The sequence below is a fragment of the Sardina pilchardus genome, chromosome 9, assembly GCF_963854185.1.
Source record: "Sardina pilchardus chromosome 9, fSarPil1.1, whole genome shotgun sequence".
Taxonomy (NCBI): domain Eukaryota; kingdom Metazoa; phylum Chordata; class Actinopteri; order Clupeiformes; family Clupeidae; genus Sardina; species Sardina pilchardus.
This window is the reverse complement of record NC_085002.1, coordinates 21,241,779-21,313,664: the sequence shown is the minus strand read 5'-3', so window position 1 is coordinate 21,313,664 and position 71,886 is coordinate 21,241,779. Positions and strand designations below refer to the sequence as shown.

General features: G+C 43.1%; 4 protein-coding genes across 7 annotated transcripts in view; 2 read left to right on the top strand and 2 right to left on the bottom strand.

Moving 5' to 3' along the window:
• The window catches only part of eya2 (EYA transcriptional coactivator and phosphatase 2), a 22,162-nt gene extending 20,537 nt beyond the window's left edge, over positions 1-1,625 (bottom strand). For both annotated transcript variants that reach the window (XM_062546295.1, XM_062546296.1), the window contains exon 1: positions 1,285-1,625. The gene's annotated coding sequence lies outside the window, so the exon portion shown is untranslated. The remainder of the gene's footprint in view (positions 1-1,284) is intronic.
• Positions 1,626-27,854: 26,229 nt separating this feature from the next.
• On the top strand, positions 27,855-52,828 carry rtf2 (replication termination factor 2). Its single transcript, XM_062546294.1, has 8 exons — positions 27,855-28,011; positions 28,742-28,836; positions 29,031-29,124; positions 30,460-30,596; positions 30,978-31,056; positions 49,155-49,268; positions 50,434-50,488; positions 52,252-52,828. Exons 1-8 carry the CDS (start codon positions 27,943-27,945, stop codon positions 52,482-52,484), a joined length of 876 nt encoding a protein of 291 aa, XP_062402278.1. The 5' UTR covers positions 27,855-27,942; the 3' UTR covers positions 52,485-52,828.
• gcnt7 (glucosaminyl (N-acetyl) transferase family member 7) lies at positions 37,479-46,209 on the bottom strand. 2 transcript variants are annotated; one of them, XM_062546293.1, is made up of 4 exons: positions 45,735-46,209; positions 42,209-43,193; positions 41,098-41,193; positions 37,479-38,477 (listed from the first exon to the last, which is right to left on the bottom strand). In XM_062546293.1, the coding sequence occupies exons 2-4, from the start codon at positions 43,155-43,157 to the stop codon at positions 38,215-38,217; spliced, it is 1,308 nt and encodes a 435-aa protein (XP_062402277.1). In that variant the 5' UTR covers positions 43,158-43,193; positions 45,735-46,209; the 3' UTR covers positions 37,479-38,214. The 2 variants fall into 2 exon arrangements, with proteins under 2 accessions (XP_062402277.1, XP_062402276.1); XM_062546292.1 differs by having other exon boundaries at positions 46,048-46,209.
• A 4,955-nt stretch (positions 52,829-57,783) lies between the features above and the next one.
• tfap2c (transcription factor AP-2 gamma (activating enhancer binding protein 2 gamma)) lies at positions 57,784-66,315 on the top strand. 2 transcript variants are annotated; one of them, XM_062546289.1, is made up of 8 exons: positions 57,784-58,163; positions 59,471-59,917; positions 60,102-60,153; positions 61,529-61,600; positions 62,312-62,534; positions 63,977-64,095; positions 65,617-65,758; positions 65,996-66,315. In XM_062546289.1, exons 1-8 carry the CDS (start codon positions 58,116-58,118, stop codon positions 66,288-66,290), a joined length of 1,398 nt encoding a protein of 465 aa, XP_062402273.1. In that variant the 5' UTR covers positions 57,784-58,115; the 3' UTR covers positions 66,291-66,315. The 2 variants fall into 2 exon arrangements, with proteins under 2 accessions (XP_062402273.1, XP_062402275.1); XM_062546291.1 differs by lacking the exon at positions 61,529-61,600.
• Positions 66,316-71,886: the final 5,571 nt, after the last annotated feature.

Genomic DNA, 71,886 nt, shown 5'->3' with positions numbered 1-71,886 from the left:
TAGAAGGTACTTCCTATACATGCCATTTCCTAATATTTCAGTGCATGTTAAGTAATTATTTAAACTCCTCTGAGCCAACACAGTGATTAGCATGAATAGGCTCCTTGAAAACTTGCTTTAGGTGGCACCTTAAATAACTCCACGAAATCTGTTGCATTAAAATCAGCCTCACTGGATTTGTACGGAACCTCAATGTTTGCTAGATTAAATGTGCTGTCCCTTCACAACACACAGAAACACCATTTCAGTGGATATTTAAGCTATAAGGCCCCCACTTGCTCTCTCTCTCTCTCTCTCTCTCTCTCTCTCTCTCTCTCTCTCTCTTTCACACACACACGCACACGCACACGCACACACACACACACACACACACACACACACACACACACACACACACACACACACACACACACAAATCACTACTACATTTTAAATTAAATTCAACTTTAAAACATTCAGCCCATCTGTAATACAATCTAAGCTTTGTTGACTTTGTAAACTGTTCAAGAGAAAGTTAGATACTCCAGTGAAGCTTAAAATCAGAAAGATGTATAAAGATAAGATAACATAAAATACACATGCAGATTATCCTTGACTTTTTACTCATATTGTTGTTAATTTCTGAAATGTATTCTTAAATTGTTTTGTAGGTGAAGTTACAGCTCAACAAAAAACAATTACAGCTCAACAAAAATAATTATGATGAGACAAATGTGTATCAGGTTTTGTTTTGTTGACATATTTTTCATCATAATATTTTCGGGTAAGCACGTATTCAAGCATTCAAATTCATTTTGAACATAAATAATTCATTCAAAATGTGATAACATCAACATGCTATTTTGCTGTTGGAGATTTTATGAACACATAATATTAGGAATATAAAGTGAGCGGGTGCGTGCTTGGGCTGTGATATTTTTCTAACAGCAGTGAAGCAACAAGCCATTCTGAAATTTTAGTTTAAATCAGCACTGTTTTTACTTTTGTGCACAGTTCTTGCTTATTAGTGGTTTAAGATAATAGATGCAGTCTAGCCCTAGTTCATCAAATGTATGGATCACTTTGATAAAATATGACGTCTTTTTTTAAGATACTTTTTGCAACCTGTGATCTACTTGAGTTCTTCAGTCAAGATAACCACTATTTAGGCCTACTTTAAATACGGATTACGGAGTAATTGTACAGCTTTTTATTCGGCTCAGTGTTTTGCTTTGTATCCAACGTATACCATTTCAGTTATAGACAAGAAACTAGTACAATTTAACTACTAAGAAAATGTCTTACCATAGTTAAGTGGTAGTGCAGTCGAAGGTTGGACAGAACATTCAAACAAGTAGCCTGTCCATTTTGCGTGTTGTTTCGAGAGAGGAACTCCACTGATATGGGAACAACTCTAAGGACGCTGTTTCTTCGAGACCGTGAGTGGCGTCCGCCACAAAGGCATGCATTCACTGATCTGCTTCGACTCTGATCCTGTTGTATTCTCTGCAACTAAAATGGTTTGACATGACAGTCAACGAACTTGTCTTTACAGTTTACACGGCATTAACAGCCAGGGCAATTGCGCATTAGTTCCCGCGTTCCTCTGAAAACGCGTGTACTAGTGAAGAGACGCGCAAGGAGGAGACGTTAAATAAATGATCCAGCTGTGGTTCCTCCTCCTAGGGGTGTCCTGTCCTTTCTGCGCGCGTATGACTGAAGAAAAAGTGTGTGTCAGTAGGCGCGCGCAAACGCGCGTGCGTGTGTGCAGGGGACTCAAACTTCATGAGTATGTTTTTGTGTGCGTGCAGTGCGACAATGTTAGACGCTAAGAAAAGAAAGAAAGAAACAAAAACACTACACATTTTGCCAGCAGCAATTATTCATTTTGAATTATTTCAAAAATAAGAACAGCCCATCACATTTTCTGCTGCTAGACCTAAATGCCGCTGTGAATCAGATTCAGAATCAGCTTTATTGACCAGGTTTGCGTGAACAAACAAGGAATTTGACTTCTGTCTCTGATCTTTTTATAATGACATAAAAACAACTTGGTAAGGTAAGGTAGTTAGGCTATACCTCAAATTCTTACAGTAATAACAGGTATAGGCCTATTACAACATTTATGTGTATACACTTTTCTCATTTGTGTAAAATATGAATAGAGGGGATCATGTGTTATTTGTGTGCAGGTAGATTAGTATGTCATTTGATATTCACATATTATATTCAAAATAGTTGTCCATTACATCTAATCAGGTCTTTATTAGTTCTGCCATCCCACGCAGGTACTAGGCTACATGTACAACAGATTTTAATAAACTAAGCAAATCACTGAACTCTGAAGTAATGCCAACTCCTTTCAGGATAAGCAGAGACACCACCCTTAATAGGTAAGTTATACACTTTTGATGCCACCTAACCTAACCTGCTCGACAACTTTATTTGTTGGTGATTTTATTTTTGATAGCAAACAGGCTTGTTTTGTTGATTGGGCTCTCTGGGAAATCCCCACAAGCCCAGGGGATTTAACATCACTCCTGTGTAGAACCGAAACCTTAATTTATGTTTAACATTTAACAACACACTGTTTCACAAAATGTCTATATTTCCATGTTACTGTAACTTGCAAATCAAGCATAAGATTAACACAAAGCATAGAACACAGAGAAAGACAGTAGCCTATGTCTGTGTACAGGTATGCTCTATACCTTCAAATCTACGGGCATTACGATGCTGTGAGGAGTAACTGTATTTGATGAGTATTTGTGCGAGCGAGTCTAGTAAAATACTGTAGGAGTTATTACCAGCTCTATCTGAATCTGGGAAACAGCGGAAGCATATCAGTTAGTGAGAGTCTGTGAGTAGCTGCTGCTAGCTGTACCTGAGTAAAGGGAGTGAGTAGGAGGTCATGTTTCAGTGGGGAACTCTGGAGGAGGGGGAGGAGGAGGAGGAGGAGGAGGAGGAGGAGGAGGAGGAGGAGGGCTGACAACATGGCACAACAATTCTCTCACCCTTGTCCTCTGTGACTTCTGTTATATCTATTCAGGGTGCCTGTGTGTGTGTCTGTGTGTGTGTGTGTGTGTGTGTGTGTGTGTGTGTGTGTGTGTGTGTGTGTGTGTGTGTTGGTCTGTGTGTGTGTCTGTGCATTTCAAAACAAAGACTGCATTTACCTCCACACTGCAATGTCTGCATACTTGTATATCTCAAACCTGTCATAATAAGTCTAACATGTTTTGATATGCTGTAGATGAACAAAGACAAGTAATGTGTGTCTCTTTCTCTCAAATATACAAATAACACAGCAGCCAAAGCCCTGCATCAAGTGATAGTTGTACTGTAATGACCCAAATGCATGAAATGACCCAATACAAATGACCCAACAGGCTCAACCCAGTGTTTGGTTTGAAAAAATAACCCAGCATTCTTTTAGAGTGTACAATCCAGTATGACTAGGCAGAGTAATGTGACCCAGACATGAATTTGTCTGCTTCTGATTCATTTGTGTGCAGGGTAGGCAAGTTCCTTTCTGAGGGAGGAATGTGTGGCTAAGAGAAATAAAAGCAGGCATTGTCTTTGGCTTCCTCCTGGAAGCTGGCTCTGCCCTAATAGTTCAGAACCAGACAGTCCCAGAAACGTGCAGTAGTCATCGTGCCAGTTTCATGCCTATCAGTAATACTCTGCAAATATGTAAGGTAGGGCATGTTGCTAGAAGGAGACGGAACATGGTGTATAAAAACAATCATTACAAGGAAAAGAAAGAGTGAACTGAGCTTTTAACTCTGAACGTTAATGCTGGGAGAAATATCTGACAAATAGCAGATTCAATAGTTTGCAGAAGACTGTTCAAAACCACACCACTTAGTAATATCTCAATACATTTTAAATGGATGAATCCTCTTGATTAGGCAATATTGGCCTGGCTAGTTCTTCCACAGTCAGACTCAGCAACAATGACCCTTAACATGTCTCTATTAGTCACAGAAGATTTACTCTTCCCAGCCTCCTGCTGTGTAAAATGGACTATTGCTAACGTGGCCTGGAAACCTCGTTCTAGCAAAGACAGCTGAGGTCTCTTTGACTAAAGTGACAAGCACAGAGAGCTAATGTTCTCCAATGCCCCTTGAAAGCAGAATGGCACCGGAACTAAAATGGTTAGACAACGGACATTGAGCAATTAGATAAGAAGAAAATGTGGTTTTAACCCTGTGAAGGTGTTTCAAAATGGAAGCTGTTTGGAATTGAGTTAGCATGGCCATCACCATTCATCATGCCACCCTTTCCCCCAGTGCGTCTCCTCCTCCTCCTCCCCACACTCGTTTGGTGTCTGTGCCTCTTCTCACCCCCTCCACCCCTCCATCCCTCCACCCCTCTACTCTTTATCTCTCATTTGTCTTCCACTTCATCTTCTTTTTACTCTTTTCATGGCGGATTCCAGATCACAGTGAATAAGGGGAAAAAATGGCATGTGGGAGTGATTGTGATAATGAGTCTCCTCAAATGTTCCTTTGACAATTGACAATTGTTCCTACTGTTATAAACATAGGAGGGACAATCACGTACACTCAGCCCCAACAAAAACCTTTCCACTTCAGTCCTACAACGCTCACCATAACCTGTTCTTCTTTCCAGAATTCTCGCTGTCTCTGTGCCAGTCTGCCTCTCTGTCTGTCTGTCTCTGTCTCTGTCTCTCTCTCTCTCCCACACATGCACACACACACACACACACACACACACACACACACTAAACTTTTATTTTCTCTGTTCATTGTACAGTAAGTGGGATTTTGTCTCTGCATATGCGTGTATGTGTATGTTTGTGAACATCCATTCTTGTGTGTGTGTGTGTGTGTGTGTGTGGGCATCCATGCTTATTCAAGCATAATATTGTGCAATCACCTATTGTATACTTCTGAGGTCAAAGTCAAGTGGCTGCTCTTTGGATGACCAAATAATTGGAAATGAACTGGAGCAAGATGCAGTCACAATGAATATTTACTCTTGTGTCTTCTTTGGAAATGGTCTTTCAGCCCTGGCAGTGCTGAGGACTGAAAGACCATTCAAACTTCAGCGACCCCATGTACTACAAATGGCTGCTTGCTCTCTCTCTCTCTCTCTCTCTCTCTCTCTCTCTCTCTCTGTCTCTCTCTCTCTCTATCTCTGTCTCTCTTTCTCTCCCTCTCTCTGTCTCTCTGTCTATTTCTCTCTCTCTCTATCTCTCTCTCTCTCTCTCTCTCTCTCTCTCCCTCTCTCTCTCTCTGTGGGGGATTGGAAAAGTGGGATCTCACAGGACTGGAGCGCTGCAGCTCTCTTGGCCACTCCCAGCCTCCCCGGCGGCACGGGCTGCAAACGCCAATAAACTCGCTCCGGTCATTTCCACATCCCCACTGTGCGCCACCACGGCTGCTCTTAAACACCATTGTGCTGTCCACCGCCGGGGAGCCTTTCCCTCCCCATCGGAGGCGAGCTCGCTGCACAGTCAGAGTTGACGTTTTGTTAGTGTTTCCTGGTCCAGTAAACACATAAAAACCGAGGAGCTGTTCCAGAACCCCGGAACGGCAATACTCCCATGAACTCCCCACGGCTCATCTCTCTGCGAAGAAAGGAAAAAGCCTTAGGATGGAGTTCACGGCTGGGGTAAAGAAGAAGCCAGGTGACTCCGGGTCTTGGGCGCGACGGTTGGTGGTGACGGCCCCGCTTGGCCTGTGATGTCCGACACAAGTCCCTGTGTGTTCCCCAGCGTCACGCTGTGCCTCCAACACTGTGGCTCTTGTCTGGGGAATGTGGAAATCATTTTCTCCTAATTTTATAAAGTGGAGAGCTCCCTTTGCTTCAATTTTCACCTGCGCCGTAAAAAAGGCAGCCGTTGTACGAGCAACACCAACATCTGTTTTTTCCATCGCCATAGCTTTAATGATCAGGTAATAAAAGTTCAATTTGACAGAAATGACAACAGATGTTTCAGACCATAAACATCAGATATAACCAAATTCTCCTGGGCAAATTCTGACCTTGAAGGGCCACCTTACTACGTATACCAAGGCCATGTTCTTCACCTGTTCCATGGCAGTTGACTTATATCATTAGAGAAATCGTAATCGACAGAGAGAAAGAGGAAAACCTTCGGGTTATGTCTCTCTTCATGTTGCAACAGCACAGGACAGTTCTGGATGAAACCTGTTGCTGTTGTTTTGATAAATGCCAGTTAGGCGCCATTGAACGGCACTGTGTACCAACTGTAGCCTGAAGGCCAATCTATAACTCTTCCTCTCAATATTGTGACAAGAGTGTAGAGTGAGCTCTTCCGACTGTGCAACATTTTAAGCGATGATTCATCTCAACACTGAGTTAAATATCTTAACTGTAGATGTAATAATAGTCATAATCAAAACAGTCAAATGCCCTCAAGGCAAAGCAATCGACATTTTCTCACGGCTGATGTGAGAGTAAGTAATCCACATTCACTCTCATCTCATTTCAAGGTCTGTTGTCTAGTTACTGTTGTTAATGGGCTAGGGGAAATGTCAATGAACAAAACTGAAACAAAACAGAGCAACTATAAAAAAGTAACAAACAAAAAAAACAAACAAAAAAACAAAACAAAATAAAACAAACAAAGCGAGACAAACTTGCTAACGACCTTAGACTTAGCAACCAAAACAACAACAGCCTGTGTTGACTTATTAAGGTTTCCCCCAACTGTGCAGCAGCAGCAGTTTCTCCTGCTGACTGCAGTGATTGACACATTTTCTCGCTCTCCCCAGGATTCATAGCCCCCAGACGAACACTAATAAAGCCTGGCCACAGCCGCCCCCGCTTCTCTTATGATGGATGTACCTCTGTGAGAACTTCACCTCAGACCCCCCCCACCCCCACCCCCACCTCCTGCTCTCCCTTGTTTCCTGCACTCCAGCCCCAGAGGTGAGACAGATAAGTTCACACATAGCTTTTGTGGTTCCCACGGCAGTCAAATACACATCGAGCTGCAGGGCAGTCAGTGCACGTATAGCATTTTTTTCCCCTCCTGTCCTCTTTTCAGGATGAGGCCTGTCGAGTAACACACCTCCGCTGTCTCTTTGGGCTAACGGCGCAGACTGAACTAGTTTCAGCTCAAATAGGTATACCTAACCTGTGAGGTTAGGTATTTTCTGTTGATAACATGCTGTGACCATCCTGGGAATTTCGGCCATTTTAATGTATCGGTGCGATGATGACGCACCTGTCATTTCCCTCTTGGGATTAGAGTCCTGCTCCAGGCAAAAGGGGCACCTGCTTTTGAGGGAGCGCAGATCATTGTTGGGGTGGCTCGACCTGTGCAGGGGGGGTTGTGCAGGAAGATGTAGAGGCCACATTGCTGAGGGGGGCGAACGCATTGTCCGGCATAACAAAACACCTAGGACCGGGATTAGGGAATCTACATATGAGGACAGCAGCATCACAACACAGTGAGCAGGGTGTCGGCTGCTTTAAAGGTTGTTTGGTACGCAACTGCTGTTTGCTCAGGTCCACTAAAATGAGATGCAAAGTAAGGTGCTGTGGAATTTGGATCTACTGCATGTTGAGAGTCAAAATGTTTTTTTTTCTGTTGCAGTTGCAGTGCATACCATTGTTTTTAAATTATTATTTGAAATCTTGACGGTATAGATACGCAAATGTTGAGTAAAATCACGCCTTTGTGCTTGTAGAGAAGGCTGTGTATCATATAACATGACAAACAAGCTTTACCAACAGATAAGAGGAAAATTCCCACCATGCTATATATGGCAATTCACCCATAAATGAATGCCTATAAAATTCATGCAAATTAGCATGCCTCATGCTGATAAGCATCTAGACTACTATATGAGAGGTTAGGCTTCCTGAACTGTTTTTGTTCTGCATTCCTGTCAGGACATAACAGCTGCCAATTGTCTGATACAAGCAATACAAATAAACTCAACTCAGCCAGTCCTTCACCTGCTGGAGGGTGGAGAGTTCGGCTTCATCACTACACAAAGAGGAAGACGAGGAGAAGAAAAAAGAAAAACAAGCTCAGGCAGACCCTTCCTTAATCCCTCGTTCTCTCTTTTCTCTCTCTTTCTCTCACTCTCTCATTCATTTCCATGCTCTATCTCGCGTGATACAGTTACTCTCAAAATGTGACATTAATAAGTTCCCTTTTTTATCTGGAGGAGAACAATGTCTGGTACGTTTGCAGAACTTCCAGAATTTCAGAAGTCCTACGGAGTTCAGAGTCCTGCAGAGCTCTGCAGTCCTACAATGTGAAACAGATTTGAAGCTTGGGGGAGGAGAGAGAGAGAGAGAGAGAGAGAGAGAGAGAGAGAGACAGAGAGAGAGACAGAGAGAGCGAGACAGACAGATCAGTGCTTGCCATCACCTCTCGTTGCGGCCACAGAGGTCACAGCGTACAGGGGTCGTAGGTGAGAAAAAAGATCTCCGTCAAAACGTAAGGTCACCCTGGAACAATAACACTAACCATATCCAAGCCGCGCAACCTGTGGAGGAACTGCAGAGGACCTTCGCTCTCTCAGCCTCACAACAATACAGGCCTCATCCACACAGAGCTCAGCTGTGTCAGTGGCCGTGAGCCATGTGTTTAGTGTGGTGAACAAAATATACTATTTTCTTTAGAGTATCCATAAAGGCCTGGAAAAAAAGCTAAGCCTCGTGGAAAGCTGAGAAGATATTTTCCAATTTCGTTAGGTCGTCGTGTGGTCGAAGGGTTATTCCACACTCAAATGTGTGATGAATAATAAAAACTTTACAACTTTTTTTTTTAGCGGTCCTGCTTGATTAAATTCATATTGTAATATAGTGGAGCGAGTGGCTGTTTTGAAATATGAAAATAGCTTTCTTTTGTAGAGGATATGAATCAGTCTGTGTAATGTGGAGCCAATGGAGAACACTCCCTTTGAGTCAACTCCACAGAAAGATAGATTGAATAACCAGCACTTACCAGGCACACAAATAACCCATCTACCCTCCTGCTCCACCCATTCCTCACAGGCGTGTGCACACACACACACACACACACACACACACACACACACACACACACACACACACTGATAGAACATACACGACTATTTTCACTTATGCCATTATTATTATTGTTATTATTAGTATTATTAGTATTGGGGAGGTGTCGTGTAATATCCCAAATTACCTCAAAAGTAAACTAGAGGGGAGAGCACACAACATAATCTGGTGGAATTTAAAGGAAAGCAGTGATGTGTTATTGGTGTAACTATACTAGATATACTAGATAGTAAATATGCTTGGATATCTACAAATGCCTTCCACATAGTCTCTGGCATTTCAAAAGATTTTTTTTGAATGGCCAAAAAACATGCTTTGACATTGCAAGTATACTTGAAATATGTCACATGTGTTTTTGTATAGAGTTGCAATAACATAATCACCTTTTAAATGGCTTTTTTCATGGTCTGCATATCAGAGATGCCTTTGCCCTCTGTGGAATACTTAAAGTATCAATGAATCTTCAGAGACATGAGAACAATCCATAACTAATATATGTCAATATTCAGCAGCATGATGTACATATGCTTTTATGGATTGGGGCCATGGGTGGGGGGACTGGCATGTCGGTGTCATGTTTTCCCCTGCATTTGTGTTGACCGAAACTGGCCTTGTAAATTTGGGGGGGAGGGCGAGAGGGAGAGAGAGAGAGAGAGAAGACCATACACCCAAGGTCTTTTGTTCATCTTTGTTTTTGTTCTTCTGCTGTATTAAACACAATATTTGATTTGAACATCAGTATTGCTAAATTGATTTCTATAAATAATAATAAATGATAATAAAAAAGTTTTTTTTGGCAAAAGAGATGAAAATAAAATAAAAAAGCCGTGCAGAGGTGGCTCTGAATGAGTCAGTCCAAGGACACAGAGGAGACAGATAAAGGCCAGGCACCTGTTTGGCTCAGCGTGGGTGTTTTTCTGGCCTCAGGTGATTTGAAAACCCCTAATATCCTTTCTTTTCTCTCTCTCTCTCTCTTTCTCCCTCTCTTTCTTTCTCCCTCCCAGCAGAGTAAGGGGTGTGGCAGGTGTGGTGAGGGGGTGTGTGGTTGGGGGGGTGGAGGGGCGTTGCAGGTGACCTTTGGGCAGCTCCTTCATGCCTGAGGTGACGAGAGAGGTGTTGAGGGTGAGAAAAAAGTGAGTGAGAGAGAGAGAGAGAAGAGAAGCAGAACATGAAGTAATGCATTCATTTCCTCTCCCATTCGCCAACTGGCTTTAGGCTGTGCATTTTCCCCTGTCTCACCTTCTCTCTCTCTGTCTCTCTCTCTCTTTCTTTCTCTCTCTCTCTCGCAGGCATTGTCTTGTCACTCTGAAGTGTGTGAAAACTCCTCCCCTCGTGAAGCTCTGGGAATGAGGTGAGCTACAGGCAGGGAGACACAGGAACAGTGGTTTTTGAGCCATGAGAACCACCACACTCTCCTGCGTCTACCCTGCCTTGCCTTACACACACACACACACGCACACACACACACACACACACACACACACACACACACACACACACTAGCTTACCTAGCAGCTTTATCTGTCAGTTTATTCCACCTGCCTCACATAATTGGCCTCTGGGTATCTCTGCTGACAACACTGACGTTATCTGAGAGAAAGACACCACACAGTTTTAGATTAATGGTCGCAGGAACAGGGGGTCCATGTTCAGATTTTTCTCAGAGTCATGCACAAGTTGTTGCATCCATCAATAGAAGCCTTGAACATGAGGTAGTTTTGGGGGTCGGTGCCTCCTCACTTTAAACGGTTTCCCCCGGCACACATAGCGAAGGCAGGCAGCAGTCAGAGAGTTTACACTTGATTGGATCCATCCATGTTTTAAGGGCTGTGAGCACGGAACACTGGATGTGTTTATGGTCTCTGTCTGAAGGGAACTCACTGGCACAAGACCTCCACAAAACCACACGTTATTGGAACAAGGCCTCTCAACTCACTGCCTGCTTCGGCCCTATCTGATAACTCTAGGAATAGCTTGACTTTATAAAATGTATGTAAATAAATGAGAAACAGGGCATTTGGATCAGAGAAATGGGGGGTGCTCTGAAGAGGATACATATGGACCACAGTCCGAGTAGTGGAGGCTCTACATTTAGTGTCAAATCGTGTACATGAGGTCTTAAAGAAATGTACTTTTGTTGGGTAAAAGTTACCAATTGTGAGTAAGCACGAAGGAGGATGGGGGAAGAGATCTGGTGGGGTGGGGTGGGGGTGGTGGCATCCGTTCTTTGCTACCAGATGGACTCCATCCATTATTAATTATTCTTAAGGCATTCTGGGACTCAGGATGCCATCAATAATTCATCTCCCTGTGATCGGCAGCATATTTCTATATTGGCTAATTTAATTATCTGACAAGTAAAAAGGACTTAAGGCCTGAGCCTTTCTATTAGCCCAGTCATGTTATTGATAAGCTTTGGGGACTACTTCCCAACTATTTATTTCTCACCAGGAGGATGACAGGAGGGGAGGGGTGGGGTGGGGTGGGGTGGATGGTTGAGTGCTTCTGAAGAGAATGGAGAGCTTTTAAATATTGACAGGGTTATCCACCCCCTGTCCTCCTCTTTAAACCTCACTCTCTCCGGCTCTCTATCTCCTTCATTTAAATCACAGGACTTAATCCACTGTGGTATGTGTACACTTAATGTCAGTAGCAGCGTACTGTTACATTGTTATTGAGGATTAGTGGGTTCAGGTGTACAGTCTTAATTTGATTGTGCAAAAGCACATATTACTCATAATCAGTTTTGTTTATATGTTTTGTTCACTTTAGTCATAGAAACCACACATGTGATTGACAAGATACACATCAAACACAACCCTGCTTGTTATGAACGTATTATGCCAGAGGGCATTTATAACATAATTAAAATACAAAACAGAGCTGTTTTATTATTTATAAGTCTACATGGTTATGGTTATGCCTATTTGGCAGACACCTTTGTCCAAAGCGACATACAAATAATAACAATACAATAACATTTAACAGTGAACAATTTCAAAAAGTTGGTCAGACTACAGTAGGGAGAATAGCGATATAAACAATTCAATAAACAATAAACAATGCAATATTCAAGCAATAACCTATGAATGAAAATAAACAATAAATGTATAGGAGACAAGCAAATAAACAATGAAGTAATTCAATCAATCATAGAATAAGAATAACTATATAAATCATAAACTCTTTGTGTCTATACATTTTATTGTACATTAGCCTATCGTTTCCTATCGTAGCCTATCGTTTCCTTCTCCTTTACAAAGACAACTCCTTTATTGTGTTTTCTTTCTAAAGCGTTATCAGACTTCAGGTGTTTCATCGTCAGTTTTCCTTTCAGCTGCTGACTGGCTCTCTGTGGTGAGATCCTCTCTGTGACTACAACCACAAGGAATATTTGACATACTGGAACACTGGGAAGTCTAGGAAATGGGACTGTTAGAGCACAATCTTGACTGTCTGGGCCTCTCGTCAAAGCAGCAGTAGGTCGAAGGCAGCTCACGCTTTTGGACGTTCCCAGCGCCGCTCGGGGGAGTTATAAAGCTGACTGACTGACACGACTAACTGGACCGGCGCACCGTCTGAACGTCTCAATGCGCAACCACTGCTCTATTACCTTACATAAAGCCTGCAAAATCAACAGGATCGTCCAGAGTGGTCTAGTGTGCACCCAGCCAGGGAGAACGAATACAAAAGATGGTGAAACACCCTAAAAAAAAGAGACTGTCCAATGAATATGCTACACACAGACTGTCTCATTCTGTGGAAATGGCTTCATGTTTAATATAAATGTCTAACAAACACAAAGAAACATGCAAACCTGCCATGCCACAGCAGTGGGGATGTATTGTTATGCACTATGACAAGTTTAATACCGTTAAGTTAAGAGACACCTGGGGCGACACCTCTGGTGTTTTTCTTTGTGGTGCCGAGTGAGTTGTCCGGCTGCGTCCGGCTCACGCCAGGATTCCGGATTAATCCCACTCTGTCGGCACTTCCTCTGGTGGCCGATAACGCCACTCACCCCTGGTCTCCTTAAGCGGCATGCTGCAGCTAATTTCATCTGGGCCGGCGAAACCTGAGACGCCTTATTGATTCTACTTTCACCGTCCGCCGTGCCGTCATTATCCTCTCTGCTTCCCCCACAACCCCACCTAACCCTCTCAAACGCACACACACACACACACACACGCACACACACACACACACACACACAAACATGCACACACACACACACACACACACACACAGACACACAAGCACACACAGCTCATACATACACACACACACGCACACACGCGCACACACGCACACACGCACACACGCACACACGCACACACGCACACACGCACACACGCACACACACACACACACACACACACACACACACACACACAGCACAGCACACAAATGCCGGCCTGCCCAAGAGAGTGCTGAAGAGATCCTCAGTTGCTCCTCTTATCTGAGCTGTGTACCAACTGCAAAGTTGGAGCTGGGGCTCAACAAACACTGTATCTGTGTGTGTGTGTGTGTGTGTGTGTGTGTGTGTGTGTGTGTGTGTGTGTGTGTGTGTGTGTGTGTGTGTGTGTGTGTGTGTGCGTGTGCTTGTGTTTGTGTTTGTAGACCACTATTGTTTCGAGCTTAGCAAGACTGAGGGGTTCTCAGTGTCTGAGCAGATTATGTGCTTTGGTGTGAAAACAATTATTTGCTGGTCCACTTTGAAATGAAATGCTTAAGATGGCAATCATATGATGTAATCTACAGTGTATGTACAATGTCTTTCAAAAGACACCCAGATGAGAAAAGCTGTGACCTATCTGCCTCAAAAGGCCTGCTGAGTTTGGATGTAGTTTAACAGTAATCTGTAGAGTTTGTCAAAATTGTGCACTCTTAACCACATAGTTGTAATTCTGAAGAGAATTAAAATATTTGAAGCCATGCCTGATTTTTTAACAGAAAAGCAAAAGAAACAAAACAATACTTTCACATTTTTTTGAAAGGCAAAGACAGACAGACAGGGAGAGAGAGAGAGATGCAGAGAAAAAAACATACAGCAAAGCACCTCTTAAGCTAAGCAAACACAAGCGACTGAGCAGAAACAGCTGTGTGCAATGAGCGTTGGCATTCAGGATGAAAATATATTAAAAAAAGGGCACTCCATAAAAATAATAACCGTCAGGCCCCATCATAAAAAAGCCCCCGGTGAGATGACCCAGCGAGCAGAGGGCCTCCAATGCCGCACCCCAGACACCCCTGCCACCAAACACACACACACACACACACACACACACAGACACACACACACACACACACACACACACACAGACACACACACACACGCACACACGCACACAGACACACACACACGCATGCATGCACACACACACACACACATACACACACACGCACACACACACACACACACACACACAGATCCGATGGGATCGCTCCCTCCCCGTGACGGGCCCTGCCACGCATTGGACCTGTGCGCTAGGTTCTGGGGTGCTGCCATGTTGACAGTGGCGCCGGGCCAGCAGTCAGAACCTCGGGGGCCAGAGTGCTTCAGCATCTGGGTGCAGGGCTTCCCCTGGATGCCAAGGAAAAGCCCTTCTGCTCTCCCTCTCTCTGACACACACACACTCTCTCTCTCTCTCTCTCCATATCATTCTCCCTTACTCTCTTCCTCAGGCTGCTCTGCATTTTGTTATTGCTCCTTTGCTACCCCCTCCGCACACACACACACACACACACACACACACACACACACACACACACACACACACACACACACACACACACACACACACACACACACACACACACACACACACACATATGCATCATTCATCTTTCACTTTTCTCTCTTCTCTCACCGTTCTACTATCTGTCAATCACTTCATTTCTATTTCTCTCTCTTTCTCTCTCTCTCTCTCTCTCTCTCTCTCTCTCTCTCTCTCTCTCTCTCTCTGTCTTCCTTCTCTTTCCCAACTATTAGCTATAGTCTGCCAAAAGAAAAAACCTCAGAGCAGCCAAACAGACAGACAGACAGACAGACAGACAGACAGACAGACAGACAAGACAGACGAGACAGACAGACAAACAGACATCTCTTCCCACAGCTTACTCTACTCCAACACCAAGAAGGCAGGCGGCTGTAATACGGAACAGATTTTTCTTTTGTGTAAAAAGGGAGCGGAACATGATTGTGATCGATGAAAAAAAAAAAAGCAGCACTGTAACAGCTTCTGTGGGCCACGAGAAGACAGTAAAATGTCCGGATAGACTGATAATGTGAAATGCTGCAGAACCTCCCAGAGTTTGTTGGCCACCCCTATCCCCAAAGGTGGGTCTGTGGCATAGGTGGCAGCGGGCCAAGCGCGGCGTATCCCCGTGATTTACGAGGGCTCCGGGAGCCGACGTGAAAAGAGCGCAGGACTGCCGGTACATAAATCACTATCATCACAATGACTACAGTATAATAAAACACCCATCTCACCCTACTCAGGGCAGACAGAGTCAGAGAGAGGGAAGGAGGGAGAGAGAGAGAGAGAGAGAGAGAGAGAGAGAGAGAGAGAGAGAGAGAGAGAGAGAGAGAGAGAGAGAGGGAGGGTGGGAGGAAGGGTGGGAGGAAGGGGGATCAGAAGGGGAAAAAAAAGGGAGAGAAGGAAAAGGGAGAAAAACTCAAGGAATGGCAGAAAACGGAGAAGTGTGTGAACTCGGGCCGAGGACTGTTGCGAGCGGAGAAAGCAACACCGCGGCCATTCGTCACGCAGTCAATGGGACAGAAAAATGCCCTTTCATTCCCCCCGGGCGCTCTCGGGGATGCCCAGCGGGACGGCGCCTGCGGCAGACACTCCAACTTCGGTCAGCCTCGACCTCGGCTGATCCAGACACGCCAGCGGCTCTCACACACACACACACACACGCACACACATGGCACTGTGCCTGATACAGCACGCATTAACTGGCTCACACTCACTCTAATAGCTGCCTTCAGTGTGAGTCTCCTAGACAATGGGTGCTCAGCTGACCCTGGGAGACGGGACTGATACGGCCAAGTAGGGGCTGAGTGGTCACTCCAGGATGACCTGAGGCAGAGAGGCTATTGACGCAAAGAGCAGCTTTCTGGGCTTCACGCATACGAGAGTGGCATCCATTTCTAGCCTGAGTATGCGGGTGTGTTTGTGTGAGGGTATGTGTGTGTGTGTGTGTGTGTGTGTGTGTGTTTGGGTATCTTTTAAGTTTTAAGCTGGCGACTGATTTGTAAACACTTCTATAGGAAATGGGGGATTTAGTTTTGTGGTTAACTTCTACATTTCACAGAAAGCAGAGTAGGTGACCATACGATGAGATTAAGCAGATGGCCCAAGGCAACATGCCCCCCTAATGTACCTATAAACACATAGGTACATTTTCATCTCTAACTTTTGGGAATAGTCTGGACAGTCAAAAGCATTCTTTGACATCTTTTTTATCAAACTCTTTCTAATCTCATCCTTACCCAGACCACATTAGTGGGCTTCAGTTGTTCTTGACTCCAGACTTTAAATCCAAAATGAATTTATTTCCTGGTATTCAGTCACAAACATGTCTAAGCACCCAGTGGCCCCACATTCATCAAAGGAGCCCCCCCGCCCCCCCTTGCATGTACAAAGTAGCAGCATTGGCATAGTGATGTAACTGTTTTCAGTTGTGTGCGGCAACACCCCCCACCCCACACACACACACACACACACACATACACTCACTCACACATGCACTCACTCACACACACACACACACACACACACACACACACACACACACACACACACGCACACGCACAAACACACACACACACACACACACTGAACTCATGTGGACTTAATTACTCTGAAGTCAAAAACTCTGGGCTTCATATGGTTAGAGCACGAGCCCCTATCCAAATTCCACCTCCGTCCCCACACCCCATTCCACCCTCCCATGTCCCCCCCCCCCAAAACTTCCACCCTCCACCCTTCAGTTCCTCTCACACACTCCCGGGCCCGGTGATTGACAGGCAGGGGCTTCAGCGCAGGGATTATGCTGGACGTGGAGGGAGGGGAGGGGGGGATTAGCTGCTCTGAGCTTCATTAACCTGAATGTTTACACAAGCTGATCTCTCCCTTTCCTTCCCACAAGTGTCCCCACCCGCACCCCCAACCTCCACCCCCCACCTCCACCCCCATGCCCTGGGAGAAGCCCAGCAGCCCCATCCCCACCTCCGCCCCGGCCAGACACGCTCCCCAGCTGACCGGAGAGGCACAAGAGCACGGGGCAGACCGTGGCAGAGCGGACGCCAACTGCGGAGTGTGGCGGCCATACCACATGAAAAATCAGTGGCAGCCGGTGAAAATAAAATGACAGTCGAAAACGGCTGTTGCTGTGGAGAGTCAGAACCATTTTGCCTCTTCCAGAGATTTATTTAGTGAATAGTTGCAGCGCAAGTAATAATACCTTTTTATTTGTGAGTGCCTTTTAAGACACCCAAGGGCACGGTGCCACCAAAAAACTCAAGGGCACAGTAAAAAAAAACAGAAACAGAACAGAAACAGAAATACCCAAAACAGGACATAAAACACCAAAATACACAAACCAAAATATGGAGGAGAGTGGAGTTCTGAAATGTTTAAATTCAATGTAACACTTATTACAAAATGTTTATATGTTTAATATTTCCAGCTGTCATCCCCACGGCTTTAGTGAGCTAAAGCACAGACGAAAAGTCTTTTCTCCCTTCAGCAAACTTCAAGAAGATTTAAGGTCAAGTAGAAAGCCCACTTACGTTTGAAAGCACAGATACATTTTTGTTTGTTCTTAGCCAACTCCAATGGGAATGACTTTGAAGTCTTCATAACCTCATTCATTGGAGGAAAAAATGTGTTTATTTATAAGACGGCTGCATCTTCCACTCTCTTGATGTTTTCAACCCCAACCCCCCACCCCCTTCCTCTCTTCTCTGTCTTTTTTTACAGCAGTTCCATGGGCCAGAGCAAGACTATATCCGCCGCCTACACGCAATACCTGAGACCACTTCAATGCCTGAGAGAGAGAGAGAAAGAGAGGGGGGAAAGAGGTGGAGGGGCAGGGGGCAGTGGGGGGTTGAGGGGCAGTAAATTCTTACTCATCAGGCTGCAGACTTCAAACGCCGTCGCTCCTACTTTGTTGCGTCTCTCCGAGGGGCCATTGCACGGTCCTGGAGTCGAAGCCAAGCACTAAAGATAACACCGGGAGCTGTTTGCTCTCAGATTAAAGAGCCCGAGGTAGATGGACTCCGTTCGTGGTTGGTGGGGGTGGGTTTCGGGGTGAAAAGAGGGACTCCCCAAAGGGCCGTTTTTCACACAACGAGGGCCCTGCATTGTTTGGTTACTCCAAGAGAGGTGTTTCCCCTCGGCAGCCGGGTGGAAAAACAAATTTGTCTTTTCTCTCGGCTCAGGGAGCGCACTGAATACCATGTGTGGACAGCAAAAAAGAGGGATAGTCTTAGCTGCCTCGGGTGCCTTGACGGTTTGTTGATTTTTTTCCTCGCCTTCGCCAAAAAAAAGATGGACATGTGTGGAATCTGGAAACAACTTCCAAGATCGCTGAGGCAGTGAATTCATGTTTAATTCATTTAAATGGGAGAGAGGGGGTATTTTGGGAGCCATGCCCATATGGCCATCATTTTCTCACCTTAACTGGGGTTAAAATGCAGGGAGGTCTGCGCTGGGGTGTGCATCGGCTAAATTGCTGTTCCAATTTTGGAGAGAGGTGTCTGAAGTCTGGGAAAAACCCCATATTACTGCTCAATCTCTGTCCATTCAATTGCATTTCAGACAGAAAAGATATGCGGTTTGAGGAGGGAAAGGGAGCATGCAGAGAGAGAGAGAGAGAGAGAGAGAGAGAGAGAGAGAGAGGAGAGAGAGAGACGGGGGAGATGGTTAGGGGGGGGAACATCTGGAACTGATTTTCGAGGGGCGCTTTGGACACGCCAAGGCTGAGCTTGTTTTGACTGGGATTCCTGGGGAAGTTGCTGTTGTTTGTTTTTGACTAGCAAGTGGGCTGCTAATTGATGAGCGCACCATGCCGACACTAATAAGGAATGTCTTCATTTGCCATCCCTGGCAGAGAGAGGGCGTGAGGTAGCAAGAGACGGAAAAAAAACTCACACACTGGAACTTGGAGTATGATAATTATGTTCTCAACAACACCTCTCTCTCTCTCTCTCTCACTCTCTCTCTCTCTTTTAGCATCAGTACTCCTTGGCTCCTGTGAAAAGGAGGATGTTCAGCCCAAAATCCATCATCTACATCGAATGGAAAGCCCTACCGACCAGCTACAGACAGCCTTTTAAACCACACAGCTGAAAGCGGTTGGTCAAAGCTTGATAGGATCATAGGCCTTGGGAAGCCTGCACTGATAAGGTGATGACATGGAGGTGAATAATGCTTTGTAACTGCACAGCAGAGAAATACAGGCTTGTCACTTTCATCTTCCATTCTATCTTTGATTCCTGAATGTGACCCCCCCCCCCCCCCCCTCTCTCTCTCTGATATTTCTTTCTCTCTATTTCTCTGTCTGGTCACGTAGGGGAAAAGATCCAAGTGGCACGACGTGTGCCATGTACGAGTCACGAGGTGCGAGTCGGCGAGGCGGCGAAGGAGGGGAGTCTGAAAATGACTCAGACATCTTGGGCTGTCTCTTCCTCAGATGGATTAAGTGCGAATGAACTCACGGCGGAGCGTGCTCCGAGCGACTGCATATGCATAAACCATAAACCCCCGAGAAATTTGCCAAGGAAAATGAACCACAAAAAGCCGGGGCGCTCCAAAAAGAAGTGGAGCCGAGATGGGGGGAGGAGGAGGAGGTGGGAGGGAGGGAGGGAGGGAGGGAAGGAAGGAGGGAGGGGGAGGAACATTAGAGACTAGACGTTTTTGGAGATGGCAAATATGCGCGAGAGGGAAAACCAGCATAAACAGGCCATCAAAAGCCACCGAGAGGCGTGATTACGGGCCTGCTTTGTTTGGTTCTTAAGAGACTCCTTCAGCGTAACCCCCACTGCCCAGAAGGCAGAGAAAAGTCTTCTCCTTTCTCTGAATTACTGTAAATCTGCCTAGAACGGGTGCCAAGAATCTGTAGGAAGCTTTAGCGCCGACGCACAAGCTTCTAGAGAAGCAGGGGCTTTTCACCGGCAAGACCATGAGACAGATGATGATGATTGGGAGTGACACGTCCCGGGTCAGGAAATTTGCTGGCCACTGATGTCTGTTTCGAAGGCATCTGACGGCGATTTGTTCAAGAAGATGGCTGCTGGATGCGGGCAGCTGGTAGCCAAGGAGTGGGTATTTACAGAAGAACTGGAGAAAGCCAGTGGTGTGTGTTTACATGTATGTGTGTGTGTGTGTGTGTGTGTGTGTTGGGGGAAGGGGGTGTTGAAGTGAAAATAAAATTTGACGATGATATGTTTTTATTAGTCGCGTCACAGGTCATGTGGAACTCAAGTATATAATGGAGGAGAAGTCGGGTGAGCTGGGCCTGTCACCTGTGATTTCGCTGAACGTGTTAAAAAAAAAAAGGGCTGCCATTGCCTCCCCACGGCTACCACTCCTCTGTTTCCACCTCAGGCCTCGGCTGGTGAAACTGTATCTGGTAGCAAAGGGGCAGCTCTGAGGCCGACACACACTCTCTCTCTCTTTCTCTCTCTCTCTCTCCCTCTCTCTCTCTCACACACACACACACACACACACACACATACAGAGAGAGAGAGAGAGAGAGAGAGAGAGAGTAGATGAGGTTGGATGTTATTCCCCCTGCCCTGCTTACAAAAATACCCCCCCCCCCCCCAAAATAAAGAGATGGAGAAACTCTTCATTGAACAGAAATGTCTTAAAACCACACAATTATAAAAAAAGTAAATGTTTTAATTCACTTCCAAACACTCTTACTCTATATGGTTTTGTTATTGCTGTGTGTGGGGGGGAATTCCATGAACCATATCAGTGCTTATAACATAATAAATCGAATAAGAATGAATGATATCATGAAAACTGCTCTAGCAACCTTGATGATAAAAAATCCTACAAAATGAAATGTCTCGACAGTATAAGTAATCCTTTCGCACCAAAACATCTTTTAGGCGAAGCACCTCACTGAAAGTCTTTGGAGGATTAGTGGTCTTTTTCTAAAGCAGAAGATGTTCCAGACACTGCGAGTTAAATTAGATTAATTCATCTGGAATTCTTGTTAGTGTGGAGGGAGTGGTAGTGAATTCTTGCTCTTGCAGTCAGGCAACCAGGAGGTCTCGAAAATCCAATTTTCTCTAATTAGTCTGTTTTGATGTCCCATGTTCAGTAACACCCAATGTAGTAATACAGGAATCAGATTCCAGGCACGTGTCTGGCCAGGAAGAGTTAGAAAAGCAATTATTTTTTTAACATTCATACGGTAATTCATTTTATTATTATTATTATTATTATTAATGATTCATAGAAATATTTTAGAAGGTGACATTTTGTTTTGTAGAACCAGTAAAAAATTGTAAATTGTTATTCGCTATTTTTTGCATTGATATTATTATATGGCAGTTTTTCCTATAAGTCTTTATAGGAAGGATTTGTCCAGCTTACTATATGTTTACTAACTACGTTAAGTGTATAGGTCTTGCTTAAATATCATTTGTTATATACTTGTAGCACATTCCAAACATCTTATCCAAATGGGTCCCACCAAATCCCACCAAAATGGTACTCAATCCAGAATCCAGAGCAATAAAACCAAAGACAGCTGTAGTTATCACTCCAGCCTATCATGGCCCCTTGTGTGCAGATGTCTCCCCAGCCATTCTTATTTACGCTAATTAGACTCTCCGTTATGGAGGTGACAGAAAGTGACTACAGGTCTGACCCACAGCTCCCGTCCTGCACCTCATTATCCCGTCAATCATCTGGCTCATTCCCCTGCAAATGGAGCCCTGGGGTAACGCAGGTGAACTTCTCCAATCAGATCGGGGCGACGGATGACTAATGAGCTTCACTGAGTAGGGGTTGGGAAAAGTGAAGAGAGCTGACCTTTTGGAGCAGGTCACCATCTCCAACATAGAGAGAGAGAGAGAGAGAGAGAGAGAGAGAGAGAGAGAGATAGCTGGTGAGTGTGGAATACTGTGGTCAATTTTAACCATCTGTGTCTCTCGGCCCATTTGAAAGTCTTGAGTTCAGCTTCCATTGAGAATCGCAACTGGACTATACCAGCCTACTAGGCGACTGGGCTCATGTCCTCGACACCACATCAATGGGGTGTGTTTGTGTAAGTGAGAAACAGTAATTGACCTTTTCAGTACCCACTTTCAAAAAGACTGGACTGCAGTTTGCGCCTCGCTTCCATCAGCCATCACCCCCTACCTCTCTTCCCCTCTCTTTCTCTCTCTCTCTCTTCTCCTCTCCCTCTCTCTCTCCACCCCCCCTCTCTCCCCCAACCGTATGGACTCCACACTCGACTCAACACTGCAAATTTATTGACAGCCTTTAAAAATATTTACTGCTGCACTTCCTCTCCCGATGGGCTCCCTGCCTGTAATCTCCCTCTCCGTTTATTAGATCATTTGTCAAAGCCCTCAGCTTTTCTTCTCTCCTTTTCAGTTTGTCATCCTCCTCCTCTTCATCCCTCAACTCCCACCCACCTCCTCACACACATGCACACACGCATAGACACACACACACACACACACATGCACGCATTGACATGCAAACACACACACACACACACACACACACACGCACGCGCACACACACACACACACACACACACACACACACACACACACACACACACACACACACACACACACACACACACACACACACACACACACACACACACACACACACACACACACACACACACACACACACACACAGACTTCCTCTTCCCCCTTTGAGAGAGAGAGAGTTATTGAGCAGTGGAGACTGGGCCCGGAGGATTAACTCTTTCCCTGCCTGCCGCTTCCTTTTTAAAACAAGAATTTACAGCTGATTAGCCGGCGCGGCCGAGGGCAGCCTATCCCAGAAGGGGAGCGCACCAAAACATTTATGCAAGGCCCGGCGCGAGGGGCTCCTGATGGGAAACACGTGTGCCGCCGAGCGGCCATACCGAGGGGGTCCCACCACAGACAGGGGGGCTGGAGCTCACATGAGTGGAAATGGTAGGAAAATCAGAAAACAGGGCAGCACGCAAGGGAGGGGTGTGTGTGTGTGTGTGTGTGTGTGTGTGAGAGAGAGGGTGTGTGTGTGTGTGTGTGTGTGTGTGTGTGTGTGTGTGTGGAGGGGGGGACCTACTCATTTGATCTGGGCACGGTGATAAATAAACAGGAGAAGTGGATATGACGGGGGGGAGGACTGTGGACTTCGAAAAGCCATGCAGGGCTGAAATGGCTCCCAGGTTCAGGTTTGGTGCAGGCCTCTGTGTGTCTGGGCCTTTTGTCCCTCCCTCCACTCAGTCATTCACCCTCTCTCTCTATCTCTCTCTTTCTCTTACTCTCTCTCCAACTCATCTTACAATCCATCTACTCTCTCACTCTCTGCACTGCCCCCTCCTTCTCTCTGTCTCTATCTCCCTCTCTCTCTCTCTGACTATGTATCCCACCCTCCTCTCCTCTGCTCACTCACTCTCTCTCCTGCTCCCTCTCTCTCTATCTCACTCACTCTATCTCCCTCTCTCTCCCTCCCTTCTCTCCATCTTGCCCTCTTGCTCTATTTATCCCTCACTTTTTCCTACCATTTTCTCTCCCTCACTCCTCTCCCTCACTCCTCTCTCTCTCTCTCTCTCTCTCTCTCTCTCTCTCTCTTTCTCTCTCTCTCTCTCTCTCTCTCTCTCTCTCTGACTCCCTCTCTCTGGCTAAATATGGAAAAAAGAGAAGTGGAACCTGATTGAAATTCAGCAGCAGGCTGACGATGAGGTTGGTGGGCAGAAGGGAGAGGGGGGAGAGAGGGGGGAGAGAGGGGGATTGGTGGGGGGGGGGGGGAGTTGCTGTGTTATTATTGGGGTGCCGAGCGAGGCTTTGGCACAGCGGGCCTCAGTAATGGCAGCGCCCCTGTGTGCGCACCATCCCCGCCACGCCGCCGCAGAGCACGCCGGCCCCCACCGCAGGTATGTCCCCCGTCTCCACGGGTAACCCCCGCCTCGGCCAACGAGCTGTCAGAACCTGTCTCCGCTCTCCTCAGCCTAACGAGACCTGACCAGAGCCCCCGACCAGCCAGCGACTTGAGTTTTCAGTTCCACTGAACTCCGGCTGAGGTATATGGATCTCCCACACCCCCCCAACCCGCCGCCACCCCTCCGTCACCCCCACCCTCGCCCCGCCACCTCCTGCCTCCCTGGGCTGGTCTGATAGGGACTGCCAGCTTTTGCTGGTCTGTCACAGTGGAAAAGATCCTCTTCTACCGGGGGCCTCGCTGAAGCGGAGCCAGGTGGAACTGGAAGGGACAAATGTATACAAAACATTAGGAGGCCGGCGCGGTGGAACGAGCCGTATGTGGTCAAAGTCAGCATGGAGCGTGTGTGCGAACATGTGTTCATATTGGTGTATATTAATTGGTCCCAAGCCAGGGAGAATAAGGTCTCATTGAGGACTCCCGCTGTTAAAAACTACAACATCCAGTTTGCTTTTTTGTATTAAATAGTTTCTGGGCCCAGTGGTTACTGGGATATGCTCTGGAAGCAGATGATCAGATTAAAAATATGGAGCTACTACACATTTACTGTAGACACAGAACAAATAAGAATTGGTCATGGATCGTGTTTCCTATAGAGGGAAATTACACGAAGCGAAACCGATATTTCATTATAAACACATATGCAGCAGCGGAGAGGGGAAAAAATCTATTGTGGTTTAAAAATGGCACAACAGTAATGATACAACGGTATGTTACAGACCGGTCTCATCCTCATTTGGCTCGACAAGTCCCTCAACTTTGTGCAACAAATTGTGTCTGCAAGCTATGATTAGTGCCATTGCGTGATCTATTTTTAATATGTCCACCTCGCATGATTACCCATCACGTTTCTTTGCTGGAGAGTGGACGGCAAAGCAGGGTGCTTTTCCTTCAGTTACTAGCGCTGGAGCGGCATTAAAAATGCTACAGTAGGCCTGGGCCAGCAGTGGGGCACCCATAGCCAACACAAACACAGCAGTGCCTTTCAAATTAGAGACGGTAAATGCATTTGACTCGGTGCCCTGCCGTGGCTCATGCGTGCAATTAATATCGCCCTCATCACTGTAGCCCAGCTCAAACCGATTGGTTTACAGTTCAAGGCACGCTGATCCCCCCCCCCCCCCTCTCTCTCTCTACAACCGCCAACACCCACCACACCTCCACCCAACAAACAATGGATTCCATTGTCCCGCTGAGACACATGCAAGCATGCATACTGGACATGGTCATCCTGTGCTAATGGCAGACGTGTCCAGTGGTGGTAGCGCACTGGAGAAAAGATCTGATATGGAGGCGCTGAAAAGTTGGGACCCCGGTGTTGACAGTGCTACAAATCTGATGGAAAGAGGTCAAAGTGTGCGCAGAGTAGTAGGTGTAAAGTAACACATGAATTTAAAATACACATTTTGTGGACTATAAATGTCACTGCTGAAGAAGACCTCTCTGGACAGATGGACACTGTAGTGTTGTGCAGGCATCCTCATACACACAAGGTGTACTGTAGCTGAACAAGGACTTTCAAAGAGTTTTCAAAGAGTCTGCCAACATAACTCTTACGGATAATAAAAGCCCATCTCGAAACATTTATCTCTGGGTTGAGTTAGATATAATCCAATTCAACGCTTAACTCAATTTATGAGTCACTGCCATCATGGGCCTACTGTAATCGAACAAATGGAAGTCAGGGAGGTAACAGATTGGACCTATACTGAGTGCATTCTGTAAACTATAAGAAATGGTCAGGAATATGTATCTGAATAGGTCAAAATCTCGCACATGTTTCTCATCACAGCGTATCATACAATTCTAATCAGTCCAGTGTTTAACAGAACAAATCAATTGTGTGGGTTGCAGATGTCCACACAAAGGTACCCTTTCACAAACTAATGGTCACTCACTGATGTGAAGGTCAATGGTAAACTAATCAGCTCTATGGAAGGCACAGGAAGTAATCGCGTTAGCGCTCACTAAGTCTTCTTGGAGAACCTCCGCCACCTCTATTCTCATTTTTCTAACAGAGCTTTTGAGTCAGTGAGTGAGCGTACAAACAAAATGCAAAATGAAGCTGCAGATCATAAGCAACTTATACAAAATCAGTTGCATGTAATCAAGTGAATTATGAAACCACACAAAAAAGATTAAATATGAAATGATTTGTCTTTGTCCTGCCTGTTGACAAACAAACAATATACACCAAGCATACAGTATGTATCACAGATGCGCTTGGTGTATACAATCAAACAGCTGGACATTCTACACAATTTGAATAGATTTAGTCAGGCAGATAAGCATGGGTTAACACTGTTTATGTCAGTGATTTTACTGGGTAATGTAGTTTTTTATCAGAGACCCGCACACTTGAAGATGTGTTCTTTTCTTTTTGGATGATTGCACAGATGTACCATGGGACAGGGTGTCTTAATGCAGGGATCCGCATTTGAACGCAGTCTGCCTAGCTTGCTAATGCTAACAGGGGACAAGGAGCAGTGGAGTGGATATCACCTTATCTTTCCTTACTGACTGTCCCCCTGCGAATGTTGTGGATGTTGATGTGATCTTTTACTTCAGTACTGCCAACATTCAAATCTCAGCTGAGTTAATGATGTAACAGCTTTTTCTGGTGGTTGAAGGCAAAGATTAGGTACAATTAATGCAATAATTATGTCCACATTATTTGCAAGTTTAACTGCCAGTCACATTCTTAATAATGTATTACTAATTCAACATTACTTTGTTTGCAAACATATTGTGCAAACTTGTGCTTTCTTTTTCATCCTAATTCCTATCTTATCCTATTTGTTCCTCCCTAAAAGTAGGTGACCCGTACGAATGATCAATCACTCATAACCCTATAAGAGCTAGTCACTATCTTGTGTTTCCCTCCATATATAGACTCAGTAGCCTTGTGGAGTCAATGAAAGGGCATGCCTATCACTGGATTTGCATCGTGCCCAACATTAACCCTTGTGAATTCTCACTTGAACATATGGCCTCTTTGCGCTTATTGCTTAACTAAAACTAGATATCCCTCTGTTTAATCTTTTAGATTATATTTCACTTAACACTTGGTCGCTGGAATTTGTAAGATGGAATTTGTAGCCTAATGTCCTCCACTTCTAAAATAGGCTACATTTCCTGTATTTACATTTCTGTTTTTGTGCATCTGAATGACTGAAAGACTTTTTTCACCAGAAGGGACATAATTTAAAAAAGGCAACTGGAATCATATGTGTCCTTCTCTCTCCATGGATAGTTACAGTATAGGCTTTATATTTTCCTTATGCATTTAACAATTTAAGTGCAATTCCATTGAAACCAATGTCATTCCGATGTTTTCATTGGAAACATCTTCATGTTTTAAATAATATTTACAGCAACATAAAATAGAACAATAGAGAGTACATTTCTATAAACAAGCAAACAAATATTTTGTTAATTCCTATTGAACAGCCAAAAAGTAGAAAGATACTCAGATTTCTTTGAAATGTCGAATGCATACTGCCACCTAGTGGACATGCAGCGTTTCAAAAAAATAAAAATAGAAAACATTTTCAACAATAGGGGGCGGCATAGGAAAATAGTTAGCATAAAATCCAAACAGCCGCTCTTGTTGAATCTCATCGATTGATTGTTTACAGTTGTTCCTGAGATTGTAGCAGTTAGCAGTTGCGCACATCCTCTTTCCAAATATAATTACTTACCAAGTCTAAATAAACCAGTCAATATGGGATGTGATGGTGGAACTATTCCTAAAAGACACGAATTGGTGAAAGGGCCTAAGAAGGTCGAAAAGGTAAGAGGTTCTGGTGCTTAAATGTTGTTGTAAAACGAAAAACAGCTAGCAGCTAAACTGCTAATTTAAAGGTAGCTAATCTAAATATGGCTAAAAGACTTGTTGCTGCTACACTGAAATTCAGCCAGCAGACATACACGTATTATCTTATCGTTAAGTTACAATGCTAAGGGGTTACGGCTGTCATTCTCCCTTTTAAATTATTGGATAGCGTTATCAATGTAAGGCTACACAATTTAACACTGACAGCAAGTTATGGCAACGTTAGCGACAGCTAACTTTAACCAGAGGAGTTCTTACAAATGAGTTTGCTTGTCTGTAGGCATTGAAAGTTAAATGTTAAATGTATTTATGCAATCCTTTTAATGGCAATGAAGTATAAGACATTTCTAGATCTGAATGCGCATTATCGTATTTTGTTTGTTACGATTGTCAGTCAAACTAATTAGCCAAGTTAGCTTAGACTGTGCATATCAAAGTTAGTCGTAGCCTAATTTTGGAAATGCTAATGTTTAGTATGTAGCCCATTTTTGATGGTTGTAACGTGCATATACTTTTCATGATGTTCTGACGTTACTGTCACCGCAGATTGTGCTTTCGAGTGTATGATTAACGTCTGATAATGTTAGCTACTCTACACAGGCCAGCGGAATTTATGTTTTCGCCTTGACATCAAATAATTAACTTACCAACTTATCCTGCCAAACTCCTATCCCAAATTCCTCAACAGGTCGATAAGAGCGCTGAACTTGCGGCCCGATGGAAGTACTGTGCACTGAGTCAGGAGAAACTGCGTCGCCCCATCGTTGCCTGCGATTTGGGAAGGTGTGTGTGTTCGCTGTCATAGGCTGGCTCTGAACGACATGGGATTTATCGACACTATTAAAGATATCTGCTTTTAAAAATGATATTATATAGTGAATCTGTCTATCTATTTTAGTGAATATGGAAGTAGCGCTTTCCCAATATGAGTGAGCATGCAGCTTAGTTGTTTGTAACACATTCTTCTTCACTTGTAGGTTTTACAACAAAGATGCAGTGATTGAATATCTGCTGGATAAATCCGCCGAGAGACCCAACATTGAAGTGGCAACACACATTCGTGGTATAAAGGTCAGTTTTGAGATAGTATAGACCCTGTGATGGTTCACTCAAATATGGTGTCTCTTGGTGATCATTACACAAAGATGTAAACACAAATGTTATAGGTATATCCAAGTGGCAGGAAACTGGTTGGATTGGTTTTATTTTTAACTTTTTGTTTGAGAGGTTTCAGGTGTGATGTTTGGATGTCAGTTGTCATGTCAATTCAAAGTTTTTGCTCTACAAGGATATGGTGGATCCATCTTGTTCTCTTCACCATCCATCTTTAATATAATTGGCAAAAGTATTGGGTCACCTGCCTTGACTCGCATATAAACTTAAGTGAGATCCCATTCTTAATCCATGGGGTTTAATATGACGTTGGTCCACTCTTTGGACCGACTCTTTGGATCCGACGGTTGGATGTCTGGAGGAGTTGGATGGGGTTGGGAAATCGGTCCGTTGTGTCCCAGTTCGTTGGAGGTGGTTGGGAGACTTTTTTCCCGTCGGGATCTCGTCGGGAGAGTTTGAGCTTGCTCAGTCGGGGCTAGCTGCCGGTTGCTACCAAGGGGGCAGGAATATTCCCGGAAGTAGAAACACGGATTGAGCTGGTGATCAACGCTCTGCTAACCCCCATGGACAAACAGACTCTGTTGTTCTCAATGGGAGGGGACTGAAACAAATTCTGTTTACTTCCCATCGAGATCACCAGCTCAATCCGTGTTTCAACTTCCGGGGATATTCCTGCCCCCTTGGTGCTATCCCAGGGAGTGTTTGCGCAGGCGCACAAAGTTTAAGCGGCGGCGGCGGGGTCGGTTGACGTTGCAGAGGTGTGTTTCACAGTTTGTCTTCGGCTGATCTCAGCCAACGTCAGGTGACGCTAACGTCGGGAGTCGGGAGTTGGGAGTTGGGAGTTGGCTCGAGTCTGGGCGGTGTATCTGGGCCTTAACAGCTTCAACTTTTCTGGGAAGGCTTTCCACAAGGTTTAGGAGTGTGTTTATGGGATTTTTTTCACCATTCTTCCTGAATCATATTTGTCAAGTCACACACTGATGTTGGATGAGGAGACTGGCTCATAGTCTCCGCTGTCATTCATCCCAAAGGTGTTCTATTGGGTTGAGGTCAGGACTCTGTAGGCCAGTCAAGTGTGGACCCTGTCATGTTGGAACAGGAAGTGGCCATCCTCAAACTGTTTCCATAAAGTTGGGAGCATGGGAAAACTTGAGCTCTAGTATAATTAAGATACCAAAACAAAATCTCTCAATAATCAGCAATGTCAACAGACAGACCAGGTTTAGAATGATACCTTTGCTGTTTTTGTTTGATTGTTTGATTAATTGTGTCCCTGCACTTACATTTGAACAGGATGTTAAGGAGTTGAACCTAACGGACAACCCAGCCTGGGATGGTGAGAGCAACACGAAAGGGGATCGCTATGAAGCCCTGCACCGGGCCATGTTCATCTGCCCAGTGGTTGGCTTGGAGATGAATGGGAAGCACAAGTAAGTACAACTGCAGTGCTTGACTATGATGAGTTGCTGTAGACACGGATGCAGTGATCCGTTACAATGCATTAATCAATAAACAAGACAGTGACGTTTCTTTTGAACATCAGTTCAGGTTAAAAACACTTCTTGTTTGGAGTGTGTGTGCAGGTTGCTCAGTAATCAGATAATCATGCTTAGAGGTAAAACCATCACAATCTTCTAATTACACAGTCAGTCTGTGGGGCAGTAATTCGAGTTTTTCTGGATGACAATTCTGCGAAATCAGCAACTTGTGTGGTTGTATGCTAGTAGCCAATCTGTTTCTGATCTGATCTTTGTGTTGATAATGTTTTCTGCAAAACTAATGGTCTTTGATCTTTACGGAACTTTCTGTAGGTTCAGTTTCCTGCAAACCTGCGGTTGTGTTTTCTCGGAGCGTGCCATGAAGGAGGTCAAAACTGAGATCTGTCACAAGGTAACATTCTATCACCTCAATTTTCTTTGTTTCAGTATGAAGACTTCTAGAGTTAATACAGAGCTGCATGTAGAGTTGAGTTTAGATATTCTTGAAGCCCAACATTTCTCACATTCATTTCAGTTTGGTTCATTCTTTTCCCTGTGGATTTTCTGTCTTGTGTCAACACACGTAGTTCTGTGTTAAATCCACACCTCCTGTTATGAGAATAAAGTCCACTCCTGAAAACTTGGTTTGTTGCTCATAAACAATTCAAAATAGAAAACCTCTGAATTTCACAGAGCGGTAGAGGCATTCAGAAAAATTTGGGTGACTGTTGTTTTTTTTAGTAAGCATATGTTTATCTGACCAGTCACACGCCTAGGTGTCAGCTGTCTTTTCTCTTACACATGAAAAACTTAGCAAATATTTACTAATTACTACTTCCATCTTGTTAACCTTGATAAGACATATTGGTGGTATGCTGCAGCCAAGTAGATCCTGCTCATAAGCAATCATCTCAATTAATAATTAAATTCCACATAAAGTACAGTGGATTTAGTGTTTGTGTTTTGTGGTTATCTGACCTGTCACAAGCCTAGGTGTCAGCTGTCTTTTCTCGCACACGTTAAACGTTTGGCAAACATTTATAACTACTTCCCTCTTGATGACCTCAATAAAACATATTGGTGGTATGCTGCAGCCAAGTAGACACTGCTCATAAGCGATCATCTCAATTGCTTTCCACACAAAGTGCAGTCAATTTAGTGTTTGTGTTATGTAGTGAACCCTATCATACTTCTTGGCTTTCTGTAGCATTGTTTAAGAATTTAAACCAATTATATAAACAATTTCACTATTTTGATAAGAAGTAACCGTAAGGATGACAAAATGTTTGTCTAGGAGCACTCCTTGGACTCAGATAAAGTTTGTTTGAGGTCTTCTTTGGATGGGGAAATTCAGATGAAAAAGAAAGAGGAACTCCAAGGCACTCTCATGTATCAAAAGTTAAAAAGCCTTTATTTTAGTGGCTTGGTCACATTAAACCTTTCTAAAAAACTCAGACGCGTATCGGCAATCAAGCCTTCATCAGGGAGTCAAACAGTAAAGATGGACAGACAAAGGGCAGCAAGGGAGAAAATCGTTTGAAAACACTGGCAAATTTGACTCAATATACTATTCTTCTCTATGGGTCATTCCGTGTCACACAAGGTACAGAATCATTGCCGGTTTCGTTTTCGCTTTTCATTTTCGCTCGTTTTATGCTTGTAGATTTCTCTGCAGAGCTTCAGCTTTAGCTCCTCAATCTGTCAGTCTGCCTTTTCACGAGCCGTCCCGGTGGCACAAAACTTGCATGCATGTTTTTTTCTGCTCAGAGGCGCTAGGGGGAATTGAGACAGCCGTCATTCAACCCGAAATAAGTCAAATAACCATTCCAATGACTCCGAAGCTGATTAGTTAAGCCAAATTAAGCTAAAAAAAAAAAACTTGCATAGTTCACCTATACATGAGCAAGCATGCACATTAGATCTGAATGCCACAAACTAAAGATTCTGATACCCCATGCAGGATGTGGCTAGGCTGGTATCCAGGATGTTGCTAGGGGGATGGTATCCAGGATGTAGCTAAGATGGTACAAGAATCTAGAATTGGTGACATTTCACTTGAAGTTTGAAATGGAGGAGTAATGAAGGATTTTTGCTTTCACCATGTGATGTGTTTTTCCCAGATCCCACATATGGTCTTTTGGCCTCCCACTGCCGACTTCAAGGCTGCGTTGTCTGAAAGGTTCTAGGGTTAGGTGGCCGGTGGCAGCACTGCCATGAAGTCAATGGTGGGGGTCCAAAACACCATCAAAACTTGACTGTGATCTCAAATATGCCTCAAATATGCCTTTGCTATATTTACTTTCACCTTTTTCACTTTGTCAAGATAATTTGCTTAGACTAATTAGGGATTACATTGTTTGGACCCTGCCTGTAGGTTTCCAGTAGTTAGTTGACCAGGCTGTGTGCCCAGGTTGGGACCCTTGAAAGTCCTAAATATCATTTATGGATCACAAACTTTTACAACATTCCATGTCCGTAAAAAACCCTTTGCCCCCTGGGTATCAGGGAATGTATTTCATCCAAAAAAAAGGGACAGCATTTTCTCAAAGTAGCAACAGATACGGACTGACAGTCTTTGGGATTTTGCGGGAAGAGAGTTTCAATGGTTCTTTAAAGTTTCAAATTATCAGCAGAACTGTCTTTAGTGGGAATACCTGACTAACTGACATTCACCTGACTGCACGCACAGAGCAAGAATGAACCATAGAGAGGGGGAAAAAATAAAGGCTATATCATCTTGCCTGTGTCATTGAAAACACGATGCCGCAAATGTTTATTTTTTTGGATGGCAATGACAACTGGTAGTGTTAAGTAGACATACTGATGGCTTTGATTTGAGCCTGAGTTATGCATGTGGAGAGGCACTGGCCCTCATTTATCAATCGAGCGTAGAAACCAGGGTCGATCTGAGCGCAAAAATCATCTTACGGCGGGGATCATGTGTGATTCTTTTTCTGCATTAAAACACATTAAATAAGCCGTGGCGACAGTATTTTTTATTGATCAACCACTGTAGAGCTAGCTCCGATTTACACTATAGCCCCAAATTGTGGATTATGTAAGGGGCGATAAGCTAAACTCTTCCCAAAGAGCATTTTTTTTTAAAAATCAAGTAATAGTGTTCAAAATAGCACCAAACCTCGTCAGTAGCTTGCTCAGGGTCTCTACACATAACGCAAAGCAACAACAGCATACATAGCGAACTCAGAGTTTATCACAGAAGACTGCTGAGATCACTTACCAACTAGACCTACTGTATGAAGGAAAGTCGAGATCTCTCGTCACTTAATCACTTTATATGGTCTTTCCTTCAAGAGGAGCTGGTAGAGGGAGACTTATGGTGTGTTTATGAATTTTTATAATAGAATGGCAGAAACTGATGTCACCCACCATGCACATTTGGTCCCCCCCAATGTTGACTCCATGGTTATGGCCCTTGGATAATTAATTTCAATACAATTTTTAATATGTCTTTCATCACATGGGGTGACCCCCCCCCCCCCTCAAAACATTGTAGCACCTCTACATCAAGGGTATCTAAAGGACCAGTTCATCCATGTTACTAAAAAAAGACTGTGCTATTTTCTCAAACACCTCTGGCGATAGCCTATCTTTCCATCCAGCTGCTTGGCAGAGTGTGGGATGGGGGCTTAAAAACACTTGTAGTCCTGAGGTCCATAGTAATGTTAAGGCACCTGGTTTTGGTACATCCATGCAAATTATTATGAACAATTCTCTGCTGAATAGTTTCATTCTGAAATCTAGTTGCTACACAAGATTGCATGAGCTTGCATTCATATAGAGGCCTAGCTCGGCCATTTATTTCCAGTCAGATTCATATGACTTTTGAAAGCGTAGTTTTGAAACCGTACACAAACATGATAAATTGCAGTCTACACACAATGCAATGAATTTTGCAACAATCTTCAGCGCTCACTAATTATCAAAGAGGCGGACCACCCACCAAAGGCTCGGATAGGAGTTCAGTAAGCCCATATATCCACCTGCACTGAGGTCATATGGAGGGTATGCCCGCCCGTCATCCTACCTCTGCCTCTATGGAAATTATGGCATGGAAACTGATTAGAGCAAGCAGTGAGTCATTTGACTTGATGTCGTAAACAAACTCCACCATCTGAAAATAACCAAATCATCGCTGTCCGGTGAATGCACGTGCAGTTGTGATCATAAGTTAGTGATTGTGTACTGAGACCACATGCCAATCGAAGGCTGCATTTACATTTTGGCAATGGTGGTACTGTAGTGGTACCAGGCACTGGGCTACCCTGCAGTAGCCTATGAGTTTGTGGACTCAATTTCCGATAATAACCCTCAATAACCCTGAGTTGCACAGTTGGGACAGTGGCCCTTGTATTATAACTGATATGTGTGTCTCTTTTGATATAAGCCTCCGCTAAATTAATAAATGTAAACTAGTCTTGTCCCACTTGTGCACCAGAGGGATTTTGGTCACAGAAAATTAGCCCAAACACACAGCAATATTAGACTGTGGCTAGTTGTTTACTGTAGTTCTCACAGGCAAATGGGTTTTACGGGTTATAAGGTGAAAAACGTGTAACTTTTCCTTCTGTGTTTTCATTTTGATGTCACCTTTCTGCCAGTCTTCCATGTGAAGGTAACATTATATATGATATAAATGAGAAAAGGTAAAAGATTGTGGGTATATATCAACTATGTGCAAGTTGTAAATAACAGGCAATATCCAATCTGCCCATGAAAGTTTCAACGCAATTGCATTGACACATCTGATTCATTTCCACATATGAATGAGGCCTGTAACCAATCTGAAAATGTCAGAATCCATGTGCTTTTTTCCCTCAGATATAGTGATAACTGTGCCACATTTCACATTTCACTGTTGGTGTAAATGTAACCTTAAATGGAATAGATTATATTCCTTCATAGAACTTTGTTTGAACTGCACTGACATCACACTTGATGCTGTGTAGTCACAAGAGAGGTCTTTGCTGCTCTTCAATCAGCCTTTGACTTAATTTGCTGAAGGAAACGATGCTAATGAGTGCCTGCCCTTCCTCTGTGTAGCAGACTGAAAGGAATACATGTATGACATGTTCACCGAACTAAAGCTGTGATAATACTCAGGACCTCTGAACAGTGAAAACTAAGATTTGGTACACACTAACTGAAATTTGTCAGTGTATAACCGATTTCAGTTTTTGCTATTTCATAACTGCTACTAGTGGTCACTTTTTGTGCACATTAAATTATGATGGCACTTCAGAGGACATTTGATCAATTTATTTAATTATTGCATTAATACTATTATGCATGTTGATACATTGATATTATGTACATTAATAGGTAATGTTAGTGCAGCAGTGAGTAGTATTTCCATACATTCAGTGTCAGTTCTAGTCAGGCAGTAGTCAAGACATACTCTCTGAAGAGCTGGGTCCTCAGGAGTTTTGTGATGGTAGAGAGGGACGCTCCGGCTCTTGTGGGAACTGGTATTGCATTCCACCAACAGGGAACAAAAGATAAGAAAAAAATGGATTGCCCTGATTCTGACTATGGGTGGAAGAGCTTGACGTCATTCATGTGATGAATCGGAAGGTAACAAATGCCTGTATTAGGGCATTCAAATAAGTGGGTGCAGAACCGCAGACTACTTTGTAGGCGAGCATTAGTGATTTAACACTACCTAGTGTAGCTCGGTGAGCAACAGGGTAACGTGTCCTTTTGCATTGGTTGAAGACCAGCAACAGGGTAACAGGGTTGAAGACCAGGCATGCCACGGAGTGGAGTGTCTGGTAGTTTTTTAGGTTATCTGTTTGTTTAGATTTGTGCCGTTTTCTCTCAGCGGCTCTGAGCTTGGTGTGCTGTGTGATGCTAGCTGGTGTGATGCTAATGGTAAAAACTGATTCAATGATCTATGCTAGGCTGGAGCAAACAGTTGTATGGCCAGACTGACAGAATGGCTGGATGAACTGGAGAAAGGGAAAAAAATTGTTGTTTTGCTCGAGGGGAGGTGGAAAATGAGCTTAATTCCCCAAATGGTGGAATACCCTTTAGACTCACCATGCATTCACATTTTTTCAGACAAATAAGGATGAAATGGGTTTTCCGATTGCTTCATTGCACACCATGACTATCTACACACTATGACTATAGAGCATCAGACTTCTCTAACATCACCATCTAACAAAAAGAACTGTTATGGTACCATGGAAACAAGATATCCCTAGTCTCCAGCTGCCTGCATTAGACCATGTTTTCCTGATGGAGCATCAGAGAACAAACAATCAACATTAGTAGTCAATATTATAGATGTAACAGGTTTAATGTGAAAAACAAGGAAATCCTGAATCTGAAAAGCTGCACTGCAAAAATTTGAAACAGATTGTTTTTACACAAAAGATCTGATCCACATCGGTCCAGTCCGTGTATGATTCGTTTGTTCGTTTTTCCACTTAAAACCAACAATCCAAATAACGAAAATGCACTTGTTTTTTTCTATATCCGTTTCTAAAAAGCTAAAAGAAACATGAGGAAAATAGGTCGTTTTTGTAGGCTAGTGAGAACAAAATTGGACACATCGGGTAACAAGGCAAGCGCTCACATTCCTGAATTTGTTTTATTTGACTACTTGCCAGAACCGTAGACGGTAAAAGATAGAACACATTTGGCGTGACCCAAAGGTGTTGGACGTTTTTCTCCCGGAAGTGACCCGTGAAAAAGAATGAACGAATCATACAACCCCCCACGCCTCCACCCCCTCCCACCCAACACACACACACACACACACACCTCCCTTTTGCACACTTTCTAACAGAATTAAACAGTACACCAAAACCTAGAGTGTTTCCATTTTTAATCCTGAAAAATAACAATAATAATTCATATAATTTCTTTGGATTGACTGACCTGAATACATTTAGTTGGCACACTTTGCTTCAAGAGCCATTTCGTTCCATTTTCATGTTTATACAGGTTAGAATAAGTTACACAGAATTTTAAGTTATATATATATTTTGTTATACAGTTTACATTTCAGCTCAACTTACATTCAGAAAACACAAAACATGTCTACTTTCATTAATGTCAAGGCCTATTTGGAAAGTGTAAGGGACTGGAGTGAGGTGTTGTTTTTTTTTTTTACTTAAATGTCATTTGCCAAATATAACATTAAGTATTTAATAAACCAAAATGTACTCTCTGGATGGCTTGTTATTCACTGCTGTTCATCTTTACATGAGTGAATGTGGAGGACAGGCTTCTGTTATTCGGTTGTAATGTACCTGAGATGTTGATTGCATCATGTTCATAGAGGCATTACACCACTGCTCTCTTAAGAGAGCCTAGACCTAATTATTCAACAGCCATCTCTCTAAAGACTGTCAGTTTAACCGACTCTAGGCCCGTGGCTGTGCCTATTACGAAGTTCTCAGGAGTGCAATGTTTGCGTACCTCAGTACTGCCATATTTGCGTACCTCAAGGCTATCTGATTTTCTGTGACTCACATTGTAAACATATTCATTTCCTTCAGTATTCCTTAGCGCACTTTATCTCCGATATACTTTCCATTAGCTAACTTAGGTATAGCAGATTGCTTTCAAGCCCTGCTGTGTTGTTACAGCATTGGTTGCTGTCAACTTCATGAGCTAGATGCCAAGATGGCTGTATGGGCACTGCAGCTTGCCGCAGGACTTTGAGTCGGTGCCACTGCTCTAAACAGTGGAGAGCCTCTGGAAAGGTTTCAATTCCAAATTTGTTGGCAAACATACTTTGCTTGTTGATGATCCAAGGGATATCCTCTATGCCGTAGATGCAAATATCCCTGATATAGTGACCTGAAAAAGAGGATATTGCAGACACAGATTAGTGTTGGTCTAGTGAGGTTTCTTGTTTTGTAAACCTTAACTTTGTGTTCCCTGCCTAAAATCAGATGGTCAGTGGTCTGTAGAATGTCCTTGGAAGGTGTTCATGCTTTATAGACATGGCCTCTCAATCAATAATGATTACATAAACCAAGAGCTTGTTTGTAAAGGCACTCTCCTTCCATCTCTTAACATTAGGCCTACAGGTGATTTTAAAGAAGGCTAGTATTGCAAGCGATATCGGACACTTGACAGTGAAATTAGCATGAGGGCAGACAGCAAACTGATTACACATGACAATGTCCTGCTTTGCATTGATTTGTGAATTCATAGTATTCAGAATAAATAGCATGTAAATGAAATACAAGAATGGACTGCATTTGCATCCTGAGGGTTTGTTTACTGTAGCTTACCATACAGGTGGCACGTCCAAATAATAGTTCATGGAAACTATGATGTTTAGGCAGTTCAAAATGTCTCTTGACTGTTTGTGCACACAGAGGGTAATTTGGGGGGTCCTGTAAGTAGGATAATACCAATTGGATCTCATTGTATGGAATAGAATCAACTAGGTATGAACTGAAATTTGAAATCAATTAATTTCTTACCCCGGGCAATATATTAAACTACCCTGGCTAGCGCCTATCACTTCTCAAATGAGACGTGGTCTGGCAACCAGACATTCTGTTTCTCGTATTTGAAAAACATGCCCAGATCCGTTTATTGGGCGCCACGGATATCTATCAAATGTGTCTGTGCATAGCTCATCATGGTCTTGCTTCCCCCCTGTTCTGTGATTGGTCCCCTATCTCAGGCAAAAATTAGGGCGGTAGTTTCCAGACTGACTGAACACAGCGCAAGACAGGATGGGAACACCCAGGCTAATATTAAACTGACTTTGTTTCAAATTTGGCTAAGAAAGGTGTCGCCGATGTCTCAGTGTTGTGATTTTTTAGACTGTATGCAGCTCTTCACAATGCTAGAATGCTCCATTGACTTGATTGGGATTTCACAATGTTCTACTGGTCAATTATACCATATATTGCCAAAAGTATTGGGTCACCTGCCTTACTCACATATGTGACCCTGCAAGGCAAAACCAGTTGCTTTGCTCAATGCTATATTGAGAAAATCTAATCGGGCTAAAATGTTGAATTTTGACCAAGTATGGTGAGACAAAATAAAATGTGGTGCATTTCTAAGCAGTTTGGGTTGGCCACTTCCTGTTCCAACATGACTGTGCACCAGTGCACAAAGTAAGGTACTGTGAAAAGGTAGCCCCTCCTTTTCCCCTCGTCCTGACATTCCCCGCTACATTTAAACTGATTGCCTTCTCCTACACAAACAAACACGCTTACATGCACACACACACAAAGCTTCGAATGTTTGTAATTACACGTGGTGCCGGTAACCGCGATGCAATTCATTCATGCGGTCGCTATTTACACTTCTCTCAGTGACTCACCAAACATCTGCAAACATCACAGCGTGCGACGCGGTACCCGTCGATTTGGCTCCATAACCCATTCCATTCCGCTAGTTCATAAATTGGGCGCGCAAACACCAACAATACACTGGTCATTCTAACTTTCACTTCCTGGTCCCTTCCTTAGTGTCCAAGGGGGCGCCACTATCCCACTTCTGACACCAACTGTGAAAAATGGGCCTTGTCGCGACCATCCTGTGTGGACTTGGACTACAAGGCCCATTTTTCACAGGTCCCTGTAAACATATAATGACTGCTGTCAATGGCAACAGGTTTTGTGCTTCTGATTTAGGTCTTTCATATCACTCTGCAAGTAGTCCAGTCACGTTTTGCAAGTTCATTCAAAAATAAAAGCAGACTGTTGATCAGCAGTCTAAAGAATGTTTAGTATGTGTTGCAAGCTATATGTTTCTCAGCAAAAGCCACTATGAAAGGATAGCAAATAAATGTAAAGAGACTTTTTGTTGTCTTGGCAAGTAAACGGATGATAAGTGGGATAATGTATAGACTGATTCAAGGAGAAGTGAGACCCCTTTGCTGCACGTCGATGTTTGGTTCGCCCCGTCGGGACTTATTTTCCCGATAATGACGGCGTTCTATACATCATCTCTTACTTGAATTTGACCTCAGCATTTCTGTATATCCGGCTCTTGTACCCCTACCCTAATTTGTACAAACACATTTTCTTTCTCCTTTCAGGAGAGTGCAGTTGTTTTTAATCGCATGCCTTTTTATCTTTTTGATAAGGCATGTCAGTAACAAATGTAAGATAAGTGCACTTGGTAGCTGAGATGTTGACAGAACATCACATTCACACCTACACATTTTCCATAGATTATATTCATGGTAGGCTGTTTTAATCAGGAACATGTTGCTTGCTGGAGATCCGTTGATACGGTATTGAAACTGGAGTGTTCCACCACTATAACATGGCCATTTGAACAATGTTTCAGTGTGGGGTACAGTATGCACCTAGATTATTATTTGAAAGTGTGCAATTGTACTGTACCAGTTTTCTATCAGAGTGGTCACATAAAAAGAATGAAATATGAAATATAAGAAATATATATGTACATTTTATCAACTATGTAGTTGACCATGTGTTACCTTTACAGCCATTGTGTGCAGTTCCTTCTTGATCTTTCCACTTTATGGCACGAATATCCCCTTCCCAGCCTCCATCTAGATGACTTCCTGGTGCATCTATGGTCAGAGGAATGCTTAATTCAATTTGTCTCCCTTCCACTCAAGAATTAGGAATTATGCTGTAAAATGGCCACGACACAATAGAATTTCTGTACTGACTGCAGGATCAATGTTTGTGTTAGACATTTTAGAATTTAATCGATTGGGATTTTCCCAGGTGTGTATCAGTGTGCCGTGCCCGTGTATAATAATTAAGCCAGGTATGATAAATGTGTCTGGTCTTTCTTTTTACATCCCTTTCTGGGATGGATGGGAATTGATTACTCCCCATTGATTCGAGACTAATTAGCTCAACTCAAATCACACTGGGTCTGACCTATTTTTTTTCCTCCTTATTTTTTTACCTCCCAATTTAATGTCTAACTTGTCTATTGTAAGCAAACTCAATATTTAAGTCATGTCCTTCTTTGTAGTTATGAAACCTCATGACAATTGCCATTTTTAAAACCACCCAGAGTAGGCACTATTTTGCCAGAGGGCATGCGGTAAAGATAGCAAAAGGAACAAGAATGCATTTTGCCAAGAACATTCTGCTCACTCACTCCGCAGTATATAGCAATTTTGCATGAATATAACAATTACTGGGCTATGAGAGAGACTACTATACTATATGCACTACATATATGTGGGTCCAGGTGTGATTCTGACCCGCAGTAGTTTCCCCATTCCACCCCATCTTTTTCTCCTACTTTCTGTCACTGTGGTCTGTCTGGTCTAGGGGACAGCCGTGACCTACTGGTTAGGGCTTGGAGCTTGTAAACTGAAGCACCCTTGAGCAAGGCACCTAACCCCTCACTACTCCCCGTGCACAGCTGTTTGTTGGGCAGACAGCTCACTGCTCTGGGTTAGTGTGTGCTTCAACTCACTGTGTATTCACTGCATGCTGTGTGTGTTCACGAACCAAGTCATGAATTGGGATAAATGCAGAGACCGAATTTCCCTCACATGATCAAAAAAGTACATGTACTTATACTTATATTTATCCCGTTTGGGCTAACTTATTTTCACTGACCTTTAATGTGATTCAGTGTTACCCAGTAGTGCTCATCTGGGCTGAACGTATCCTTAGACCACTCCAAAAAGTCTTTTGCTACCGGACTCTCCAGAACAAACTGTACGAATGCACGGGTCAGGGAGTAGTAGGCCGTGCCAAAGTACATTTGGAGGTTGTGTGGCGGGGGGCTCTTCCTGTGACCCCTCTTGTGCTGTGCTACGTAGGCGTCGTCCACCTCCACGTACTGAAACTCGGTGCGATAGCGCTTATCCTTTGGCTGCTTGATCCCAGGCGTCATGTTCCGATCGCGCCACTCTTTGCTCTGCATGTATCGCACCAGCTCCAGGTTGCTCTGAATGGGAAAGTCCTGCCCACAAAGGTTGACGACTTTCCGCCAGCGGACAGAGGACTTGACCAGGTCGCTCATGCAGTTGATATCGGCCTGCAGCCGGGAGAAACCGGCGTAAGTCACCCTCTCGCTCACCGTGGCCAAGAAGACATTGTCAAAACACCCGGCCAGGAGCTGGACGCTTTTCTTGTAGTCCTCGGGCGCCTTCCTGTCCACGTGGATGCAGTAGACGTTATGCGGCGCATAGATGGCCCTCAAGAGCCTCACAAACGTCTCGAGCTCTTTGTGGATTGTGACGACGAAGGCCAACGGGTACTCCTCTTCCTCTTTGCTCAAAGACCTGGTGATGAAATGAAAGTCGGACCACATCTGGGTACAGTTCAGCACCGGGGCCATGAAGTAACCCTCCAGGTGGCACTCGGCACTCTGCCACCTCGTCCCATTCCTACTGTGGCCCAGGGCTGAACAGTGCTGAGGGAAAGGCCTGCATGTGAGCATGCGACTCTTGGCTTGTGGCGTGTCAAAAACGGTGGTTTTCAGGTAGATGATTGAACAGATAAGAATGCAAATTCCAAGGCAAAATAGAAAGCTGCATTTGGCATCCTCCAGCTGGGGCATGCTATCACAGCAGTCGCCAGAACCAGATCCCGTCTGCTGTAATGTAAACAGTAGGTTTCGTTACAAATCATGTGTGACCACAGAATATCTACTTGCTATTATTCTGGTCTATCTACCAATCTCTATATCTATATATGTCTCTTCATCTCTCAATCCATATAAATCCATACAATAGTCTTTACCAGTGCTTAATCCATGTGATACAAGATTTTAGTTCAGGTAAATCAGGGCTCCAGGGTGTGACCAAATGTTTTTGGGGTGTGTGCCTAAAATTGTGCCCCTGTTTTTTATCATTTGGGGTAGACCTTCTTTCCTTGAACTGATTCACACAGCCTGTCCTTGCCCCACTCTCTCTCTCTCTCTCTCTCTCTCTCTCTCTCTCTCTCTCTCTCTCTCTCTCTCTCATTCTCTCATTCTCTCAAAGAAGAGAACCACCCCTTGCCTGGAGGAGGTGCAAAGACACTTAAATGACCAGAATCTGGACCAGAGGATAAAACAGAAACCTGAAAAGCACACACAAAAATTGCCCAGTGAGTTTAAATATCCTGCTTGTATACATTACTTTGTATACATCTCCAGGCTCCAACCAGTGCTGCTGAAGCAGCAAGAGACAGTCAAAAATAGGTAGCTGATATATTCTGTATAGGAGATTAGAGGAGGAGGAGGACAGCGGAAAACATGGTTGGTGTGGGAGAGCCTGCTTGTGCAAGTAACAACTCGGATAGATAGTAAGTAAGCATGGAGAGATGTGGCCTCATTTCAGTCAGCGGTGTGCATAGAGGTCCCGAATTGGATTTAGAGTTGATGGATAATATGCCACACATAACAAGCCTAATGTGAGTGAGCACAGTGATGTCTATTGAATTCTTTCTCTTTTTGTTTTTGTTTCCCCTCCGACATTGGTAGTGTTTCTTCTGTTTTGTTATGAAAGCCCCTGGAGTCCTAGGAACACACCTGTTCTGCAAAGACCCATCTCCACCCTGACCTATTATTGCCACTCTGACAGTGTTGTACCGTTCTGGCAATGTTGTGGGTTCACCTACATTTGGTGCCATTACGTTCTTACGCTGCCTATCCCTTGATACAGGGTTTCATTCACCCCCACCCCCACCCCCACCCCGAGCATCTTCAGCTCACCACATGAGGCAGTGAATCCATCGTCATTCTTTTAGTGAGGTAGCATTTAGTTTTACTTTCCAGTCTGCTGTAGGTGTGCTAGCTCTGCAGGTGGAAAGAGAATGGTATTTCACCTACGCTAGTCAGTGGCACACATCACCACGGTCTTAAATACGAGTGTGGAACACTCCAGAAACAAAGAAGCCCATGTGGTCCGTTGACCTTCAGGTGTTACCTAATCGCCTCCCTGGGTACGCTATTCCCCTCAGCCCAGTAGTATGTGTCTCATTGGCTGGTGGTACATCGGAGATTTGTACTTATCATGGAAATGTGTGGCTTTTTAATGAAATCTCCAGGGTTTGAGCAAGGCAGGCAACATTGAGTGACAAACAAACAGTGCAACAGTGATGCCAGTGCATGGAATAAAAGCCAAGTTGGCCAAAAGAAATGTTTGACATGTTTATGTATAAATTGTGTTATTTTATATCTTTTTTTCATAGAAGTATCAGACACTCCTGAATTTAACAAATCAGCTGCCAGGAAAATTGATCAAACTATTGATGCTTTCCTAAGTGAACATTAGGCATGTAATAATTCACTGTGTGAAGATTACAACTGGTTGAGATTTAAAAAAAAAAAAAATAATAATCATGATGCAATTTTACAAAATAGGGTGTACTCTGCTTTTGATTTCAGTTGTCTGTTATCTGTAATTGGGAGATAATTTAACAAAACTTCATCAGAGCGCTGGATAAGACTGAATTCACTGGGACACTTGGGTGACAAAAAGTTCAGATCTTGTGCTCTTCTCAGTTTATAAAAATGATATCAGTCATAATTTATCAGTCATAAATTCGGTTTATGGTATGATCCTCATGATTTTTTAAACTTTAAACCGTACATAAATCGTCATGAATGGTATAACCATGAGCGTATTGTTGCATCCCTAGTGACAGCAATTTTTATATAGATATATACAGTATAATATATATGCTACTGGCTGCAGTTATACATTTATTAATGTGGTTAAATCATTTCAAATCTATGGTCCATTTTCTGAAGTCATTTTGCAGACTGTGGACAGTGGACTTTTTTTATTACTTAATTATTTTATTGCAAGACCAAAAGTCAGTCAACAGGATCCTGTTCAACTTTTGCAATGAATAAACCATTCTATATAAGAATATATACTGTCTATTGTTTCTCATGAAAAGTTTGTAAAAAAAAATATATATATCTCCATAATGTGATTTTGTTAATGCAACAGCCAAATCTGATAAACAGATATCGGCCAAGAATATTGGTTATCTGCTTTCCTTATCCACTAGATATTATTATTGGTATCGGCCCTTTAAAAAAAAAAAAAAAAAATATCGGTCGACCACTGGTTAAAAACCCTCGGAAAAGTACAGCCTGTGAGCAGAACATGGCAAAAGAGAATAAATGCATAATCTAACTCACGTAATCAGTGACGGGAAGTAGCCGGTGCACCTGTGGATCCCCGGCTCATCTATCAGACAGCTGTAGCCAAAGGGCTCTCTCTATGAATGAGCTGTTTAAAGAGGAAGTTCACCTGAACTGGGCTCTCTTCACTGGCAAGCAGTGTGGCGAGATTACCAATCATCAAGCGACATTGTACCAAAGAAGTAACAATTTGCTCGAAAAGCCCAGCCCCCTGCTGCATAGTCTGCATAGACACATGTGTCCATCCCGCCTTTGTATTCCACTCACTCGCGTCACCATCAGTGTTCTTGCCAAGAGCGTGCTACTGTACCTTAAGAGCCGCCGCATTTGGACATTTTGCGATGAACGAGGTTAAACATTAGTGAGGTTGGAAGTCCAGGCCTGGAGCCTCTGCAGCGGCGATTGGTGCTGTGGCTTCTTTCTCTCTCTCTGCCTTGCTCTCTCTCTCTCTCTCTCTCTCTCTCTCTCTCTCTCTCTCTCTCTCTCTCTCTCTCTCTCTCTCTCTCTCTCTCTCTCTCTCTCTCTCTCTCTCTCTCTCTCTCTCTCTCTCTCTCTCTCTCTCTCTCTCTCTCACACACAAACACACACACACACACACACACACACAGCGGAGAATCAGGTGGCTAACCGCTGCCTCTGTGTTTCCACCGAGCGTCTAATGCACAAGGCCCGCTGTAGTTGTCTGTGTTGCTGTCACGATCGCTGCCAGCGCTGCTGCTGCTGCTGCTGTTGTTGTTGCTGCCACCGTCACTTTAGCTGTCTGTCTGTGCGTGGTGTTTGTGGATGTGTGCTGCGGTCCTCCTCTGCCACCCCCCTCTGCTGAGGAGCTGCTCTGCTTCCATTCCCCATGAGGGAACATGACGGAGAGAGGGCCAATCCAGCATAGCAACCAGCCAAGTCTCCTCCCCTTCGCTCACCCCCCTCCCACACACACACACACACACACACACACACACACACACACACACACACACACACACACACACACACACTACAGTTTCTCTTTCTGGCTGTTTTTCTGTTTCCTTTTGCTCCTTCACCCTTTCCTTCATTCATTCGTCTCCTCTTGGTATAAATGTATCGAACCAACTGCCTCTCTCTCTTCCCCGTCAAGTGCTCTTTTGCCTCTGCCCTGCCTGCGGTTGGACTGAACTGAATCTTGTCTGTGTTGGAAGCCTCAGCTCCCAGCTCTCAGTATGAGTGCATGGACTGGTGGGTGTGTGTGTGTGTGTGTGTGTGCGTGCGTTTGCTGCCTGAGCAACTCCAGAGATTAGCCCTCTTGTCAACACAGATAGAGGTCACATTCAGCGTGTGGTGGTATACAATAGGTCCCCTGGTGGTGAATTAGTTTAGCAGCTTTTGTCTTTGTGCTCATCTGTGCATGTCAGAGAGAGTGAGAGAGAAACTGAGTATGAATATGCACAGTCAAGTCATATCTATTTGCATGGCACGTTATAAAAACAAATATATATATGTATATATATTTACATAGCAAAAAATAGGTTGTACTAAAAAGCTTTACAGGATAAACATATTTCTACATCGCAAATGTATGTTAGAATATAAAGTAATGATTGTGTTTGTATGTCAATAGCTAGTAATGAGTACGCTGAGTTCAACAACATTTTTATGTAATATTTCACAAATCTGGCTTTCTCGCATTAATGTAGCAGCTTTTTATACCATCATTAGGCAAAATATCATGAGTCATAATGCTTGCCTTTTGTTTCATCAAGCTGTTTTTTCAGTTATACTCAGCAAAGATCATTGTACTGTTGGCTGGGACATTCCCACCGCTCTGGCCGACCAAAAACCAAGCCAAATTAATACTTATCAAATATAACATACGCCACTGGGTGTACCCGTGAGCTGCAAACTCACTCCCTCACAGCACAGTATGAGCTGTCTGCCGCCAATTGCCAGCCGAGGTTAATTGTGGTGGAACTGCATATGATACCACCAATGCATGGGCTTCGTCAGGTCCCTTTCCTCAGGTGTGTTTGTTAAGCACCATGCAGTATGCATTCATAATCTAGATCTTGATTTTATGTACCTGTGGAAAGGGACCTGATGAAACTCATGTATAAATGACTTTCTGACAACTGCAGTAACATGCACTGCATGCTGTACTGAAGCCTATAAAACACCAGCAGGTCTTCACTCAGGTCTTCATCATAGAAGACTTGGTGCGGATATCTTTTTTTTTTTATTGTTTACCGTCGCATTGGTTTAATTGGTTTGTTGGAATTGGGTTATTAGTTGATGTAGACAACTAAGGTGCACTTCTTCAGTGCAATAACTTCTATCATTAGATAATAATAAAACAATGTTTTATTTGAGGTATTTTTATTTAATAATAACACTAATTTGATGACCAGAAACATTTCAATATGACCGATATACAAAAGGATGGAAGGATGGAAGTTTACGCGCCAAAATAGATTTTTAACCCTAGCGATGAAGGACTATCCATGGAGATAACAATTTCTGATTGACCTTAACTATTGTTACATGTCAGTGTTGTTTTCATTATTGTATAGAATAGAATAGAACAAGAGAATAGAATCGGTTTTTTTATTATTATTATTGTCATCATTACTGGTACAACATTCTCCAGTCCACTGGTACAATCATTCCTTGAGTCTATGTAAATATAATTTAAATCATGGTGTTACTGAGAAAAGAATAAATAGAAACATAACAGCTTTAGCAGCATAAATAAACACACATACACACCCAGTCATTGCATTAAAACAGTATGAACATAGTTATTGCATTATAAACAGAATGAACATGAATTTACAGACCTCTCCAAAAGTTCTATTAGCTGTCCTCTTGGAATAAATGATATTTGTCTATGGGTCTGTCCGAAATGGAAGGCAGCTGCCTGCTGCCTTCAGCTGTCTAACGAGTCACCTGCCATAGCAGACATCAAGCAGAAGCAGAGCCATATAGAGAGATATACTCTCTATATGGCTCTGGCATCAAGGTACCAGCTATGGACTTCATTACGGATGGCCTAGCAAGATGGCAACACATAATGCTGTTGCCAGGATACCAGAAAGCAGTTTAACTGCATAGCCCTTGATATCTTTCAGCTGTTCCCAATTGCCAATTGCCAACAGCCGCTCATGATTAGATAGAGCTTTGTACTTTGACGTTGAAGACAACATGAAGGGTACATCTACGTTGCCTCCTAAATCTGTCAAAACAAAGGCGTCTTAGATAGCAAAATTGTATATCCGTATTTGATTCGGACATGCCTCAATGCCTTGCTGCCACCGAACACTATCTTAGAAGGCAGGATTTTGGACACACCCTATATCCAGCTAATTTGGATCAGATTTAAGAAATACAGGTCTGATATTGTATCTGAAAGTCACCATTCAACTTTCTTTTTGCCTCCTCTGCCTACAGTGTGGAGACCCATTCCAAGAGGGAGATCTCGTTGTTCTCAACGGAACCAAAGAAGAGATGGAGAAACTGACGCTGCGAATGGAAGAGAAGAGAGCCCAGGCTAAAGCAGCAAAGGTACTCTTTCACATTCCTACTTTACCTGAAATGATTATTAGAATGAAGAGAACAAGGCTACGTTTTTTTTAATTATTATTATTATTGTTTTGTAGCATGTTTATTTGTGTACGCACGCCATTCTGAATGTAACAGAAGTGTTTTGTTTTCCCTTTTATGTATTCTTGTCTTATTTTGTCTATGTCATGACTGGGTCCCAAAACCAAACCTTGTAAAAATCATTCTGTTCAATCATACATGTTTTGTTTTAAGACCTTGGTAGTATTATAGTTTTGTTATAGGGTGTTTAACGTGCAAAAAGGGCCACCCTGACAGTAAGGTCTCCACAAATAAGTAAGGCTAAAACAAGGCGAGATTGCATTTTTCAGTAATTTTCACTGGGCTACAATACGTAGGTGGGGTAGCTAAGTATTTCATTGGGCATTTAGAGTACAAAGTGCCAATATTGTACCTTAGATAAATATTATACTACTGTGTTGGTTTACATCACGCATCCCCAAAAATGAGAGCGAGAGGTGTAGCACCTCCATTTAGTCATTTTTCCAGTGGCATAAACCCCCGAAATGCATCACTTGGTTGAGTAAATCCACGGAAATACTATTAACTGTGCCACACGAACAATTCCATATATTTCAGCAAAGTATTATTTTATTAGAATGTCTGGCCACACAAAAGAACACAAAAGCACAACGCCTTTAGCTTTGAACACCGCCTACATTAGCCATGTTATTATTTTCGCAACCTATAAACCTATACAATGTTGCTTTCAGAGGCTTGTGTAGCAGTTATGTGATGGTGTGATGCTCTGGTACTGGGACAGTGTCACACCAGTGCTTTTACAAGAGTTTACACAAGTTATTTTAAGTAGGCGTTCGCAAACATTTTCACATCATGGACATTTCATGTGGATCAATAAATAAATGAATGAGTGTGTATACTGTACTTCCTACAGGAAATGAAAGCCAGAGGGATCTAGCTCAGATAATTGTTCAATTATAGAAATCAGTAAATGAATGACCTAATTGTATTCTATCAAAAATGTTCAACATATTACTTTCAGTTTGCGTAGATGATCTATGGGTTCTCTAGGCCTATATTCTCTACCCATGTCTAGCGTTTTATATAGGAAGACTAACCAGATTGGGTTTTTTTGTTCACTGTTCAGAAATCCAAAAAGAGTAAAGTGTCTGAAACGGTTTCCAAGACAGAAGATACGGAAGGTAACTTAACACTTGTTTGATTTTTCCTGTATGTGTGTGTTGTATATTGCATTTTTTTCATATACAGTATCATACAGTATGTATACATGCAATGCCCTCCAGAATTATTGGCACGCCTGGTAAAGTTGACTAAAAATAGGTATAAAAAAAATCACCTATAAAAAATCATCGAGCATTGGATTCTTCCTTTAAAAGTATAAAAAAAAAACACATTGCAGGGACCATTCATTTTATAGAAACTGCACACCTGACACAATTCAAAGCACTAGCTAGCTATGATGCAGCTTGTGTTGCCTTTGTGTGGCAAAAAAAAAGTTTCACTGCACACACAGCCCACAGCCCCACTATCTTGTAGACATGGCTAGCGTTCTGCCATGTGTACACAAATGAAACAAACAAAGCAGTACCTGCTCAGCAATTCCACACTAGACTACTCTTGCCCACTTCTCACTTGCTCTTGCTTGTGACCGTTCACAATCTACTTCAATCAAATATGTTTGATAATAATTTGCAAATGACACTGGTATTGTCAGGCCTGGATCTTTTGGCCAAAGCAAAGGGCAGAGGAGGGGGGGGGGGGGGGGTTGAAAGTTAAATTAGATCTAGTCACCCACGCTAAACGCTAACTGTCAGTATTGTATTTCCTTATGAGACTATGATCACACTGTGCGTCTTAGCAACAAGAAGGCCAAGCAACATTTTTCCTGACAGCTCTGACATGTTGTATCTATAAACCAGTCAACGGAGCTCTGTTAGTGTTGGGGGAACTTCATACACTCTAGCAATTGAAGCCACAGATGCATAAATTATCACATATCCGACCCCCTGATTGGTCAACAGGTTGCTTAATTGTCTTTCAGTTTGTATTCAAAGTTCTTTTTTTAACAACATCTCCATGACCGTGCACTATTTAATCATATTGACAGTGCGCTAATCAATCATAACCAAATGCAATGGACTTTAGCAAATGTTGGAAGAAATTGGAAGAATTTTGAATTAGTAGCCTAAATAGTGCACCTCACAGTTTATGAGAGTTGCCCTGAGGGTCTTTCTCACAAATACCTTTTTGGCATTCATAAGCAACGCCGATTTAGAACATTTACTGTCACACTAAGCAGCTACTATCACACTAAGCTCAGCTGAGAGACACTGTTAGCAGGGTTTCCCACAGGTCATGGAATTTCTGGAATATCATGGAATTTTCATGATGTCTATTCCAGTCATAGAAAGTCATGGCATTTTTTTTTATATTATTTTTTTTAATTGAAGACTGCGTATTTAATTGCCCCAAGAGAATTAAAGTATGTAAAAAGCAGATGTATTTTTTTGTAGTGTAGTTTATGTCTGCACCTGATGATCTACCTGTAAAAATTACAACCAGTTCATATAAAAATCGATTAGCCACAGAAGTCTGTAATGGATTTCCAATGCACTAATAAGTGATTTCAAATTTGATTCCACATTTATCTCAAGTTTTCCATGTTAAATTACAATTTAACAGGGCATTCATGTGCAATATTCTTCATTCTTCTCTGATTAAAGCACTTAAGATCTTAATCTGATTCACTGGGCTATTGGGCGGTTTATACCAGCCATTAGCCATTTTGCTAATACGCAGGAAATGACCGTGTCATTTTGTCAAATTGTGCTCTTTTAAGTCTCTGCTAACTCTACTGTATGTTTACTCTTTGTCCTCTTGTGTGTGCACATCAAGTATTTATTTATTTCTTTTTTCTAATCGATTTGTATGACTTCTTTTGCAGCTGCGGGGCCCTCTAGCTCTGCGTCCAGCTCTGCACCCAGCTCTACATCATCTGACCCCTCCAAGGTAGCCAAGCCCTCTTCCACCACCACCACCATTGGAAGCAAGAGGTCCGTCCAGGACATGGGGGACAAGTCTGAGATTTATAAATCCCTATTCACCTCCCACAGCTCAGCCAAACGCTCCAAAGACCAGATATCAAACTGGGTCACCCACACACCCTACCACTTTTGAAAGCCCCCGGTGGTTTGCCATCTTGCTTCTTTTGTAATGTCTGTCTTTTATTTCTCTTCATTTTACCCCCCCCCCCCCCCCCCCCCCATTGTGTTTATGCAAGCTCATGCAAGATTACTTGGTGAAAGTATTTGTTAGCATAATAGCACCATTTTAAAAGAATGAGTCATATTCTCATAGGTCTTTATGAATGCTTTATTATTGGTTTGTAGGCAATGTGTTATATTGTCAGTGTCCTGCTTTTAAATCCTTTACTTTGGTGTACTGATGATGGTAGATAAAATTGAGCAACACACTGTTGTATTTGAGAATTATCAGCAAAACAATAAAGTCGACATGAGTGACATTGAGCGCCATAGTTGTATTTTAACATAGAAATTCTTCATAATGGTATTGATATTACCGTTACCGTTTCATCACAGCTTGAAAACTTGCTTTCTCATAGCTTGCTATTAGCCTGGAAATCCAGACCCACATCTAGACTGTTTGAAGGTCTGGGCCTCTCTCAACATCCCTCCTCAATCCTCGATGCTCAGTCCTCCAGACTCGTTCCCACTGATCTATAACTAACACTGGATAGACTATCCGATTGTTGCCGCCCCATCATTCTTTATGTAGATCAGTGAGGACGAGGACCGAGGAAGGAAGGGAGTATGTATAGAAGCACCCACTGAACAATAAAAATGGCCCAACTCGAGGGGCGGCACCAAGCATGCTTTTAGAAATATCACTGCACGCAATTGGATAACACTATGACCAACATTTACTGACTGATTCCAGATTTGGACACAATTGGACAGCACTATGACCACTGCTTACTGATTGATTCCAGACTTCAGATTTGCAGTGCTGTCGTCATCTGTTTAGCTCGCCTCTGGCCCGCCTATATCAGATACACTGATGTGATTGGTCCAGGTCTGCCCTAAGGACATGGCTAATGAGCAGCAGTAATTTACTGATTGCCAGAGTGTTTCGCTGAGCAAATTCAAATTGTGCTCTCGCGGGAACTTTGGGTTTCTAGGGTAGCTTGCTATAGGAATCCCAAAAACACTGATGTTTTTTATGATTCGTGCTCTTATTTAGATTTCTTACCAATAGAAAGTTGCCATCTTAATGAGTTTACATAAAGCATAAAGAAGAGCATAAAGCTCCAAACTTCACTGCTTTTGGGAATGTCACTAAAATTGCATTGAAAGGGTGTTACAGTGTGCAGACTTTGGTATACTTTTTCATATTGCACTACCTTAGGTCCAGCACTTACACTGTGTGATGTGTGCACCAGTAAGACCATCTTTGTTTAGCAAGATAATATATAGGATGAAAAGCCTCCTTTCCAGGCTCGTAGGATTTTTTCCCACGCTTCCATCCTTAGTGGAAGAACTGTGTTTCCCACAGGCAACATGTAATCTACACACTATTTGCCACAAGGGGGCAGCATTTGCACCACTGTATGTAGTGCCACATTCACATCATGAGCCACCACTAGATCTGCATCTGTCAGCAAGGTATGGGGTGTGTTCAGAGCCAAGCAGCGTGTGAATATCTGCTAGAAGGTGTACATTGCGTGGCGTGGCCACCTCAACACATCATGACTGATTTATTGCCTCCAAGGAGCCAAGGAGGTTATGTTTTCAAATACCATAAACTTCTCTAGTTTATGATATTTGGCAGAACCTTTTGTCCAAAGCGACTTAAATATTATATTAGATCAAAATGATTTGCAAATAAAGTTGAAATGCCTACATTAAGCATAACTATAATCGCAACAACAGCATTAAGTAATCATAGTAATCATAATAATATGAAATCAACATCAGCGATGAGCCTTTCATAACAAAAAGCATGAACATTCAAACCATAAGAATATTAAATAATTAGTCAACAGATGAGTGTAAATATTTCTTGAGTGTATAAATGATGAGTGCTCCTATGAGACTAGCAGGTTAATGGTCCAGGCAGCTTTGGACTGTTCAGTGTTACCAGTGCCCTTGCTTCTCAACTGGAGACCTGGACAAGTCTGACACTCTGTGCAAAGTAGAGAATAGAATATGAATGAATCAAGGCACAATTAGGACAGTTATTTTCACATTTAAGATCATAGACTGAGGCATAAATATTCTCTTATGGTGGATTTAATTAAATTGCAAGGCACATGCAATAGAATAGAATGTATGTTATTGTAAAACATTCTTATAAATACGGTTCCTTTGAATAAATAATCAAACACAATAATTGAATGCATGCATATATACACACATGTGCATTGTGCACACTATAGGTCTACATTGGCACCATATATCTTAACTCACTACAGTCACTAGATGGCAGCAATGGCTTGTGGAGGAAAATACGTTTTTGTAAATGTTCTGCAGTTGAATTCTTGCCAGCTTTGATCATTCGTCTTAGTTGGAGCAAGAATTAGTCCTTCGTTCAAAGAATCTAACCACTTCAGTATTAAATCTTAACCTCGTCCTAGATTATGGAAGAATGTTATTAAACCTGAAAAATATTCAATTGGCCATCATGTTCACGAAATGTTAGTTATAACAAACTTTTTTTTAGACGTTTTCATTTCTAACAATATCTTTTCTGCAAAACTGCACGGTGGTGCAATAAGCTAGACATGACATTCAGATAAAAGCGATTGTCGCGGGTATAAGGCCTTAAATGTCAGTTTTGGTCCAAAGTTTGACAACGATTGCTGACCCATTTTGCGGAGTCGCCATATGTTTGGAGTCCTTATGAAACAATGGCCTATTACAGCTTTATCTGAACATATTTGTCCTTCAAATGAGCAAAATGATATATGTTGGAGATAAATGAGAACTGGTATATGGAGGCTGAGATGGTGGATGAAGAGTAGCCTCCAGATAGGATCAATGAATGTAATCAATGAATGTAATGTAGCGAGGAAATAGCTGTTATGATGTTGGACACCGTGAGTTAAACGGCAACTATCCAGAGTGTGGAATTAATGACTGCCACACCAAGATTATCATAAGCAAAAAAAAAAAATCTCTTTAATGCTCTTCATTGAAATGCATTTTTTTTTAAATTGCCCGAACGTGGATCATTCTAAAGCTAACTCATATAGGCTATTTAGACTAGGCCTACTATCAATACCTGAGGCGAATAGATCTATCTGTGGTGATTAGATGTTCTTTTCGATCGACATTTTTTTTTTTCAGTTTTCCTTTATCTTTGTATGGGCCTGACTACAGAAACTCCGTGATCCTCTGAAGTATTGGAATAAGTTCTCCATGGGTCTGAATGCAAGAGCTCCAATGCTGAAGACTCTCAGGTGTTTCATTTTGAAGCGCATGCGCGTCCGGGTGCATCCAGGTGTAGTCAGCGATGCAAAGCCTTCGTGCAGCTATCAGTTGCGGTTTTTCGGCAGGACTTGCAGATCTATCCATGCAGATGTCTTTACTAGACAGGCTAGACTGGCGGGTAAGTTCTTTTGCAGATTCAAATAATGTCAATCCCTCGCATGCTATAGCCCACGCCTTGCTTATGAGACAGCAAATACTTTTTAGGTAGAATGGTGCCACATTTGCTCAACGTGTATAACCTCGTCTATGCTGATCTGCAAACATGTCAAGGGATAAAGTTATTGTAGACAATCTTAACTTGTCAGCTTGTCGAAACAATACAATTTCCATAATCCTAGGCCTATTGCTATATCGCGTATTTTGCCTAGTAAATTAAGGTTAATCAGTGGAAGCGCATTTTAAGCATATAGCCTATCTTAAAATATTGCATGTCATCGTTGAGACAAATGAAAACAGGTGTTGTGGTAAGGCAACAATAGTGTAGCATTGTTGTATCCCATTGCGCTGCTGTATTTCACCAGCGATAATTCTGAGAACTTCAAAATTACTTTTAGTCTATATTGATAAATAAACCCTGCGTGGCGGATAATTCATGGTTCAGATTCAGTCAGAAGGCAAAATAGCCTATATATAATTTATATGAAACACTAACTGCCTTTGACAACCGCTAAGATGTTCCAATTGGGCCTATTCTTTTTTTGCAGATATAGCGCTGCTGTTTTGCATTTGAGAGATAGTCCTTGCAGAACTTTGAGGTTAAATCAAATGCTTATAACATTTTTAAAGGCTACACTATCCCAAATGAAATAGGCTACAGCTTTGGAAAAGGAAGCATACACTGATATGATTTAGCTTGTTTCATTTGACTTGACAACTGGAATAGTTGCCCTACGGAGAAATATTGTTCTAGTGATAAATGTATTGCTGTTCTATTAGACATATGGGCCACTGAACTAAAAGTCATTGTTATTTTTATTATCATTATCGTTATTATTATTGTTGTTGTTGTTGTTGTTGCTGCTGCTGCTGTTGTTATTACTACTACTACTATTATTATTGTTGTTATTTTCTCCACACTATTTCACTACAACGCCTACATGTTCATATTAATTCATGATTATTTCGTAAACAGAAACAACCTACTTTTAACTTAAAATAATACAGGCGCCTAAAGGCTTGCATAAAATAAAGTTGAAATGTGCTATTTTAATTCACGAATGTATATATAATTAATGATAATTAGCCTACCAGACTTAAACATTATCCAGCGAAAGAGTTGCCTACACGTGCTACTTCAAATCTGACCTAAGTGTGGAGAAAGTATGCCTGCTAAGTATGCCTGCTAAGATGCACAAACAGTTAGTTTACGAAATACCAAGATGATCTCCAGCTAAGTCAAATAGATGCATCTTCTGTGTACAGAAAACTGCCAATGACCACAAAAGTTCCTAAATTGACAATGTGTTCAATCACAGTGTTGGCCTGCATGGCAGCAGATAAAACAGGTTCATACAAATAATAAGATAATTTATCAATTAATTAATGCTCCATGGGTCAATGTGAATGAGTGCTCCTCAAATATTTTTTTTATATATACTGGAAAATGATTAATTGACTTGAAACTAACCACACTGACCAAAGACCACGGTAAAGGCATTCGCTGCTGAATAAACCATAAGCCTGCCATTATAAACGACAGTTTACGTAAATCTGGTTTTATCTGTAAGTTGAATGCAACACATTGCTCCATTTCTTGTTTGTTCATTTGTGAGCAAGCTTTGTAGGTTGGTTATCAAAGTAGACGGACAGTGAATTTATTGGTCCTTCAGTGTTGCTATAGCCAATGGGAGATATTTATTTCCGAGCGTTACGCATGACATCATCGAAGGGTCACGCCTACTTGTAGTGGCAATGCAAATATAGCGTAGATCTGAAGCGTTTTATCATGAGTTAGAAGTTCCGTGGGATTGAACCAAAACTCTTTGGCCGTCAGAGGGAGTCGAGTTTCTCATTTCTGCAGTACAGCAGTTTTGGTGTCACTTGTCTCCGCAGCGTCCTTGTAAGCACCGGGCTCATCTTTTTAGGCTACTCATTGCGAGCAGCGTTGGGATCTGTGCCTCACTGATAGCACAACTCTTCTTAAAAAAAACTTTTTTAGTTACAGAAACTGTGCCTCGTGACTAAGAGCAAGTTGATGCCTATTTACTTTGAACAAATACTCAAACTATCTGGATTAAGGATTCGAGGACAACCAGCTCTTCAGTCTTGTTTTTCGACTTGAAATTTTGGCTGTCTAAACATGTTGTGGAAGCTAGCAGATAACGTAAAGTACGAGGAGGATTGCGAGGTGAGTGGACCTAAAACTTTAAATAGACTGCTTGAATACCTTTTGAATTAAATACGTTTTGAATTAAGTCGACATTTTAATAGAGGAAGCTTCGAGTGGTGGTACAGAAACCTAAGGGGTTGTAACCACAGCGGGTAGGTCGACTAAAGTCTCATCAGACAAACATGCTGGCCATCATTTAGCCAAGTTTCAGCAGTTATGGTTCAACATAGGTTTGCATTACAAATATAAGTAAATGACCCTCATATTTTATTTTATTTTATTTTTTAAAGAGAATAAAATAACAGATAACTCGAAACTCTCTAAAGTTGTTGCATCTCCTCTAAGCGGGACACTTTAACAGCTTACAATTAAATAGCCACACTTCTTTAAAAATAACATGATAGCAATGCAATGCAAGATGTAATGTCACCATTGGCTGCTAATTTGTTATTAAGCACCGGTTTTGTTTTACAAATTGCCTTCTTGACGATCAAAACAGCACATTTCGCTGATAATCTGGTAACGTTTAGCAGATCTTTTTTTATGTTTCATAATGTTCTTTTTTATCGTCTTGTGCATTTGTCTAGCTTCTTAGTGCATTTACTTAGAGAGAGGTAGTCCTTGGAAGAAGGACTGACAGGCAACATAAAGCTAGGTCAGTCTGACAACCGACTATCAATCACGCACAAATGGACATTTGGTGTTTTGACAGGATTCGTTTATTTATTTGGCGACAACGCCATTGTTATACCTTATACATATGTTATACCCATCCAAGAAACTGTGTGGTCATTGGGTTGCCTGAAACAGTTCGACTGTTTATGGTTATTCTGTAGCTTAAACTTATAGCCTAAACTTTACCGACTTGTTGAGGAGTTTGATCCGTAAATTTCGCGCATTGCAACACACCCAATAAAAGCAACCATTCCATTGTGCATTCTGTTTTCAGAAAAGAAATGCAAGTAGCCTATACTCTGAGCTGGCTGACTGACTTTACAGACCAATAACAACTGTAGAGCCTACATTAAGAAAAATAAAAATAATAATAAACCCATCAGGTTGAAATAGAAACTGATTTCGAAGTATGATTACTGTTCAGGCCTAGCCTACTTCATCTGTAAATTAACATATTGCCTCACCTCAACTAGCCTATTTGAGTTTCGACATGAGACATTATCGTTAAGTCGAAAAAAATATATAGCCTATATAGATATAAAATGGGGAATATTGTGGGATGGTCTGTATATATTTGCTTGAATTGTATATATCTCCACATCGTTCCTGACTTGTCCCTAATATTATTGATCTACTTACCTTTATTTCAGGAAAGACATGATGGCAGTAGTAATGGAAACCCAAGATTACCACACTTGCCTGCCGTGAGCCAGCATCTCTATAGCCCGGCACCATCTCTGTCGCATTCAGGCAGCTCCGACTTCCAGCCGCCGTACTTCCCTCCCCCTTACCAACCTTTGTCGTATCCTCAGTCCAGCGACCCTTATTCGCACATTAGCGACCCTTTCAATATCAACTCTATACACCAGTCTCAAGCATCCACCCAGCAGCAGTCATGGCCTGGTCGTCAGAGCCAGGAGATTGGACCACGCGGCGGCCTCGCCAGCCAGATACTGGGCCTGGAGGGTGGCTCATCCGGGGTGAGAAGAGAAGGGTTTCGACGACCGGAGCTTTTACCTCCTCATGTCCAAGGCATCGACTCTATTGGAGAGAACATGGGACTGCACGAGATGGGTCACGGTTTAGACGATGTTCAGGTAGGTGTTTACAAATTTGATTGATTCTAATGAATAAAGCGTGTCTTGGGGAAAATAAAAAATGGCCGGCGAAAGGGCCAAATTGTTCTCACTTACAATTATTTTTTTATGTTAATAATCAGCATCTGTGTTCTTTTCAGTGGATAGACAAAATGTGATAAACAAAATTGTACTCTTCTTACAGCATGTGGATGATCACAGTATTGTAATGGCAGACCAGACAGTCATCAAAAAAGGTTAGTTTCAAGCTGTTTATTGGGTTTTGCTTTATTGCTGTTTGAAATATCCATTAGTCTAAGTTAGATCAGTAGAAAATAATATGTTGTTTTTAGGGAAAACATTGTGCCCCAGTATTTGCTGCACAATAATACAATATATGCCTTAGGCCTACTCATTTTGGATTAGTGATGCAACAAGTGACAGAAAAGGAACCACAAAGTGCAGTGTGGTGAAAATAGAGTTTTCTTTAAATATAATGAATGCATTTATCGCATTAAAGAGCACCAATCTGACTTTCTATCCAGCACTTCAGTTTTTGTTCTTTTTGCTGTGGTGTACTACGTGAAAAAAAAAGTCTGAAGGAGCACCTCTACTGATACTTGTTCAGGGATTGTGAGGAGTTGTGGTTGTTGTAGTTCATATGTAAATCCTTAATCCCTTTAGTCAGGTGGTGCATTTCAATAATCTCAGCCTGATCCCGAGTGCATTCTAGCTCCAAAGTGAAGTAGGTGTGCTGATTCAGCCCGGGTAGAATTCTTTGAAAATGACAGGCTAGCTGACTGACACACTGTGAAGGTTGGGCAATCTTTAAGACACTGTGTTGAACTCCAAAAGACTCCATGTCCTAAGACGTTTTGTTGTTGAGGACGGTGATCTCTGCTCTTTTCAAACTTCACTGAAAGGCTGTCACAGGATTTAGTTTAGTGCTTTCTCACTTACACGCAAGCACACACAGAGGCATGCTCTCACACACGCATGCATATGCAATTCCACAAGGATAGTTTTCAGGCAGGTATACTTGGGGTGTGGCACTTTGCATAAATTCAGAAAGTCATGTCTGTCTTTTGATCTGACTTGAAAGATTGCTCTGCAAGAACTAGCCAAGAAGACATTTTTGCCCTGGGCGTCGATGAATTTTAAAAAATTGAATGCTGTTTTGTTTAGTAATTATCTGAAGGATTTCTAACAGATGTGTAAATTAATGGATAATTATTGGAGCTTTTAAAAAATATTTGTTGTGAGTATATGCTTATTTGATGCAATTAAACTGTCATGGTATGTTTTCATTGTGCGACAATTTCTTGTGTATCCCACTAATTATAATACAGTTTAATCTTTTTTTATATATACACAAAATTACCATAATACAATAATAATAAGCATGTGATAAAAGCACATCAAGACATGCTGGTATTTCCGATAATATTATAGATGGTGTGATATAACAGATATTCAGACTGTGATACTTTGTTTAACGTCAGTTCAGACATATTTTACATTTGATATTTTTTGTGTGTGGTCTAAGTGTGGTCAACCGAGTGCTACAAGCACACAGGGAGTTTTGTCCTAGTGACTAATAATGAACCTGCTCCCTTGTGATTTTTGTCTCAGTATTAGGACTAAGAAGTGGCAGGAACCATGATCGCTTACAGAAGACTTATTTTGAGGGTGGCTTTCTTGCGGGTGAGGATTAAAGTGCTTGGCGTGTGTGTTTGCCAGTAGTCAGATCATTTGTCTTGAGAGCCAAAGACCTGAACGATGCTGCATTGCTGTGGTGTACCTGAAAAGACAAGCCACGTTTGTGAGGTGAAAGGTCTTTGGCAAGTGTGATATTCCATCAGCGGTGTAATAGTCGCTCTCCAAGACACATGGGAATACCCCCCCCCCCCACCCCCTCTTTCATGCCCCCACCTCCTGCTCCCTAGAGGAATGACGTGTTGGAAGCTTAAGGGAATGTCTATGAGATTGACAATTGTACTCAAAATATTTAGCTTTAGGCGTACTGTGAAATGTGAAGCTTGGGCAGTGTTTAAGCGTTGTGTGTGATGGTAATGTCCTCGTAAAAGATTGCTTCATAGGTATTTTGTCATGCATGTCTTTTTGTCGATCTAAGCTAGGATGTACAGATGCATGTGTTTTCACTCGGCAGTTTGGCACTCGGCTGAGTTAGGCTACACATACTGTAGCTGTTTGGTCCCAAACTACAAAGCTGTTTGTGCCGTCGACCACATGCAGTATAACATTTCGGAAGCTATTCTATAGTCATTTGCCCTCATCGTGAATGTTTTTAGGGGTGCACCCTCTCCGTGCTCAGTCTTACTCAACATTTTTTTATCTGCAGTCCAAGGGGCTCAAAGTTTCGCTTATTTACGTTCTCACATCCTTCCCTCCCAGGCCCGGTGTCTCTGCCAAAGGGGAACGCCCTTGGGCTGCCCTTCCAGAAGGAGCCGTTGCTGGGCATGGTGTCCAACCCCACGGAGGTCTTCTGCTCGGTGCCTGGGCGTCTCTCGCTGCTCAGCTCCACGTCCAAGTACAAAGTGACGGTGGCGGAGGTGCAGCGGCGCCTGTCTCCCCCCGAGTGTCTCAACGCCTCCCTGTTGGGGGGCGTTCTGCGAAGGTGAGTCAGGTCACCGCCACACCCAAAGCAATGTGTGCACAACGTTAGCTGCAGCTGAACTGCTCGGCGGATTTTCCTCGAGGAACCTCTGACAAAAGTAGCTCATGTAATTAATGTGGACTGTACATGTACTGTAGCAGTATATGCATGGTCTTACCCAGAATTGGTCATCTATATTTCATCCTCTGGTCTGATTCAAAACAAAACTAATTCAATGGACTGTAGAGCTTTTACAGAGACTTGCTAACAGTGACCTTATTTGTTTAAATGTTTGTCGGAGGTAGTTTATTTACATACAGTATGGCACGGTGTATTTGTGTGTGTTGTTTGTCGGAGGTAGTTTATTTACATATGGCACGGTGTATTTGTGTGTGTGTGTGTGTGTGTGTGTGTGTGTGTGTGTGTGTGAAGTATCATATCTACATCCCTGTGACATGATGAGAATACGTATGTCTTGTTTCAAGGTTGTGCATCGGGATTATGTAGCATTAGCGTCAGTGTGTCTTGGGAGTGTGAGGGTTTGCAGTGTTAGGAGTCGCTTGGCTGATTGTGATTGTTGCAGAGCAGTTGACCTTGTGCCCCATATGTCAACAGTCAGTTGCTGTGGGGGCTACAGTAGAGAGTGTGGGGTGGTGATGGTGTGTGTGTGTGTGTGTGTGTGTGGGGGGGGGGGGGGGGGGGGTTGTATACATCCCCCTGACCAGAATCTGTGTTTTTGCTAAGAGAGCACGATTTCCCTCTCCCATGTGCCCCCTGCCTTACAGACACACACACACACACACACACACACACACACATGCAAACATAAGCACACCCTCACTCTGAGACCCTATAAAGTAGGTCACACAGTGACATAAGAGGGGGATGAGGGGGGCTTGGGGGAGGGGGGGGGGGGGGTCGCTCACACGCCTCCCCAAAGATGCCGCTCTCTGCCACTCACCACGGAGAGTGCGAGGCCCGGGCATCAGTCATGTGGAAAAACGAATCGGCCACAGCAAGTGGGGAATCTCTGTGTGCGATTGTGCGTGTTTTTGAGTGTGAAAAAATATACCCCTTGTAAAAAAAAAAAATTAAAAAAAAGCAGCTAAACGCAAAGCAGAGTTGGACTAAAGCATCGTTCCCGTCAGCGTCCGTTAGGTCAAGAAAAGCATCCTTTTGTCTGCCTTTTGTCTGCTGCAGCCAACCTCTCTCGGCTGGGCTGCTTTTCTCATTTCTCCGTCGTCTCCACTAGTGATATGAGCCCCAGGGCACCATGTTTCGTTTCGCACACAGACATTTAAGTAGGAGGATGAGGAGTTCCGTTCAGCATAAATGTGAAATAAAGAATAAGCCCGACATGCCGTGGTGCTTTGCAGTTCATATGTCTTGCGTTGGGTGCTGTTTAGTGTGTTTGTGCCTCTCGCAGTGGCCTCATTTCCCTTCATCGTCTCGTTGTTTCGCAGGGCCAAGTCGAAGAACGGCGGACGGTCCCTGAGAGAGAAGCTGGATAAGATCGGACTGAACCTGCCAGCCGGACGGAGGAAGGCTGCCAACGTCACCCTGCTCACAGCACTAGTAGAAGGTACTGTACGCCATACCATGTCTAATAATCACATGGCATTACATTAGGCCTACATTTACATTTGGCGGACGCTTTTTAATCAAAGCGAAAAACATTTTTAAGCTTTTAAGAGCAATTCTAACAACAATTTTACAACAATAGACAAAAACCACAATAAGTGCATCAGTGAGTGTAGTAAGTGCATCAATGAGTGCAACTGTCCGTAGGATCAGCAAGACTTGTTGTAAGTAGTGAGTGCTATGAGAAATGCTCTCTGAAGAGCTGGGTTTTCAAGATGGAGAGGGATGTCTCTACTCTAGTAATAATACTGAAACCTCTGTATGCTCTCATGCTACCGTTTCTGGAATAAAGAAATGTAGGCTTTGGTGACAGCACAATAGGATGTGAATATAGCACAGTCTCCATATAGTAACAGCGTCGGGATTGTAGGGTTAGTTGGTGTCGTTTGGATGACTGTTCATTTGTGTTTCTAATTAGCTTCTCACTGTCCTCCTTCCATCTGTAGTTCTGAACAGATAAGGCCATCGCCTATGATTTTGTGTCTCTGTTCAGGCAGGCACTGGCACAACTGTATGATGGCAACGTCTAAAATGTCTGCCCCTAATGTTTAGTGGTAAATAGCAGGCCACTCAGAACTCGACGAACCGGAAAGCAAACTGATCATCAGTTGTGCAAATCCGCCCTTGTGTTTTGAAAGACGCGATTGTTAAGGCCAAGTTAAAGACGTTAGGCAGCCCATGTCAGGTATCCCCCCCTCGTTTGTCACCATGAAGCATGTGAGGATCATATAGAGCCTTCTGATGTGGTCCTCTGATAAAAGGCAGCGCTGTTCGGTCTCTTCGCTGACATTTGTCTTCGTTCCCTGGAACGCATCCAAGTAATGATTCATAAGTGATCGGGACTTTCTTACTGGAATCACGAGCCTGTGAGAGCCTCCAGCCACATGCAATACTGTGGAGTTTTATTTATTTATCTATTTATCTATCTTCTATCGCTCTTCCATGGCATTCTGTGTAATGGACAAGGCAGCGGTTGGAAGCAGGGACATGACTGGGAGGCTGTGTTATTTAAAGACCTTCAAAGCTGAAGCGAGACTTATTATCACGTGTTTGTTTGCCAAGAGGAGAGGCTGACCTTAAAGATGGAGAAAGTGATGTGCGTGTCTATCAATAAGTCGCTCTGTAGGGCTCTGTAGGCCTCTCGGGCGCCTGTGGCCACAGAAGCCCATTAAGAGTGTACAGGATGACTCTGCCAACCCCCAATGCTCAGAGGGTGTTATCATCTCTGAACACCCTCCCCCCTCCCCCACACCACCCACACACACCCATACACACACACACACACACACACACACACATACACTTAGCCTCAGTAACAGAGACGGATAACTGATTTATTCAATGAGCACTTGATGTGCCTCTATGAATCTTGAGGCAAAGACATAGGGCTTGGTGATGCAGGCTTACATCATGGTAGTCAGGAAAGTTGCTCAGACCCTAACTTTGTTTTTTGTCTCTGCAGGAGAGGCCGTGCACCTCGCCAGGGATTTCGGCTACGTGTGCGAGACGGAGTTTCCGGCAAAAGCGGTCGCGGAGTACCTTGGCCGACCACATGTGGAACGTAATGAAATCAACTCCCGCAAAAACATGCTCCTGGCTGCCAAGTAAGTCCCCCATGTGAACGACTGATTCTTACAATGCCGCATCCATTCATCCTGTACGCAATCTGCAACGCACGTTGCCATTGAATTAAATCCACATGCAATATTTTGAGCTGTGGCACGTCATCGCAGCATAGAGACTAATTCATTAGCTACCGATTGAATTACTGTATACTGTACAGATGTCTCTCCTGTTTTTTGTACAGTATGGTGAGTGTGCCTTTCCTCTTCTCTGTTCAGACAAATCTGTAAGGAGTTCACTGACCTGCTGAGTCAGGACCGCTCCCCGCTAGGGAACTCCCGTCCCGCGCCTATCCTGGAGCCGGGCATCCAGGGCTGTTTGACCCACTTCAGCCTCATCACCCACGGCTTCGGATCCCCGGCCATCTGCGCCGCCATGACCTCGCTGCAGAACTATCTGAACGAGGCGCTCAAACAGGTGGACAAAATGTACCTGAGCTCGGGCAGCGACACGCAAGGCTCGTCCGAGGGCGGCAGCAAAAGCTCGGAGAAGATGGAGAAACACAGGAAGTGAGGGGCCCCAAGCATCCCCCCCCACCCCCCCCCCCCCCATGCGGACAGGAAATAGACTGTCACTCCGACTCTGTTGCATCTTAAAACCGCATTGCAAACTTGTCACGTGTTTGTTGTTGTTTGCTATTTCAGTTTTAGGTCCTGATTTTGTCCCGTTTGTCACGCACCTAACCCTCCAAGTCTGTGATAGCCATTTTGTTTCTCCTGACATTTTTTGAAAAGAAAAAAAAAAGACAATTAACACTTCTTTTTGTCCGTCGGTTCGGTCTCATTGAAGCTCTCTGGGTCCCACGTGTGCAAGTGGTCGGCAGATTTTTATGCAACAACAATGGTGGCCTTTGGGCACTTTTTTTTTGGCAAAGGACAGGCTTACTTTCCCGAGGACATCATTTCAAGATGGCTGGCTGCGTCAGTCTCTCTCATACTTTGATTTTGTGTGTGTGTGTGTGTGTCTGTGTGTGTGTGTGTGTCTGGTGAGAGAGAGAGAGAGAGAGAGAGAGAGAGAGAGAGAGAGAGAGAGAGAGAGGTGAAGAGCATGCAGTTTCCTCTGGTTTTTCCTCAAAGGTGCTGATTCCGTATTAGATGCACAGAGAACTGATGCTGTATTTTTCAGAAGACGTTAACTTGTTCTTTGCGTGTACTTTCAAATGTCTTCATTGGCAACAGTGTTATTGTGTTTTTGACCATGGGAGTGATTTAAGTTGTCGTATGCGAGATTGAAGTGTATGCATGGGTGTGATTGAATTCAAATATGTATTAAGTAATACCTAAATCAGAATGATGAAAAGTATCTGTCATGGTAAGAGCAACTGGAGATCAGTAAAAGGTTAAATGAAATAATTTTGTTTTTGGAATTAAATTATATGGAACTGTCATAGAAATTCCAAGATTTAAAAAGTACCCTTGAGTGCTAATATAGATGAATAGAAAGCCATTTGTTGTATGCATGTATGCCTGTATGTATATACATTTGTATATATGTCTTTTTAAATGAGTGCTTTTAATTAGAGATAAGACAAAAACTGAGGATTTTTTCACTTACCTTGACCTGAATGTAAATATTTTCTAATTTATGTTGTAATTTAATGTGATCTGTAAATATTGGTACATTGCTGGTGTAAGGTTTAACTTTTTCAAATGTGTTAAACTTTTGTAAATGGGTTAGTTTTTTACCCTTTAGTGGCTAGACAATGGGAATGATATGCTTCCCATGTATGTGTAAACTTTAAAGGTACTGGGGCAAAAAAGAATAAAAACTTGATGCTGTTTCTAATGTCATGTGTCAGAGTTCTGCCATTTTGGATTGTTTACTTACTAACGTGAATATAATAGATATTGAACTGTTGCAGAAATGTTCACCTCAACAGCCATCCAGTACTTTTAGTGGAGGATTTAGGACTAGACATGTCTGTGGAGTTTTTAATTGAAGTACAGTAAATGGCAAACTAAGCAACTGTAGGGACATCATTATTTGATATTTCCTAGCTGCACAAAAGCATTGCACAGACTAACACTAATTGCCGTTATGGTTTGTGGTTATAATTTTCAGTTGCACATGATTGATATCTTAGGGTATTATTTCTTTCAAAGAAAGTCTGCCATTTCCTCTAACATAAACAATTCCTTAAGTCCATTTAAATGGTCATCCACTTTACAGTGGTGTATTAATGTGGCACAACATAGTTTTAGACTATTTATTGTGACCACATTAACAGAACATTGCTTTACTGTTATTGTGGCTTGATGTCATCTGTCTTAATGTATTATTTCAAAAATCTTGACAAATAGCAGATCATTGCCCAGCTTAACATGGCCTAAGTACATAAAGAAGCATGCAGATTTGATGGAAAACTAAGGCTTATTTGATTCATTCCAATTATGTCAAGGCTCGAAATGTATGTCAGACCCATTTCCCCTTCAACTGATTTATGTGAACTCTGCTTTTTCCTACTCTGCAGGTAAAAGGTCAGGGCCTTGTACAATTCCCAGCTCCTGTTGCCACACATGCGATTGTGTGTTTTAGTGTGCGGTTAGCAGAGCACTAAATGCAACCTCTCTAGACGAATGCTGGCGGGCTGACTCAGAGAGAGCGCCTGACAACAGGGCAAGTGTGAGCTGCTCCCCCAAGAACCTGTCCGACCAGCAGCGCAGCTATGGGGCCCGGCCTACCGTTGACTGGAGCAACTGCCTTCAGTTATCCGGCGTTCATTTTCAAGGGAAGGCTGAAAGATGAGATGTGACTTGCTTTGACTGCCTTTTTTTGGTGACTGGCATCTCACCTTGGCTGCAATGCCAAAACCACTGTGACCAACAGCACATCAGCAGTGCCTGTTTCACATGAAGCTGCTTTGTGTCTGCTTTGTGTCTTGTTCCATAACTTTGGAATCTAGTTAAAATATATGTTTATATATGTTTGCAAATTCATTTGCAAGTTTCGTGCCGAGGCAATAACTTCGCTGATACAGTCACCGTCTAGGCCTCTATACTGTGTTGCTCTTGGTTGTTTGTGAAGATACCACACACCTTAATGAGTCAGCTATGCTTTTCCTGCCGTACCAGCCTTCCTCTGCTGGAGTGGTTTATTTGCATTGGCTTAGTCCAATCTGTCATCACAGAAATGTCATCAGGGTTTTACTCCGAATTAAAAACACATTGTGGATGGAACATTGCGTCTGAGGGCTATTTGTTTGGAGGAGACACATTTCTTTTGGACAGTGAAGGATAGTAGGCTAAGAAGTCGTGTTTGTGCCTGTCTACTGTATGTGAGGAAGACGGTGAGTATCTGCACGTCTTCTTCTCTTGTTTAAAGAAAGAGCACAGATAGTGTTGATACAGTATGGAGGAGTATGCATGGGCACTGTCATGACTTTACACACAGACTCAGTGAAAGGCATCTGGAGTTGTGACTTGTTCTGGCTGAGAATGCCTCAGCTAATGCTACTAAATAAAGTTAAGAGCAGAGATGTTCTACACTGCTGTATCACAGTAATAGCACAGCAACTACTGCAGCAACTTTGTGTCATTGGTAATGATTTGTTTGTTAGTTTGAGATAGCTTGCCTGACCTTCCATGATGGTTTAAAAACAGGTAGCGGCAGTGCATACTCCCATCCATTTGTTATGCTCTCATAGGCCGTTAATGCAGTGTTGGTTTCAATCTGTTGGGCATTAAGAGCAATTTGCATTTCACACAAACAGGACCAGAGATTTCCCTCCACTGTGACCGCACATTAATGAGGGGTCTGAGGAAGTCTTGTCATGTGTCAATCACCTTGGCCAGATGTTAGCCATTTTGAATGTATCCCCACAGCTGTACAGCAATGTACTGTAATTAGCAAAGACAGCATTAGGCTTCAATAGAGAGAAGTGGAACACAACAATAAGATGTACATGGGGGGTCTAGCCAAAGCCTTGTTTGGCAAGGGGGAAAAAACATATGGGAGGGGCAGCAGCATGTGGTTTGTTTGCACGTTACATGTGTGTGTGTGTGTGTGTGTGTGTGAGAGAGAGAGAGAGAGAGTGTATTTTGAGGAGTGTGTGTGTATGTGGGGGGTGGTGGTTTGATGCAGTGTTTTTGGGAGATTGGGGTGGGGTGTTTGAGGCGGTGTTATTGGTCATGGCGATGGGGAAGCTAAATAATGAGAACATAAAAAGTCTGCAGGGGGCGAATGGCTAATCCTGAGAGGAAATGTGGAAGAAATTAATCTAAATTACAGACAGGGGAGATGCAGCTCCACTGTGGATGGGGTGGGGTGGGGTGGAGTGGGGTGGAGTGGGTTGGGGTGGGGTGGGGTGGTGTGGGGTGGAGTGGGGTGGGGTGGGGTGGAGTGGGCTGGACAAGGATGAGGAGGCAGGCGTGGTTGACGGGGTTGGGGTTGCATATAGGTTGGTGAGGGGTTATTCAAAGGATGGGATGGGTGCTTTATAGATTGGTGAGAGGATACTCAAAGAGTGGGGTGGGTTGAGGTGGATTGGTGGCTCTGGGGGGAGGGGGGGGGGGTCAGTCAGAAAACTGAGTGACTCCTCTTTTTGTTTTCTTTTGACTCATTCTGTGGGAATGCAATGGCCTGTCTCCCCCCTGCCCCTCCTCCCCCCTCCCACTCCCACACCCCAAATCCACTCTCTGTCCACCCAAACACCCCCCCTCCTCCTTCTCCCTCCCTCTCTCTCCCTCTCTCTCTCTCGCTCTCTCGCTCGCTCACACATATTACCAATTAGCGCGGCCAGTCCCAGAGACCGCAGCCCTCACGCTCTTGCCTCCCCTCCCGCCAGACCCTCGCAGACAGCAGATGTCTACGTTTCTACGGGAACTGACTGACTCCAGTCTGCCGCGGACACCAGAAATCTTTACGCACTTGGGTCCAGACCTCGTCCTGAAGTGCTCAGCCGAGTGAGGAAGTCCCCCTCCATTACTTTCAGATGGTAAACGGAAGATTCTCTCTCTTTCTCTCTCTCTCTCTCTCTCTCTCTCTCTCTCTCTCTCTCCCCCATAAAAGTGCCTCTTGTTTCCTATTTTACAGTACACAAAAACAGATAAATTACAGGATGGCCAACACCACACATTCAGCCAAATTAAAAGCATGTGTGTCTTCCCCAACAAACATACAGAGAGGACTGTTCACCTCACCAGCACTGAGCGGCAGTAATCAACACAAGCTGCTCGCTTGTTTAGAGGACGAAAAATGAACGCATATTTATGTTTTTTTCCCCCCATCAAGAAATGCTTTTGAAATGGCAACAAAAACAAGAGAGAAATCAACCACTTGAGTATACCTTATAGGTCGGTGATGGCTCAGATGTCTCAGAAGCCAGGAGGATTTTAGGGGGCCTGGATTATGAGGATGATTCCAAAGCTTGGTTTCTCCAAAGCGCACATGGTCCATTCCCAAGACATTATTGACCATTATGAGTGTTAAGTGTTAATCTCACCTCTTTTCTGACTGTCTTAAGCGGCGAGAGTGGAGTGGACTCGGGACTCTAATCGGCCACCTGCTGTCCATGGGAGCCCCACCCGATGGACCACAGAGGGACCAACGCCGGTGCCAGCTGTCCATCAAACACATCCATGGGGGGGGGGATGAAAGGCTTCTCTCAGTGACCCTTCCCTCCACCTCACCCCATGAGTTTACACATGCTATCAGTACAGGCCTTTCCTTGGCATTACAACAGTTAAAGTATTACAGTAACATGTGTTGACATTATTCATCTATTTGTTTGGTTTATTTATTAATTTGGTTTGACGATACATAACATCACAACATGGTGATAATATTAGAACAGCGGACAGTGACTGTAGAAAGGGTATATCTGCTCATTATTTCTGACATTCTTCAGGATAAGTCTCATTGCCCACAAGCAAATAACTTACCCTTTACAAAGAGCACTGGAGCAGTTAATATTTTTTTCTCGGTAAAATAACACTGAACAAAGGAAAAGCATTTAGAAATTGAGGCGGACCAAGCTGTAGACCAAACGAGGCCATTAAAATGGTTTTGTCCGAGCATTCACTTATACATTCTCTCCTTCTCATCTCACTCAGACAGTCAATGGGAAAATGAGGTCAATGATATTTGCATCTTTTGTATGATACTGTATCAT

Excerpts from the sequence above, each read along its gene's own strand:
- rtf2 (XM_062546294.1), top strand. The coding sequence starts at position 27,943 with ATGGGATGTGATGGTGGAACTATTCCTAAAAGACACGAATTGGTGAAA. Across the intron at positions 28,012-28,741 it reads GGCCTAAGAAGGTCGAAAAG|GTCGATAAGAGCGCTGAACT; the intron begins GTAAGAGGTTCT and ends ATTCCTCAACAG. Across the intron at positions 49,269-50,433 it reads CCCAGGCTAAAGCAGCAAAG|AAATCCAAAAAGAGTAAAGT; the intron begins GTACTCTTTCAC and ends TTCACTGTTCAG.
- gcnt7 (XM_062546293.1), bottom strand. The coding sequence starts at position 43,157 with ATGCCCCAGCTGGAGGATGCCAAATGCAGCTTTCTATTTTGCCTTGGA. Across the intron at positions 41,194-42,208 it reads AACACTGAATCACATTAAAG|ATGCACCAGGAAGTCATCTA; the intron begins GTCAGTGAAAAT and ends CTCTGACCATAG. Across the intron at positions 38,478-41,097 it reads TGCACACAATGGCTGTAAAG|GTCACTATATCAGGGATATT; the intron begins GTAACACATGGT and ends CCTCTTTTTCAG.
- tfap2c (XM_062546289.1), top strand. The coding sequence starts at position 58,116 with ATGTTGTGGAAGCTAGCAGATAACGTAAAGTACGAGGAGGATTGCGAG. Across the intron at positions 58,164-59,470 it reads AGTACGAGGAGGATTGCGAG|GAAAGACATGATGGCAGTAG; the intron begins GTGAGTGGACCT and ends CCTTTATTTCAG. Across the intron at positions 60,154-61,528 it reads CCAGACAGTCATCAAAAAAG|TATTAGGACTAAGAAGTGGC; the intron begins GTTAGTTTCAAG and ends TTTTTGTCTCAG.